This window comes from Alosa pseudoharengus, unplaced genomic scaffold, assembly GCF_046254945.1.
Source record: "Alosa pseudoharengus isolate Yale_2024_CS ecotype anadromous, Long Island Sound unplaced genomic scaffold, YU_APseudo_1.1 YU_APseudo_1.1_scf_1, whole genome shotgun sequence".
NCBI classification, from domain to species: domain Eukaryota; kingdom Metazoa; phylum Chordata; class Actinopteri; order Clupeiformes; family Clupeidae; genus Alosa; species Alosa pseudoharengus.
Window position 1 is genome coordinate 1,902,314 of NW_027468564.1, and position 68,023 is coordinate 1,970,336.

At 40.7% G+C, this 68,023-nt stretch overlaps 1 protein-coding gene and 1 long non-coding RNA gene across 4 annotated transcripts; both read right to left on the reverse strand.

Moving 5' to 3' along the window:
- Positions 1–4,164: 4,164 nt before the first annotated feature.
- LOC143120178 (uncharacterized) lies at positions 4,165–6,715 on the reverse strand. The gene is made up of 4 exons (XR_012986334.1): positions 6,355–6,715; positions 5,647–5,714; positions 5,294–5,404; positions 4,165–5,163 (listed from the first exon to the last, which is right to left on the reverse strand). It is a non-coding gene; the product is annotated as an uncharacterized LOC143120178 (long non-coding RNA).
- A 4,399-nt stretch (positions 6,716–11,114) lies between these two features.
- On the reverse strand, positions 11,115–57,664 carry LOC143119851 (NACHT, LRR and PYD domains-containing protein 3-like). Of its 3 annotated transcripts, none has more exons than XM_076281335.1 (14): positions 57,510–57,664; positions 50,998–51,137; positions 49,515–49,628; positions 44,978–45,091; positions 43,810–43,893; positions 41,291–43,291; positions 31,029–31,199; positions 27,209–27,376; positions 25,703–25,873; positions 21,968–22,138; positions 16,568–16,738; positions 15,528–15,701; positions 14,618–14,664; positions 11,115–12,598 (listed from the first exon to the last, which is right to left on the reverse strand). In XM_076281335.1, exons 2-14 carry the CDS (start codon positions 51,111–51,113, stop codon positions 12,060–12,062), a joined length of 4,041 nt encoding a protein of 1,346 aa, XP_076137450.1. In that variant the 5' UTR covers positions 51,114–51,137; positions 57,510–57,664; the 3' UTR covers positions 11,115–12,059. The 3 variants fall into 3 exon arrangements, with proteins under 3 accessions (XP_076137450.1, XP_076137451.1, XP_076137452.1); XM_076281336.1 differs by lacking the exon at positions 57,510–57,664 and adding an exon at positions 54,517–54,577; XM_076281337.1 differs by lacking the exons at positions 50,998–51,137; positions 57,510–57,664 and adding an exon at positions 50,821–50,832.
- Positions 57,665–68,023: the final 10,359 nt, after the last annotated feature.

Genomic DNA, 68,023 nt, shown 5'->3' on the forward strand with positions numbered 1-68,023 from the left:
GCCATAGATAGAAGTTCGCTTTCTGTAGATGTCGATAACTAGCTAACGCTTGTGCTAACTGTTAGCGCTAGCTCTAGATGTGCACATAGCATGTCTATCAACCCTCAGACACAGCAAACAGACCCATCAAATGACAGAACGCTTTCACGCCTGATATCTTCCCAAAAGTATGAATTTAGAATGAAATCCTTGTTGTATGTTTCGTGAGTTATGATACAAGTCTGAGCTATGTCCTTAGTCCAGTGTGGTTCACAGGTAGCAAGCCAGTACAGTCTGACTCAGAGCTGAATAGACCTCTCCAGAATAAGTCCCGCCTCCGTAACTTCCGTTTCCATCCAACTTCCGGGCGTGGATTGTCTATAGAGCTGGTAAGTCCCGCCCATCCGCTAAACCCCCAGTGGACCTCTAGATTGAAAAATCGTCAATGCAAGTGAATGTGAGAAAATAATTATTTTCTGGTTCCGTTTGAATTGTGCCATGAGAACATATGTTGTCTGTGAATTTTTAATATAATTTTTCATGTTACGAGTTTGACAGTATATTATAGGATTCTTCGGCTATCAGTTGTGGAAAAGACATAACGAGAAAGACTACATGTCGCCTGTGACGTGAGCTAGCTCTAATCGCTAACATTAACTGAGATGCTAGTTTTTGTAACGGCAGGAATAAACACACATGGTAACACAAATATTCGAAACATGTCTAGCTTCACTCAAAACATTAACACTATGATACAGTGTGATTGTAAAGTTGTATGGTTCACTGTGTTCAAAATTCAAACGGGACCAGAAAATAATTATTTTCTCACATTCACTTGCATTAACGATTTTTCAATCTAGAGGTCCAGCGGGGATAGCGGAAAGGGCGGGACTTACCAGCTCTATGGGGAATAACATGGCGTTTCGAAATATCATACCGGTAAAACATCTGTAGCAAAGATTGTTAAGGCGGAGCAAGATACTTCGTCGTAGTTCATGTCTATGGGCGCGAAATGGGGATCGAATCCTGTCTGCATAAAGAGGCGTGTCGATGACGTATTGATGAGCATACGTTGCAACCCGCCAACAGCAGCGGCATAAATAACCGGCGCACACCTGATATAAAGTCGATTTTCTCCAGACTGGAATGCTCAAAAATGCTAAAAATGTACCTGAAATGTTCACAAGGGTTTGAGGATCATGAAAACGTGCTCGAAATTCACATTCCTAACTCTATAGAACTAAGACCTTAGCATATGTGGTAAAATTCTGAGCTATGTCCATAGACTTCAATGGAGCAGTCGCTGCCTCTGCTCTGCATAAAGGGGGATTTTGACCCCCTCTCGTGCGATCCGGGTTCCCGGAAGTGGCTCCTGATGAAGTATCTTGCTCCGCCTTAACAATCTTTGTCTGTAGGTAGCGAAGTTGAAAAAGCCGGTGGGCAGATTGGCCTACACACTTCTGCCATATAGTTTCCACTGGATTTTTTGATTGTCGGTGCCGTTTAAGTAGTATACTATAGACTATACTACTCAAACGGCACCGAAAATCAAAAAATCCAGTGGAAACTAGATGGCAGAAGTGTGTAGGCCAATCTGCCCAGCAGCTTTTTCTACTTTGTCACCTACAGAGTTTGACAGGTACGATCTTTCAAAACGCCATGTTATTTCCCATAGACAATCCACGCCCGGAAGTTGGATGGATACGGAAGTTAGGAGGCGGGATATATTCTGGAGAGGTCTATCACTTTGTGTTATTTCAGGCAGCAATCATTGGTTAGGTCCCGCCTTGATGGGTGACTGACATATTTAATTATTTCATGGCAAATTGCATGACCGTGATATGGAATGTAAATGTCAATATATATATGTTTTTTACATTTAATCTTTTATTTATTTATTTATTTATTTCACATTTTATTTATTTGTTTATTTAACTTTTTATTTATTTATTTAATATTTTATTTATTTATTTCAACTTTTAATTATTTATTTCATATTTCATTTATTGATTTCATATTTCATTTATTTATTTAATTTTGTCACAAAAAACATTCCATACTACTAATGGCACTTATGCTGCCTGTAAAAAGATGTGAACCGAGCGAGACATGACACTGTACAGAAAACTGACAAGAAATGTCCAAATAATCCCATTTTTAGTCCTTTGAAACAGAAAGCCACCCGCGGTGGAACAGAGAATTACAGTGAATCAGAGTGCTTCACCAACTTTTCATTTTGCTTCACTACCATGGATTTCTGCTTCACCAACTTTTCGTTTTGTTTCCCTACCATATATATCTTTTCCCACTGACTTCAATGTAAATTGAGTGAAACTCCTCGCGACATGTGGATTTTTTTCGTTTCAATTGATCCTTATGCCAGATGAGTTCTACCCATTAAGCAGTGACCGATTGGCCAGAATTTCACACTTCCTGCAGTTGAATATGATTGACGCAGCACTCTGGCCAATCCCTGTCTCTCCATTAGTGATCTTGCAATCATTTTTCAGTTGCCTTCAGTGACCTAACAAGAGCTTCATAATAAACTGTGTAACCCATTCACATAATTTGTTTTACATTCATTTTGTAAAATACATCAGTTTGTTTCTCTGTAGGGGAGAATGTTTTGTTTAGGATTATCTGTGTTTTCTAACATCAGCTAGGGGGGATAGCTTGCTAGCTGTCTCTTCACCAGTCAGCAACTTGCTATCATGGTGACTCCCTGAGACCTCTCCAGAATAAGTCCCGCCTCCGTAACTTCCGTATCCATCCAACTTCCGGGTGTGGATTGTCTATGGGAAATAACATGGCGTTTCGAAATATCATACCGGTAAAACATCTGTAGGTAGCGAGGTTGAAAAAGCTGGTGGGCAGATTGGCCTACACACTTCTGCCATATAGTTTCCACTGGATTTTTTGATTGTCGGTGCCGTTTAAGTAGTATACTATAGACTATACTACTCAAACGGCACCGAAAATAAAAAAATCCAGTGGAAACTAGATGGCAGAAGTGTGTAGGCCAATCTGCCCAGCAGCTTTTTCTACTTTGTCACCTACAGAGTTTGACAGGTACGATCTTTCAAAACGCCATGTTATTTCCCATAGACAATCCACGCCCGGAAGTTGGATGGATACGGAAGTTAGGAGGCGGGATATATTCTGGAGAGGTCTATTAGCTCCTAAGCAATACGGATTCAACCAAAGTTTCAGGCGATGGTAGGATGAACATCGGTGACCATGTCTTACAGGATCAGTCTTTTTGAAATGAGGAGAAATTATTATTGAATGCAGAGGGGGGACCAAGACAGTTTGTGGGTGCTACGGTAAGGAGGAACTTTGTGCCATGAATGCCACAAGAGCTTCTCAAAGTAACCTGCAAGTTCACTGATGTGTTGGCCTATAACAGCGGTTCCCAAACTTTTTCCCCCGCGGACCACCTTCTACATCCTGACTCGACTCGCGTACCCCCACCATCCAACACATAAAAAAGTAACTCATTCTATTGACGCATTCCAGGCATCGTTGTTTAATTAGCCGTCCTACATGATAACATAATCAAAATGTGCAACTGGTCTATGAGCTCTCCATAGACATATACACTAGATGTCGCCTTGACTACTGCTGTTCATTGGAACGAATGCGTCAATCGAGACGCCATCTTGCTTCAGTGATCCACTCCTCTATAATGCATTAGCGTCAATCTGGGCAAAGATCTAGCGAAAATAAAATCACCATAAATCGTCAAAATCTCAAGCAATTATCTAGTTTTTTGGGTTGTTCCAACTGACAGGCATGTATTTATGGTTGAGTCTAGAGAAAACTAAGCTTAAGACGATCATAAAGATACATTTTACCCGTCTAGCCCCATAGACTCCCATTCATTCTGCACTAGCTAGCGGCGGCCCCAAAAGGAACAATGAGTAAACTGCAACCAGGTTCGATACAACACTCTAAGAAATGGAAGTACCAGTGTGTACCTAAGTCGGTACAAATGCTTGTCGCTGGGGCAGTACCCTTTTGAAGTACAATACTGTACCTATGAATGCAGGTACATTTGTGTACCCTAGCCATCTGTACCCATCAAGGTACACTTGTGTACCTGCAATGACTAAAATGTACCTGTATATATCATTATCACATAGTACCCTTAAAAGGTACTATTCTGTACCTCAAGGGTACAACCCCAGTGAAAATTTAAGGTGGTATAACTAAAATATATGCACAACCAATAAGTACATTTAAATGTTTATTCTGGGGGGATATTACACACAATACTTCACATGAATACAGGAACAATAAATGTTAACATGTTCATATTAAAAACACATTCATATCAAAACATCAAAATATCTTATATCCATATCAATATACATATTCACGTAAAACATGTTATGACTCTTAATGTAAGTGTAAATAATAAAACACTTTGGTTTACAATATTTTGCCTGAATAGCCACATTGTGTTTATACGCAGAAGGAAAAAAATATATTAATTTGCACGATAGCACTAATAACACCTTTATATGATCTATAAAATACCAATATTTGAGCTAGTAATTACTCCAACAAACCTTGTATGCTTTCAAGTTCATGTTAATACTCGTGTATGTGACAGTGATGAAAATACAGTATCTGCTTGCCATAACCATTACACGTTGCAAAATTAACAAAGTCCTTGCAGTAACTTAGTAGCTATGATCTTAGATCTCATTCACAGTGCATACACCATAGAATTGAGTGAACGATATGTGTGATGTAATGAGTCATATAGCGACATTTTAGAGTAGTATCTCAGAAAACAATGTGCAAGCCTTTGGGAAATATTAGCAAGCCTGTAAAAATGTACAATATATTGTTACAATGTTCATTACCTCACCAATAAATCAATCAATCAGAAAACACACTCCAATCCTTCCAATCATGAGGCGAGCCACTAAAAAGGCAAGAGTCTCAAAAGGCACCAAAGTTCAATTTCAAAAACTAGCAGAAATCCAACATATTCTTCAGGAGAGTGTGCTAAGTAAAGGTCAACAGCAGTAGAGGCTGCTGTTTTCCCCCTCTTCAACTTCTGTTCCTCTGCATATATCCACTTTGACTTAGACTGGAACCTTACTTGATCTACAGGACGTTCACATATTTTCAATAGCAGTGGTAGCCTCACCAATGACAGCAGGGGTTTTACATCTGTTGGAAGCAAAATGCAAACACAAACCTCAGAATAAGATTTTTTTCAACCACACAAATAAATAGCCTCAGACAGATTGTGTAAAATACCTTGTCTAATACATGTATGTAACTATATGAATCTGCTCACCTGGCATAGATCAGCGTTGATTCATTACAAGTTCCATGGACCGGCTGACTCTCCCAAACTTCTCCTTACTCCTTTTCACCGTATCTTCATGAACAAAAGCTGCCTGCTCCACTATGTGTTTGAGAGACAAATGCCATGCAATAGAATAATATAATTAAACAAAATGACACAACAATGAAATAGCACAAAGATAATCTTAACCAATATATAAATTGCTATTGGACAAAAAAAAATCAAAAAGTTGTCTGTATTATTATAATTTGCATAATTTATTATGCAATACTTTTCTATATGTATTTAACATCAATAAGAAAAATACCATTACAAAAAAAACACCAAGTTGGGTAACTTACGTAGCCATTAGATCCTTTAGGAAAGGTAAGCTTACTTCCAAGTGGCCATGTTCTGCCTTGGTGGGTATCTGTGAGAAGGATTAACGTTAGATTTACTTTAGACCATTATCAAGCTCTGAGTAACTTTATAACATTATAGAATGGTTCTGAGTTGCTCCCTCTAGCTTCTAACTAGATAAGCAATGACAACCAGGATGTTCTGGTGAACATAGGCAACTCAACTAATTAATTTTCACCTAAACAAAATGACAGTGTTGAGAGTGATCATGCTTACTGCATGTATGCACTTACCAGGCTTCTTTCACCTGCACTACCGTTGATATTAAACCAGCCTTTCAGGGAAGTTAGCAAGTATGTATGGCTAACAGTGCTAGGATATGCTCATATATCTATGGGCTAAGCTAGTTAGGATAATGATTGCTAGTGAAAGTTGGCTTTAATGGCTTCCACAAAAACTTAACATTGACATGGGAAATAGTAGATAAAACACACACACAAATCATTTCCTTACCATTTATCACGATAGTCATGCATTATTGAAGGAGTTTGAACTCCATTTAAAAATATCTGAATTCATAGCTAACCTAGGCTAAGTTGCTAGCGAATGCTAATGTTAGCCTTTAAGCCAACAATCTGACTCCATTACTGTAACAGTAGGCTATTTACAATGTACAAACCAAATTTCGATAAATTGCAACTACACCTTACCTCTGAATAGCTTTGCCTCCTCTTCCACAAAGATTATTCCATCCTGCACATGTGTTTTCTCACACCAAGCTCCTCACTGAAAGTTGCTCCATTTCTTGGTGAGTGAGATGAACAAAGTTGAGGGGGAAAATAACGGTTGCTCCCGTCCCGAATCTCCTCCCCCAACAACTTTTGAGTGACAGGCCATGTACTTTTTGTACCCTTAGGTACAAATATGGTCCCTTTGCGAAAAGGTACATTAATGATCCAGGAACGGTACATATTAGTACTTTAGGGGCTCAATTTTGTTCCCTTTAAGGTACAGGGTCAAAAGTTGTACCTAAAAGAACAAAAATGTACCCCAACCGTACCCCTATTTTTGAGAGTGAATGAAAGTAAACAGGCTCTTCTAGACAGGCTCTGGTTGAGGCCACATACCCCTGGGGATTGCCAAACGTCGCTAAATAGGTAACGCTGACAATACAGGAGAACTAGTTTAGCGCTTCAGATCCCTGTACAAAGATGGCGGCGGTGTTGACGCATGCTGAGAAGCAGAAGGCGACATCTAGTGTATATATCTATTTGAGCTCTCACGTTACAAAAAACAGTGGAGAACCACATTAGAATGGTTAGGTAGCATCTCACTGCAGACGACGCACTGTGGCTTTGGGCAGTCTGTCTCCCAATCCATCATACTTTCGCTTTCTTCGCGCAGTCTTTTCTGTCTCGTTCTTTCTTTTATCCCCCTGCGTTCCATCTCCACCTTCATTAGTCTGCCCCCCATCCCATTCCATCGTTACCTGTGTCCTGCTCTGTTTCTCTCGCTTCTCCTCTTCGATCGCTTTAATTAGGCCTTTTGGACATTGTCCCTGTTTTTAGCCAGTTTTCCATGTTTACGCAGCCTTCTACCTAGATACTTCAACGAAACTAACGCGCCAGATATTCTGGCTGCCCGCAGGAAATCACGTGTAGCCTATTGTGTGTAGCTTATTTTTTAATGAAAACATACCCTATTATAGAGTTTACAAATGATTTCCTTTAATTTCACGTTTCCATATCATTATAACCCGATTCGAAATTATGTATTATTTATGAATTTATTAGAGTATTAATTAATTAATCACTTTCAACTCCTTTCCGCCATTGCCCTTTTCATCTCGCATACCCCCTAGTGGCAGCTCGTGTACCACCGGGGGTACACGTACCACAGTTTGGGAATCCCTGGCCTATAACATTACCCTATGTTATGGATGTGTTATAACGTGTTGGCTTCCCATATTAAATCCTCAACTTTTTTCCAGGAATGTCAAAGGCGATTGATTCAGAAACATTTTCTAGGATTCTTCAATGTATCAGGAGGCAAATGCCAAGTGGAATCTTAGTTTTGTAGAGAAGGAAATTGCAGTGACAGAAACAAACTGGTTGGTCAAAGATATGCCACAACAGCAGTCATGGTATAATTTCTTAATGTGAATTTCTTCAGTGAACACTGCATATGAGTTGTTTGTTGTTATGCACAACGGTTCAATCTAATGTCTAGGAGCAGGTATTCCAGAGGCAAGAATGTGTCTCATATTAGGCTACTGAATTTGGCATTGAGCCTGCAGTATGTAGCCTATGTAGCATAAAAACTGCTAATCAATCTAACCAAGTGTTGTTAATCTTATATCAAGATCAGAAACTTGGTATTGTTTTCAGTATAAAGAGTTTCAGTATAACACTAAAAGCAATACCAAATAGACCAAAAATAGTTTTGATCTTTAACTCTATTTGTAGCAGTGTATGTAAACTGGCTGGATAATGCCATTCAGAGTCTGCCTTCAGGGGGCGTAAGTGGTAGCTGTGTGGTAGTAGGCTCTTGTGTAGGTTCCACTGAGATTAATGTCATCATCTTGAATTTCCCCTTGGGGATCAATAAAGTATCTATCTATCTATCTATCTATCTATCTATTCAACACTGTAAACCCGAATAATAGTAAAATTGAGGCAATCGATTGGCAATAGTTGATTAACTTAAAAGTCAAAATTTTCCAGAACTTAAAAGGTTGGATGACTTGCTATTTGTACCTTTTGATAACAGTTAAATTAAAGTGCTCATTTAGCTCAACTCATATTTTCAGCTATTATGACTTAATGTTTCGAGTATTCAAACCACTGGAATAAGTTCACAGTTGGAAACTTTTCATGGGAATAAACAGGAATATATGGAAAATAATATAACAATTGTGACAACACATCTCTTTTTTAAAAGTTCAAAAGCAAAAAAAAGCACAAAACATTGTATCAAACAAAATATCAGTCATCCACGCAAAGTGCGCCTCTGTCTGTCAGGCCACGTGTGTCCTATTTTTTTATTTTTTATTTTTTTATTTAAAAAAAAAAAGCTTTTTCTGAAAAATAAAATCCCTTTCACGAGGCAGTTGGCCAGTTGGCTCTGTGACTTCTGGCTTTTGTCCAGGGGCGGAGCTACGTGGTGGCCAGGGGGGGCCACGGCCACCACTGGTCAAAGCTTGGCCACCCTGCTGGCCCCCCCAGCTCCGTGAACCCGTGATTGCATAGATATCAGATGAAAGAGGGGGCACAGGGCTATCCATTGGTACCAAGTATATCAATCCTTCTGGGCTATAAAAACAGACAACGTGACTGCAAAATAACATCATGTACAAAAAACAACGCTGCACAGCCATTACTCTCGTTTGAATTAGGCCCTACTCACGAACCCGTGATTGGATAGATATGCCACACATGTCAGATGAAAGAGGAGACACAGAGCTATCATTTTATACCAAGTACATCCTTCTGGGTTATAAAACAGACGAAGTGACATCAAAATAATAACTTCATATAGCTCGACTTACTTACCCCACGTTTTTGTGTGTTGTTCATAATCCAACGCTATAATGTGTTTCTCTATTGCATAGCATGTTCATAATCCGGTTTTGAGATCCTAGCAAATTCCTACATGGCATCCAATTCAAGACTCACATTGCATCCCAATTTATTCGACAAAGAAACACCTTTTTCCCTTCACTTTGTTCATGGCTCATTGTTCTTGTTTGTGTATGGCACTTACAATGACCAGGATAAATGCTTCTAACTAAAGGTAGTGAAAAAGCCCTTAAAACAGTCTAGGGTTCTAAGGGTTAATGTCTTAATTCAGAGCCATGTTACTTACAGCCAAGTACTTGGAGTGGATAACAGAAAGAAATATAGTTTTGCCATCAGTATAAGATTAAATATCTGCATACCATATTTGTAGTATTTATTATTGTTCTTTGAGTTAACATAATTTGAATATGACTGATTAAGTAAGGTGCATTATCATAATGTACTCTTTATAGCATTGGCCTATTTATGGAAAATGTGTTGGAGTGGACAACAAACTGTTCAGGTTGTCTGTGAATGGACCTGTGTATCAGTGTTGGCTTTACACAATTTATTGCCATTATTAAAACAGGGTATCCTAATCTTCAAAACTTTTTGAGTAGTTTTCATATTGTAGTTTTGATTCCCAAGTGCCACCCCAATAAAAAGTCTGGACCCAGCTGGCCCCCCCTATAAAATAATCCTGGCTACGCCCCTGCTTGTGTTGTAAAGTTGCAACGATTGATATCAGTTTCTTGGAACGCTGCAACATAAACGACACACAATTAAAAAACAGACCATGAAATACGAAAATCAAATCACAAAGAAACCATTTCAGATAGGCGAGACAGGGAGGCCAGCTTGTATTCATAACATCTGGGCCACCGTACTGGAGAGAAGCCTGATAAATGTGTCCAGTGTGGAAAAGCTTTTTCACTAAACTTGATCTTTAACTCTATTTGTATTTATGAGCTTTTTTTTTTATTTACTATGCAGAGCTAAATAACTTAATTACTACTCACTGTGCATGTGCAGAGTAAGCTACCCTAACACCAAGGTAATGTGTGGTATACCCCCCATGATTTATCCTTTTTTGGCGGTTCAAACATTTTGTAGATTTTTTTTCACATAATTACTAGGTTGTTACCTTTACTATCCAGTAGGTGGCAGTCCAGGATAAGAAAACTAGACAAAAAAAGCAGCATAGCCTACAAGTGCAAATCGAAATGCAATGTGTGAAGTTATTGGAATGGAAATAAATGTAACCACCTTCATACTTCATGCATAATTTTGAAGACATTTTGTTTAAAGTGTGCAACAAATGTAGTCAATTTAGTAAGGTAGTAGTAGTTTGTCGGTTAGTTAGTTAGTCGGTAGGGTAGGCTAAGCAAACAATAGGCTAGGTTAGCAGTAACTGACATGGCTGGCGGCTAGCATTATCATCATCAAGAGGTGTGCTAACTCGTACCTCCAGATTGATACCAGCTGAGCCCGGCTACCTATTAAACATTCTCTGGTGATACTTCAGACTTGACGAACTCCCATGGTAGGCAACGGGAATTCCTTACTGCAGAAATAGTAGATTGATGCTCCTGTCAACAGGATTAGTCTGGACGTTCTTTTTAAAACGTAGGCTAAACGTTTCATTCAAGCAACGCTTTCTCGAAATGTGATTAATCAGCGTTGTATATATTTTTTAATGCCTTAATATTTCTGTAATGTACTAATCTGGTACAGACTATTGCACTGAATAGAGATGACCTTGGTGGTCAATGCATGCCATGTCCAACTACAGAAAAAGGAAGTTTGAAGAAAGGGTAAAAAAAATCACAAAATAAAAATCACATAGGCTATTCTGTTTTGTTATGGCATAGAAAACAATGAAACAAAATAAATGACAACGGGTTCATCACATCTCCTTTCAGAATCTTTATTTAGACATTTAAGCTTAAAAGTCAGGAACACATTTTATTTACATATTTTAAGTCAGAAAAACAAGCATGTTCTTTTTATTTATGTAAACACATATAGAAACACTGACACCTCAGATCAGCAATTCATTTTCAAAGAAATTCAGCAAATAACTAAATTTTAGGGAGAACAGAATACATCATATTATTGTTGCTGAAACATCCTCATAATCCACACATTCATTTTAGGAGAAGAGCATAATATAAAGAAAGCAATATCAGCATTTGTTTAGTTTCAGCAAAACAGTAATTATATAATCGAATACACACATACATACATTACACATGTGTATGAACAGGAGTGTGTGACTGGTGTTCCTGCAGTTTTTTTCTACAGTCTATGGCCTGGAACTATTGCCATAGTAACAAGCCCTGCTCAACTACCAGGGCCACAGATCAAGCACCACAATGGATGTTGCTACGGTTACATGGTTACTGCGGAATGTTGCAATGTCTTGATTTGATGAATTTAAGTCTGAACTTTAGCAGTTGGTTAAATAGACAGCAGTGTTAAACAAACCCCACACACACACTGTGGTGTAGAGAGAAGGGAGGGGGAGTAGAGACTGACGGTAGAGAGAGAAAGACAGAGAGAGAGGAAGAGAAGAAGAGAAGGGAGGGGGAGTAGAGAATGAGGATAGAGAGAAAGGGTGACAGGGAAAGGGAGGACAGAGAGTGAATGAAAGAGGAGTGGAAGAGGGGAAAAGAGAACAGAGACAGAGGGAAAGGGAGAGGAGGAGAGGGGGAGGAAAAGAGGGAGAGAGAGGACAGAGAGAGGTAGAGAGGTAGAGAGGAAGGGAGGGGAATGAGAGACAGACAGAGAGAGTAGAAGAGAAGAGAGGGGGAGTAGAGAGAAAGGGTGACATGTGGACGTACTGTTGGAGGACGAGCTCATGTGATCTTGCGCAGGGACACTGAGGAGTAATTCCAAACCCTAAACCCTGGATAGAGGGGCTCAGTGAATGTGGAGTGGAACGTGTGCAGGTGGATGAGTGTGTTAGTGGAGACGCTGTAGAAGGACAGAGTGCCGGCCGGCCAGTCCAGGTAAACTCCTACTGTTCTGGACCGGGAGGAGGGGGCAGGTATGGCAGTGCGTTTATTATTGTGCCGGACAGAGCAACTGAGAGGAGAGCAGCGCAGACTCCAGGACTTGGCATTGTATCCCATTATGACGTCAGTACTGTCCCCTTTCCTCTTGATGCTCTTATAGGCCACAGATATAACAGCTCCATCACCTCCTCTACACTCAGCCTCCCAGTAGCAGCGTCCAGTCAGACCCTCTCTACACAACACCTGATACCTGGAGTCAAATCTCTCTGGGTGTTCAGGATACGGCTGCTGCTCTCTCACACGTGTCACCTTTCTGTTCCCCTCAGAGAGAGAGAGAAATCTGTCTGCTGTGTTTGGGTCCAGTGTGAGATCACAGGCATCTGCAGACAAGAGGAGAGAACATGAGAACACACACACACACACACACACACATCAACACAAACACAGGCATCTGCAAATGAGAGGAGAGAACATGAGAACACACACACACACCAAATCAACACAAACACACACAGGCCTCTGCAGACAAGAGGAGAGAACATGAAAACGCACACACACACACTCACACACACCAAATCAACACACACACATCAAATCAACACAAATACACACACACACCAAATCAACACACACACACACAGGCATATGCAGGCAAGATGAGAGGAGAGAGCATGAGAACACACACATACATAAATACACACACACACACACAGGCATCTGCAGACAAGAGGAGAGGACAAAACACGAGAACACACACACACACACACACATCAAATCAACACAAATACACACACACACACCAAATCAACACACACACACACACACACACACAGGCATATGCAGGCAAGAGGAGAGGAGATAGCATGATAACACACACACATACATACACACATCAACACACACACACACACTCCTACACACACATACCAAATCAACACACACACACAGGCATCTGCAAATGAGAGGAAAGAACATGAGAACACACACACACAGGCATTTGCAGACAAGACAGGAGAGAACATGACACACACACAAACACACCAAATCAACACACACACACACACACACACACACAGGCATCTGCAGACAAGAGGAGAGGACAAAACATGAGAACACACACACACACACACACACACAAATCAAATCAACACAAATACACACACACACACCAAATCAACACAAACACACACACACAGGCATATGCAGGCAAGAGGAGAGGAGATAGCATGATAACACACACACATACATACACACATCAACACACACACACACACTCCTACACACACACACACCAAATCAACACACACACACACAGGCATCTGCAAATGAGAGGAGAGAACATGAGAACACACACACACAGGCATTTGCAGACAAGACAGGAGAGAACATGACACACACACACACCAAATCAACACAAACACACACAGGCATCTGCAGACGAGAGGAGAGAACATAACATAACACACAAGAGAGCAAGACACAGACAGACAAATGCACAGGCACACACACCACAAACACATCAAATCAACACAAACACACACCACACACACATCAAATCAACACAAGCACACACCAAATCAACACAAGCACACACATACACGGCAGAGAAAGAGAGTGAGACAAACAGACAAACGCACAGGCACAAAAAAATCAATACACACACACCACAAACACCAAATCAACAAACACACACAGGCATCTGCAGACAAGAGGAGAGAACATGAGAATACACACACACACACACACACACACACACACACACACACGCATGCACATACACCATGTCAACACAAACACACACAGGCATCTGCAGACAAGAGGAGAGGAGAGAACATGAGAATACACACACACACACACAGCAGAGAGAGAGAGAGACAGACACACAAATGCACAGCACACACACACACATGCACACACACCACGTCAACACAAACACAAACACACACACAGGCATCTGTAGACAAGAGGAGAGAACATGAGAACATCCTGATCAGAATATGGGGAGTGACAAACACACACTCACACACACACAAACACACACACACTCACACACACACACACACACACACAGGGCAGAAAAAGAGAGACAGACAAACGCACAGGCACACACACACAGAACCACCACAACACAAACACACACACACAGAACCACCACAACACAAACACACACACAGAGAACCACCACAACACAAACACACACACACAGAACCACCACACCACAAACACACACACACAGAACCACCACACCACAACACAAACACACACGCAGACACACACACAGAACCACACACAACAATACAAAATACACCCGCAAACACACACACACACAGCTATTAGACACCCATACAAACATGTGAGTGTGAATGATCACAGATACTGAATAAACAATAAAAACTTACATCTCAGCAAACGTGGTCGTGCTTTGCTTACAGAAGCATGGTCGGTACTGTAAGAAAAACAAAATGTCACACACACATGTACCATTTGACAGATGTCAACACTGCTGTTTTTCTGATTGTGCTACCTGTGAAATGCAATGTCATTTATTATCCCACAGAAAATAGTCTGCTGCCGTATACATTTCCCTTGATATACAGTTATGAAGTAACTCTCTTTCCAGCTGTCTATCGCATACAAAGGCATCCACTTGTCCCAAGGTGACGCCAAGGCCCCTCTAGTTCTCAGAAGGAGACAATCATGAAGTAAAAAGCCCCAACACTGTCTATCCTGTACTTAGATTAGAGTCAGTGAGCAACCTGACTACCTCTGAATAACAAATGCACTTTCTAACAGTGAAACTCCATTATTTAATGATCAGGGGCCACCAGCAACCCCTTCACAGCCCACCTGTGGACCATAGACCACTTGTTGTGAACCCTGAACTAATGATTGTTTGTTGTACTACTTTCTTTGGTCACTGACAGTGATAATAGACCTAATGGATATTTAACTATTTAAAATTTGATCTACTTCATAAGTTTTCCCGATATACAGAATTAATAGTCCCCCTGTCAGACAACCAGAAAATAGTATTTCTTGTCTCCCAGGGATGAACAGCTCCCTGTCCTTCTGCTCACCTCCCTGTCTTTCTGTTAATCTCCCGCCTGGAATCTGAACACTTACAAACAAACAGACAACATTCGACTATGTTTGTGAATATGAACGTGTCTCTAAATATTTGCATTATTGCATGCTGCAAAGAGACACAGCTATTACAACGCACATTTGAAAATAGTCCACTACAGCTATGGTATCCACAATGGAGACAACGTCTAAATGTGCAACACTGGGGTTTCTTTCCGAACATACCTAAGTATCGCCAGTTTACAGACAGGATCCTCCAGTCTAGCAGATAACAGCTTCAGTCCTGATTCTCCAGGATGATTGTAACTTAGATCCAGCTGTCTTATATAGCAGGGGGTTGAGGTCAGAGCTGCAGCCAGAAAACCACAACCCTTCTCTGAGATGAGACAATCAGAGAGCCTGAGAGAGAGAGAGAGAGAGAGAGAGAGAGAGAGAGAGAGAGAGAGAGAGAGAGAGAGAGATTGTCCTTTTCATTGCTCTTTCCTGCATACAACTGGTGATATTGTTTGAATCTGAAGTAATTTGTTTATTTTACAACAGATAGGTCTGGTAAAACTTTTTATTAATTTCTGATTGGACAAGACACATTCCTTGAGTGGCGATATCTCAGGACATCCCCACTCGAACACTCTGCTTTTTGCTCTGAATTGTCCAATGTGAACATTCCATTCATTCACAGCTAGAGAGCAGCGCTTTCATAACATCACATTTGACAGCTATTGAGTGAGAAAATGGAGTAAATAGAGTAGGGTGAATGTTCAATTCAGCATATGACATATGGACAAGCGAGTAGGCTCTGGAAATGATTGTGCACATATAGCCTTCTCCACCTGAACTTGGCTCTCCAGTGAAGTGTTGTGTTTTAACTATTGGAAGATTGGAAATATTGGAGAATTGGAAATATTTTTCAGGCAAAGGATAAATGGGGAAAAAATGTAAATAAATGATATTAGAAGCAATTTGGCGTCTTTCAAATCGACTACTTGGTAGTAGAACTGTTGTATGAAAGCAATATGGCATGAGTTAGAGTGGAGTTGGTAGCAGATATCGCCATGGCTGTGAGCACCTGCAGCACGAGGCCAAATAAAAGCCATGGCTATATGTGCTACCAACGCCACTCTCACTTGTGCCATATTGCTTCATTATAAACTTATGACAGAGATTGAATCAGTTCACACATTTTAAAACTCACAAGTAAGTTCAAAAGTAGAATGGCACCTGCACAATGATAAAATGAATTGAAAGAAGTGAATGTCTGCACCCACCTTAATGTGTGCATTTTGCAGTTGGAACTGGACAGTCCCTTAGAGAGAAGCTGGACTCCAGAATCCCCCAGGTCATTGTCATTCAAGTCCAGCTGTTGCAGGGAGTTTGGTGACAGTAGAACTGAAGCCACAACCTCACAAGATGTATCTGTGAGTTTACAACCAGCAAGCCTGCATAAGAACACAACATCAGATCAGATCAGATCGCTACTGTCTCCATACTCGGGTCGCAGCTCAAAGAATTGACTTGACTGATTTTGCATAGATTCTTCCTACATATTATTGCAGCAGCTATCTATTTTGTTTCATATAATTTCTTTATTTATTGTAATTGCCAAATGTATTCTTATTCATCTATTTTCTTTATCTAACTCAACAAGGTTAGTTGCTCAGGTGCTATGATATGAGCTCATGAATAGGCCTACATATACATTTTAGAATTACCCTATACACATTCTTTTTTTACCTCATTCATTCTTTTCTCAATACATTTTATATTTTCGTACACATTGAAACAGAATATATAATCCATTGTATTTGGTTATGATTAATTAAATTGGATTATATTATATTAAAGGGAAACTTGGCAGGATTTCCCCCTCTGCTGGAGAAATTGTGCATTATTTCAAACTGGGAAAAAATTGTTTCTCACTTCTCTTTCCGTGACAGTAGTCTCAATGTTGCAAGGTTGGTTTTTCGCCTGGGGATGCTAGATGCAGCGGTGAAAGTCAGCATTTTCACCGGAACAGGTCATTTAACCATCCAAATGATTTCTAAACGGGTTTATTACGTTGAAATAGTTGCCAAGTTCCCCTTTAACTTGTATAGGCTGCCTCTCGACATGTTACAGAGAAAATCATAGGTAATGCACTCCACCGCCATGGCCTCTATGCACGCTCATCCCGCATGACTATTGCTGAAGAAAAACATGTCAAAGCTTGTTGAAAGTTTACTACACAACATTTGGACAATCCTATGAAATACTGAAAGAATGTATTCTGGTCAGGCAAGAGCAAAATTGAACTTTTCGGATGTCATACTACCAGTACACAACATATTTGGAGGAGAAATGGCACTGTGCATCACCCTAAAAATACCCTACCAACAGTGAGGTTTGGAGGTGGTGGCATCATGGTGTGGGCTGTTTTTCATCTCATGGCACTAGCAGACTTCATACAGTTGAAGGAATGATGAATGGAGTCATTTTGTTCTGGGAGAATCTTTACATCCACCAGGATGATGAGGATGAGACATGGCTAGACCTTCCAGCAGGACAATGATCCAAACCATTCAGCAAAGGGAACTCTCAATTGGTGTCAGAGAAAGGAAATCAAGGCCCTGACTTCAATCCAATTGAACAGTTTTGGAAGTTAACTAAAGATCAGGGGCCGTATTCACAAAGCCTTTTATCTTACCACTAGGAGTACTCCTAAATCGCACTAAAAGATTTTAGCTAGGAGTTTTCTCTTAAAAGTTATTCACAAAGCCTTTCAGACCTACTTTTAGTAAGGAAAAATGACAACTCCTAAACTAAGAGTGAGCCTTCGTTGCTATGGATGACGTCATTACTCATGCACGAGCTTGACTGAAGTGACCACCTTGATTGGCTGATGATTGTAACGTGGGAATGATTCCAAACACCTCCCTTACGATGATGAGTGACAGGTGACAGGTTTGAGAATGTGTGCGCTACACAAGTAGTGCGAAGGACGGAAGATGATGAATAAACTGAACTGAATAAAGAGGCCTAGCCTAAATGAATAAAGAGTAAGGCAAAACAAATAGCCTAGTAGCCTAATGAAACATGCGGATTGATGCAGTATCTTTGCAACATTATTAAATGAACCCGTCACCATAGCCTATGCCCACGTTTGCAAAGAGGAGAACATTTTAATTTGATTCACAATGAAACGTTACATTTAATTTACATGTTGACAATGAGTGGTTTTGGTTGTTGTTGGTGGCGTTATTGCATCCCTTTTTTGCCTACAATGTAAAATTGTTCCCTCGCGATTGGAAGCTCCTGTAGCCGCATACGCAGTTGAAAACATCGCGACATGAAATGCCACAAAAAGGGTTTGTGTAGGCCTGTCACGATAACAAATTTTACTGGACGATAAATTGTCTCAGAAATTATTGCGATAAGCGATAATATTGTCGTTCTGAGAATTTTCCTCGGGAAGAGGAAGACGGCCCACTTGTTGTGTTTTTTTTTTCCCCAACTGGGAAAACTGCAGCGGAAGATTGTGTTTTAGATGCATATGCATGTTTGTTGTGTTGCCGCTTTTAATTGCGACTGTTTTCCAACAAATGCGACACACCGACTCGCACACGTTCACCACGGGCATTCGGTTTAAATCCGAAATGCTCCCACACTGCAGCTGTCGCGTTAGGCTTAGAAACTTGACTTCTTTTAAGCTGTCCCAGACTTAGGTGCTACTTTTAGGTCTAAAATGCTTTGTGAATTAATTTTAGGGGAAAAAATTAGGAGTCCTAAAGTTAGGAGTGACACGCCCATTATTTTTAGGAGTTGCTCCTAAATTCGCCACTTAGGAGCTACTTTTAGCCTTAAAATTCTTTGTGAATACGGCCCCAGGATTCACAAAGGGACCCTGGAATCTTCAATATTAAAGGACTATCTGTTTAAAAGAATGGGCCAAAGCACACCAGAATACTGTGACTGATTAGTTTGGTCACACAGGAAATGCCTTTAAGCCATCATTACGAATAAAGGCTTTTTCACAAAGTATTTAAGAAATTTCAGCAGGCATGTTCAATACTTTGTTCCTGTGTCATTCCACTTTATTACACATAACTCTACCTATGGACTTTAATGTTTGGATATTTTTATATGGACATTTTTATATGGGTGGATTATCTGAGTTAATACTACTTTTTGCAGCTTCACCATGACACTCTCTTGAGCACCTTACCATGCACACAGAACTATAGGACTACTGTTGGACTACTTTTTGCACCTTCACCATGACACTCACTCTCTTGAGCACCTTACCATGCACACAGAACTACAGGCCAGTCCCGGCCCTGTCACTGCAAGTGTCTCATGCTTGATCACCCTCAAGCACACTGTGGATTTTTTTTATTTAATTTATATAGTATATTTAATGTTTAGTTTTGTTCGTTTTTCTTATCTTCTACTGTCTCTATTGTACAGTAGAGTTTTGTTATATGTTTATACTTATATTTACCATTTCTGCTGTAAGTGCATGTTGTGTGTGATGTCTGTATGCTACTGAGACCTTGAATTTCCCCTTGGGGATCAATAAAGTATCTATCCATCTATCTATCTCTATTTACTAATGTCTGGTGAAAATTTCATGCAAATAGCCTCATTGGAAGTATACTTACTAAAAAAAATGTTGACGTGTTCACTTATTACTTATTTTTTCCCCGCTGTATGTCTCTATGGAAATGGTCGGATAATGGACCCATGAACTTTCTGCCAATTCCGGTGAGTTGGCTGATTAGATTAGATTGGGGACAGGTGCCGTTTATGCTATTCTGCTGGGGGACGGTACTTCTGCTTGCTTGCCTGCCTTGCATACTACGAACAAAGATTGTTCCGCCTTAACAATCTTTTGCTACGGCTGCTACTGCCATGCTACGCTTGTTGCTGGTGGGTGCCTGGCTTCGGCCGCTAGCTTGTAGCTGCCTGGCTGCTAACCGCGGCTAACTGGCTGGAAGTGGGTTCGTCGCCCCGCGGCTTCGCTGTTTCTCTGTGCTGGGTGCGGTGGCTGATAGGAGCGCAGCGCTCCTAGTAGCAGGTGGCGGTATTGACTGCTTTGGACTTCTTTTACTGGACAAAATTGTTTAAGGGTTATTCTGTGACTGCAACGGAGATGAATTATGAAATGCTTACGGATATGACATTATTTTAATATTATTGCTGGCTATTATAACTTATTTAATAAAACTGAAGTTAGATTATAATCCCTTGTTGCGAGGGTCAACTGGGTAAAGTTCTACATGTATGGTCTAGCCAAGAGAATCACACTTAGTAGTGAGCTCTGAGACTAATGTTACCTCTCCAAGCAATCTGAGTCTTTCAGTGACAATACTTTTAGTGAAAAAAGGTATGGTTGGTGTTGATTTAAGATTATGTGGAAGTTATGTATAATAAAACTTAACAACCTATTCATGATCAGGCTTGTGTTTTTTGCTCTCATTTTTTAGATGGAGGGAGAGCAGTACGCACAACTGGGGTGGAAGCAGCCGACTGAGCGCATGCACATTTGTGGTTGTGACAAGAGTGTTGCTTATAACAATAATGATGGGGATTATGGTGATACTAGTTTATTTACATTTAATTAAATTTCTACTTTTGTTATCTGTCAATTTCATTATTTTGAGTTTGGTTTACTATTCCCGGTCAGGTTCCATGTCAGGTAGAAAGCATCAACGTGTCTGTAGACTCTTTGCCTATCCCTCTAACACGGACATAGACAGAGACACCAATTCCAATAGCATTTACACCACATTGTCTGCTAGGCTGAGTGGACACGCGCACACACACACACACACACACAACCATGCCACAGCTGTGACAGAACGTGCACACCACGGATCTGGTGTCAATGTGACATTAATCCGAATGATAATTTCCGTCTCCATTTTATGTTGCGGCCTCTGAGCCGGCCTTAATAATAATCAACATAATTAGGAGACATTATTCTCCTGTAATGACATAGATCACACACACACACACGCACACACGCACACACACAAATCTGAAAGGTTTTTAATAAGATGTAGTGCAATGTGTACTGTGGCTAACTTGTAGGGATGTAATGAATGACATATTGGCCTAACATTGGTATCAGACAATATTTGCTTAATTAATAAATGCATGCAAAGCCTTATTCCAACCTTAATATCTGCAGTATGCTGTTGGAACTGGACAGTCCCTTAGAGAGGAGCTGAACTCCAGAATCCCCCAGGTCACTGTCACTCACGTCCAGCTGTAGCAGGGAGTTTGGTGACTGTAGAACTGAAGCTACAATCTCACACACGTTTTCTGTGAGCTTACAGTCAACAAGCCTGCATAAGAACACAACAAAAGAGAACATGAATAAATGGAAGATATACTGTTACATATATTGTTGGAAGATATATTGTTACACATTTGTTGACCGGTATCAGCTTATTTGTAAATACTATGACAATACGATGGCATTGGCTAGGTTTATCTGTAATGTCATATTAATTCTGCATTAGCTAAATGTATTGAAAAAAGACTGGCACATTCAGAGTTAATGCTATGAAGGGCTGAACGACTTGCATATATTATTGTTTCCCTGTCACTATTACTAACAACAACAACAATTAAAGAAAACAAACCAATACAAAAGAATATCGGGAAATGCATGGCCTTACACCAACCTTAATGTCTGCAGTTTACAGTGGGGACTAGACACTCCCTTAGAGAGAAACTGAACTCCAGAATCTCCCAGGTCATTGTGACTTAGGTCCAGCTCTATCAGGAAGTTTGGTGACTGTAGAACAGTAGCTACAATTCTACAGGACTTCTCTGAGAGTTTGCATTCAGCAAGTCTACATAACAACATGAGAAAAGATCAAATATTACAGAGATGAATAAATGAAAGGGATAATGTTTAGTGTACCATTAAATCAACATAATCAAGAGACATTATTCCCCTGTAATGACAGTACAACAATCGGTTACACTTTACTTCAGCGTCGACATAAAAGTGACATGACACTGTCATGAACGTGTCATAAACAAGTCATAAACGTTTACGATATTACGCTTCCGTTATTAGCAACATTCGTTTAGGATTAGGGTTAGGTTTTAGCCTGGATTTCCCCATGCTGCCTTGCACGCAATTTTATTCGTGCTGCTAGGCAGCCTGGATTCCATGGACATGATTTTCACCTCAACGAAGGAACCAATCACAGAATGGAGGGAGGAAAGCAAGATGATGACGTCTATGCGACACACCTATGCGGCTATGCGGCCATGAGCTACATACAGACGCATTTGAGACATTCGTAGCGCCCAATAAACGGCTCTGGGCAAGTAAAGTGTTAGCCAGACATGGAGGACTCGAGTCACATGACTTGCCTCGAGTCACTTTTTTTAGGACTTGAGACTTGCTTGATCAACATGTATAAAAGACTTGACTTGACTTTGACTTGCTATTCATGACTTGAGACTTGACTTAGACTTGAGACAAATGACTTGAAATGACTTGACTTTTTATTTTTTCATAGATATTAACTTTACGAAAATCTGCTTAGGTGCTGTAGCATGCATTACGCGAGCGAACCGGTCATTGTTACCAAGTGACGCGACAGACCAACACCATATGCCAGATCAAATGAGACACTCTGAGGTAGGCTAACTTGCAAATATGGAAGGCTCTACGTTTATACCAAAACATAATAATGTTTGGCTACACAGATGATGTATCTTAGCCTAGAAATCTAGACACACCCTAGCGGCGGCAAATTAATTTGCTCAGCCTGTACGTCTATTATCAAACCATAGGGATTTCTATTGGCTGTCGCCGTGGACCTCATCCAATCACAGCGCTCTATTTTGTTAGAGAGTCTTAAGGCGGGCTTAACAGGATAACGACAGTCCTGCGACGGTCAACAACAAGGAAGGTGGCTATGGCGAACGAAGAGCGGTTGTTTAAATTGGCGTTGGCGTCAACTTTGGAGAAGTTGGACTTGTGCTTGTCTTTGAAAGTTGAGCAACACAATGCACTTAAATCATTCCTTTCGAAGAAGGATGTATTTGCCGTTTTGCCGACTGGATACGGATATGGTCGTAGCGCTGGCCTATTGCATGCCTAGGCAGTTTGAAAGACAATTCTCTGCCCGCCCCTTGGATTAAGCGAGGTGAATGGTTCGATGCCAGACTATACATTTCAATGATATAGGATGGCCCGCCAGGCTAGATGTATCTGACAACTCAAAGTAGAAATGAACAGCAGTCTGCAAGTGCGCAAATTAGCGACATAACCACCACCACGTTGATTTTCATCCGTCAGAAGTTAGTCATGTTAGAAACCTAATGTCAAATTTGAGGCATGTTAAGAGTTGGCTTTAAATCTATTATGCTTTATAGTTAACGCGATATTAAGTTTAATACTGATATGCTAGCGAAAATTTTGCCAATCTAACCTAAAGTAAGCGCCTCTCTTTCTCCCTCCCTCTTAAACACGTCCCTGTTCCATATGTTACAGCCTAGTAGTAACAACAGTCAGTAGGCCTTTCTAACTGCCAGCAATCAGCATAGAAAAGTAGCTTCCTTCACATGTTAGACTTATGTATAATGTGATATAGCATTGACGGTCCTAAACCTTCCTAAAACCTATGCGCAGGGCCGCATTTGTGCATTGGGCAAAGGGGCTGCTGCCCCGGGCCCCGGCCACTAGGGGGCCCCGGCGCGGGACATTTAAAAAAGAAAACAAATGTCTTATCGTCACCTGTCTTTCCCCTTATCAATGCATGATATCACAGACAACAATGGCTTCGCATGAGACAGTTAGGAAATATGAAAGCGGAGCTCGAAAAAATAGAGAGCGGCAGCCAGACGTTCTCAGTAAGGCGCGCCAAAACCACGGCCGTACCCAAGTACGCAACAACGAAAACAGAAAGGATGGAGACAGCAAAGCGAGAGGAGTTATTTCAAATGGGCAAGCCGCAAGCACAAGGTAGGCAAGATTATTGTGCTTGTCAAAATGGCCAGCATTACCGCTGTTTAAAGCCATACGTGAACGTGGCCTTCGCTAGAACAAAACTAAAGGTAACTTTAACCTTTATAGGGCTATACAAAGTTGTCCAAATAGATAGGTCGTTGTTAGGCGTTGTTGTTGTAAAGATATTGCATGTGGATGTCATTAGCCTACTATGTAGACTACTTTTTAACTGACCAATGCAGGAACCTAACCGGGACAAATATTATCAAAGCGTTGAAAGTTAGGTGGGTGTGTGTGTACCATCGCATTCATTCCTGCAGGCGCCTTGTCCACTTTTTTCAAAACGAGGATCAAAATAGTGAAGTCCACATCCACCCCTGTCCCTGACAACGTTACTGTTATCGGCTCCAACACCCCCCTTGTTTGTATTTGATGTGGTTGGGCTGTGTGTGTGCGCTAGACTGCGTGTTTCAATGTATTTGACGTCGTGGTTGGCTAGGGCTGTGTGTTAACAATGTATCATGATGTGGCTGTGTGCGTGCGCGCCAAACTATGCTACAATGTTTCATGAGTTCGGGAGTTGCACATTTTAGGCTGACCTGGGTACCACTGACAGTTTTTTTCAAGCCTTAGTTTAAGTAATTAATTGATGGTAATAATATAATATTTCATGGTTGATTTTTTTGTGTGCATTGCCCCATGTTTGTAGGTTAGGCCTACTTGTTTTTTGTATGTTGGTACAATTGTATGTTGGTTAACAGTTCCACAATATAAATGCAAATTTCATTTTTACATTATCTGTCATAATTTAATTGCCTCTCTCTCTCTCTCTCTCTGTCTTATGTATATTGATAATAATAATAATAGTAATATATATTGAAAAAAAAATGTGTGTGGGGGGGGTCGCGCTTGTCAAAGTTTGGCAGTGACGTCGGCGGCAGCGTTTGATTGATTGATTAGTTCACTTTTTCAACATTATTGGGTCCCTGGAGATGCGACAGGTCAGGACAGGTGTAACTTGAACTGTTTGAATGTCTATTTGTTTGTTACAAATAAAACTCCAGCAGTTCATAACTAGCCTATTGTAGCTTATTTTAAAATGAAAACGTGGGTACATCATCATGAATTTGTATGATTTGGCTATGACTTGACTTGACTTGCTTGAACCAAGCTATAACTTGACTTGACTTGCTTGACCCAAGCTATAACTTGACTTGACTTGTTTGACCCAAGCTATGACTTGACTTGACTTGCTTGATTGTCACAAAAAATGACTTGGACTTGCTTGTGACTTGAAGGTTAAGACTTGAGACTTGCTTGTGACTTGCACATGTGTGACTTACTCCCTCCTCTGGTATTACCCAACAATCATTCACATGTACATTACGTACACACAAATTAAACAAACAAGTAACAATTATCAGGAATTGCATGGCCTTGCACCAACCTTAATATGTGCAGTTTGCAGTGGGGACTAGACAGTCCCTTAGAGAGAAGCTGAACTCCAGAATCTCCCAGGTCATTGTGACTCAGGTCCAGGTCTATCAGGGAGTTTGGTGACTGTAGAACAGCAGCCACAATTCCACAGGACTTCTCTGGGAGTTTACAGTCAGCAAATCTGCAACAAAGTTGACATAATTATGACAGAACTCACCGTATCACACAATTTTTCCTGAAATTAATTTGACTCATTTGTATGTTTCCTCTTTAATTTACACAAAATAGGAAAAAATCAGAGCTTCACAGGCCACTGTGGCCTTGGTGCCCCCTTCTTTCAATATTCTGCTTTGCGTCTGACTTTATTTAGCCTATGGCCTGGCAAATTAAGCTTAGTATTCACATCGCAAATTCATGTAGTCTTTTACGCGGTGGAGAAAGTGACAGCACACAGCAATTTAATCATATTACATTCTGCGCCCATCTCCCTACCCATTCATTTCTGTGGAATACTTCACAAACTTTTCCCTCAACTCATGACACATGAACCGTATATCAGAATAAACAGCAGACCTTACCGAACACAAAGGTGTAAAGCATTCCCCTGTACAGATAGCCATTCCAGAGTAATCCGGGTAATCCGGGTTTTAAATTTGCAGCAATGTCTACATGCATGTCTCCAACTTTGGGCTTTAGGTTTCACAATGTGTTTAAATTGTTCAATACATTATTTCATAATAGGCCAAATACAAAATAAATGTTACAAATATTGCCTAGATATCTGTAATTAAAATCAGAGGATATACAGCTAACTAAGAGTTTGTCAAAGTAGCCTTTATGATCACAAAATGCTAAGCATGCATGTAGGCTTTTTGAGTTTCTTAAAGCTAAACTGTGCTTAAATTGTTCAAAACATGATAACAGGGCAAATAGAAAATAAATGTTAAATATATCTTAGATATCTGTAAATATTGAAATCAGTTCTATGATTTACAGTTCTATATAATATGTCATGTTTGATGTTTTTGTACTGTTTTATTCTGTGATGCAGGTCTGCTGTTGTGAATAGGCTAAATATAACTTTGATAATTTTTACGTAGCCTACTGTATAGTTAACTTTGGCCTTGGTGCCCTGACGTGTGGCCTTTGTGCCCCCCACCAAATATGCCCAACTGAAGGACAAGTGGCCTTGCCCCTAAAATTATGAAATTCCAAGCCTGGGAGTAAATGTGGGGGACAAATTTGGGTGAACCAGATAGCAAGTCCAATATGTTTAGGGAAAAATATTTTTATCACTAAGATTAATGAATAATCATGATAAATAATTGATCTGAATATTGATCAAACAATCGTGATTATCATTTTGGCCATAATCGTGCAGCCCTATATCCTCACATACAAGAATGCAACTGCACAAATAAATAAATAAATAAATAAAAAAAACAAACAAGTAGGTTAATATCTAAACACAAATACAGACTGAAACTTGAGATTTATGTTTCATTAGAGTACATACCGAAGTGCTTCAACTTTATGATGAGGATTCTCAAGTATAGCAGAGAACAGCTTCTGTGCTGATTTTCCAGGATGATTGTAGCCCACATCTAGCTCTTTCACACAGGACAGGTTTAGACTGAGAGCCAGACAAACATAACCTTCATCTGCGATACCACAATTACTGAGCCTGAAAGAGACAGACATACACACACAAAATGGGGGTTGTATGGAGGAAGTCTAAAGAATGTCCAATATATGTTTTCTTAATTCCAAAATGAAGAAACCATGAGTTGACTTAAAATCCCATGTTAATCCAATTGAGCTAGCTATAGAGCAGGTAAAATCTTGAAGCTGGCTGGAGAAATAACGGTTCTTTATTCTGGATGTTACAGCCAAGTATCCACGCACAGCATTCAGCAGAACATGTTACAAGAGGCGAAGGCAAAAAGAAGCGCGAGTGGAATTATTATCATAATGGAATTAGAATACATTAAAACTAATGGTTCTCCACAGGTCTGTCTGGAGTCAGATGGAGGAGAGCAATCGGTGACCGGAAAGACCAAATAACTATTGCAGCTTCTAGCTCAGGGCAGGGTCTTTTGCCTGTGGCATAAGAACCATGACATATTTGGTCAAGCACAAAAGACAACTTACCAAGGCAGTAGAAGCACTATTTTTACAAAATATCTATAAAATAGGTCACCTTTTGTTTAAATTTACTTATCATAAAAACTTCACGAGAAGGCTGCCTACTGTCACACAACAAATGCAAAGAAAGATTGGAGTGTAAACCACTGTTATTCCCATACTTGGGAGGTGATGAATTTTACTTGATGCTGCATTTAGATATGTAGACACATTATTAATTAGGGATCGACCGATATGGATTTTTTAGTGCCGATACAGATACCGATTTTTTTTGAGAGAAAGTGGAATAGAACATTATGTCCAATATTCCAATATGTGGTTTAATGTTCTGCATTATGTCCAATATTCCAATATGTGGTTTAATGTTCTGCATTTCTCATTAGTAGGTCACTTTGATACTAAAAGTATGATTCTATGTAATGACTGTATGATATCTGTACTGTCCCTGTGTATATCTGTGTGTGACTGTGTTTAGAGATAAGCATGAATATTATGACTTTGCAATGTTTCACTGTTCTGCATGGCTGCGTCAGTAGCTATCTGCTCCGGATTGCCAGGCTGCCACTAATCAGGGTCTGATTCAGTGTAGTCCACGTGAGATGGGATGACCAACGCCATCTCCCGTCAGCCTGGAAGGATACTTAAACTCTAACTATTTCCTTGTCTAGTTAGAGCAGCTGATGGATCTTTAGGTGAAGTCATGCTGTCTCTCCCTTGATGCGCATCATTGTAAATAAACTCTGTTCCTGATTTTTCATACTATTGGTCTGACTGGGTCTCTATTAAATCTATGGTATCAAAATTACCATCATTTTCCATCAGCCTTAGCCGATGACCGATACAGGCTGGCGATTTTCTTGAGCCGATATTTGGAGCCGATACTGCTTTTATTTTGCTCCCTCAATTTACATCATACAAATGACACATAATTACACAAATGAAGATAACAAATGTTATAAGTCTCAATTTAAAAAAGGAAAATGTATTGAACTTATGGATGGGTGCACTGGATATGATTAACTGTGCAAAATGCTTTAATCAACATCTTACAACACAGCCTTGATGATGCATTGCTTGCTGACTATAAGACATAATTCAGGTCATCACAAAATGTCCTTTGTCAACACTTTTAAATAATTTAAGAAAACAATAAGCCTGAAAAGTAGCTATTGAATTAAAGTGCTTGATTTGTAATTTAAGACTGCATGGTTTCAATTTTTCTAAGTCTATATTTTTCTAAAAAAAGTTGCCAGATTTGTCAACCACAGAACATAAATCAGTAGAAGAAAATAACGTGGTGTCAGATGTTTCTGTTCTAAACGGCATCAACGTCAAAAGGTATAAAACATATCTCTCAAAGTAGCGCAACACTCTCATATCACTGCGATGGCAACTCCGCCCAGCTCAAAGGGAGAGGGGGAGGGAGACGCACACACCACACGCTTCCAAAACTCAGCCAGGAGGTCGCTGAATAAAACTCCCACAAATATCACGGAACAACGTCGGCATTACTTAATCAAGGATACAAGGATACAGTACAAGGATACAAGGAAGTTTATTGTCACATGCATATAGTTACTGGAAGTAAGAAATGCAGTGAAATTATGTCTGGTGTCAGCCTATTTGTGCATTAATGGGGGGGGGGGGGGGGTAAAAAGTGCAGTAGAAGAGGGGTTTAGTAGATTAAGTGGCAAGGGCTGCGTAAAAAAAGGTGGGGGAGGATTGGGATTGGGTGGGGGGCACCAACAAGGAGCACCCAAGAGCAACAGGGGCAAGGAAAAACTCCCTTACCAAGGAAGAAACCTTGGGCAGATCCACGGCTCAAGGGGCTAACCCAACTGCCAGGGGTCTTGGTGTGTGTGTTGGGGGGATGACAGGGGAGATGGGATAGTGTGCTGTGTATGTGGGGAGAGGGCAGTGTGCAATATGTGTGTTGGAGAAGCTGAATCAGCAGAAAGGCTAGGCAATCAAGGACATGGGTAGATGGAGGAGAAATCAAAAATAATAAATAAAAAGTTCTATGGAGATGTGCAAAAGTTGGAGAAAGTCAGATATGTATATGTGTGTGTGTGTGTGTGTGTGTGTGTGTGTGTGTGACCAGTGTTCGTAACAGCTACCGCTACCGCATGCATACAGATAGCCTACAACTTAGCTATTTGCAGCTCCCTAAATACAATGGCAAGCAGTTTTATAGAAGAGGCATTCAGGGAGGGAGACACACACACACACACACACACACACACACACACACGCGTCCAACACTCAGCCACGTGGTTGCTGAATAAAACTCCCACAAATACCACGGAACAATGTTGGCATTACTTAATTATATGACCAGTGTTTGTAACAGCTACCGCTACCGCATGCATATGGATAGCCTACAACTTAGCAATTTGCAGCTCCCTAAATACAATGAAATGGCAAGTAGTTTTATAAATGAGGCATTAAGCATTAAATAAAGTACCGATCTATCTATCATTCGCGTTTTCCATTTGGACCCACAAACTTGCTTCCACCTTCAAAGTGTATGGCAATGTTTCAGCTAAGTCAAACAGTTAAAAGATGCTTTGAAAGTTTAAAGTTTACTGTTGTCTTGAAGAGCAGGCTTTCAGCACTCTGCTTGTGGAGGAGGGGGAGTCTGCACATGAATTGCAGCGTCTCCAGCAACACAGAGCTGCCTGTGGACGCCTGTATGTAAATAATGCGGGGGAAAAAACTATCGGTGAACGCAGCCGCTTATCGGCCGTTGCCGATACACGTAAAAAACGCAAATATCGGCCCGATATATCGGTCGATCCCTATTATTAATTCATGTTACCTGTGGGCAAGTAGTACTATTCTTTAATGTATACACAGAAGTTAAATTTCAGGTAATAGAATGCATGACAAATATTGACCTGTCTAATGTTAGGGCAAATTTAAAATTCCATTCAATGCAAGTCACCAACCTGCTCATCGGGAGCACTTTGGGGTTCAGTGTCTTGCTCAAGGACACTTCAACAGGGTCAGAAGGGTTGGACACGAACCAGAAACCCTCTGATTACTAGACAACTTCTTCACCTCCTGAGCCACTGCTGCCCAATTCATTATAAATAATGAACATTTTTGTTTCCCTGCCCGAAAGTGTGTATAACTAACCACAAAATCAAGTAAACAAACACATGTCAGTAAATGCATGGCCTTACACCAACCTTAATGTCTGCAGTTTGCAGTGGGGACTAGACAGTCCCTTAGAGAGAAGCTGAACTCCAGAATCTTTTAGGTTAATTTGACTCAGGTCCAGCTCTATCAGGGAGTTTGGTGACTGTAGAACAGTAGCCACACTTTCAAAGGACTTCTCTGTAAGGGTGCATTCAGCAAGCCTGTAAAACAACATGACAAAAGATCAAATATTAGAGATGAAGAAATGGAAGGGACACTACTTACAAGATGCTCCAAGATATAACCTCGCTTTGGTAGGCCTATACTTATCTTTTTGAATGGCTGCTTTAGAGTACGTTGTTAAAGGAACACGCCACCCAATGTCAGTAGTAATATATGTTCTTACCTTAACTTTCACTAGTTGAGTCATACCTCTCCCGTGTCGGTACGTGCACTCAAACGCTCTGGTGCGCGGCTGGACTGTGTTAGCATGTTGCTATGCTAGCGGGCTTTGCCGTAACTAAGCGTAGAAGTAATCAAAAACATCCACGTTTTCCCGACTTAAATACAGTTGCACGAGTAGTTGATAGAAATGCTACGGCCACGCAACATGAAACGTGGCGATTTTCCAAGCGAATAAACAGGAGAACTACAATGTGTGGCGCAATAGCACTTGGGAGTACTTCGACCTAGCGTAGTAGTATTGTTAACACCTAATTGTAGATCCTATCCACCACAGAGTTTAGAATCCATGCTGGATTGACCCTCAGCCTCTCCCTCCCCTCTGAGCGAGAGAGAGGCACACACACTAGAGATGCGCTGATGGGCTATTATTTAAACCATAACTGCATAGCAAAACTTATCATCCATCAGCACCAAAGTTTTTTGACCAATTTTCAAAACCGCACCCGCCCACCATCCGCTGGTTGTTTTAATGTAGGCTATATGGGTGATGCAGCGCTGCTGACGTGAGGCTAGAAAGCCCTTACCTGTTCTAGAAAGATCCAATGCAGCAAATGTATTCAAAGGCTAAAGTCGTACATTGGCTATGTTGTAGCCTATCCCCAGAATATCAGCAGCAAACTCAGTCTCTGTCTCGCAAAACAGTCTCCAAATAAAATGCACATCGGCCTGTTGCCTATTCTGCCAGCTTGTGACAATATATCGTCCAAAATGCTTGATTGCATTGCATTCTCCACATTTTTAGCTACATTTTCATGTACCACATCAGCATTTTTGTTCAGTGAATCTTTTGTAAATTGCTTTACAATTACCGTCGGGCCTATAGGCCTATTGCCTGGCTTGCCGATCAGCTTCGGTCACGTCCTTTTACAATTTTATCATTGTAAGAAAAAACGCAATTTGCCACATAATTTCAACATGCTCCTGGCCTACTAATTAATGCCTATTGTACTTTATTTTTTGCAAAAAGAAAGAAATCCTTGATAAAATAACAAGTCATTCACATTATAGGCTACTTTACACACTGTTATGTCAGGGTGACTGACGAGCCTGTTCTGAAGACTCCCATTAATTTTGACTGCACGAGTGCGTCTTTTTCAGACAGACAGCGCAATTAATTTTAAAGCAATTTACAAGCAACATGCTAACACAGTCCAGCCGCGCACCAGAGCGTTTGAGTGCACGTACCGACACGGGAGAGGTATGACTCAACTCGTGAAAGTTAAGGTAAGAACATATATTACTACTGACATTAGGTGGCGTGTTCCTTTAAGGAAGAGTTTAAATTACAATAAACAGGTGTACTGAAAAAACATGAACAATGTCAGCTGGGTTTGAACCCATGCCACACAACATACATGTTCGACAGACGCGCTACCAGGAGCGCCATTTCAGACTTAGACCAATCCGGAGTTCAAATGTAAAATTCCAATGAGTAATTTTTAGGGCTGTCAATCGATTAAAAAAATTAATCTAATTAATTACATACTCTGTGATTAATTAATCTAAATTAATCGCATATATAATTTTTGCTGTGAAAGTATTTTAAATATTTAAATTCAAATGAATCATTAAATAATCAGCATTAGTGACATTAAATTTCAAAAATACTTTTATTATTACTTTCTAGGGCTGGGCGATATGGACCAAAACTGATATCCCGATATTTTGGGGCTGATTGGCGATATACGATATCGATACGATATTGATATTTCAAACAGAAAGAGCGAAGTGCTTCATATATTCACTCAACACAACAATTATGACAACACAGCCAGTTTTAATTATATTCATTTCAGACTGCTCTAACAGAGCTGTGCAAAAAAGTGTAAACAATAACATAGGCCTACAATAGGCATAGGCTACAGTTGCTCTGATAAAGCTGTGCAAATAACAAAAGACCAAAAGTTGACCCTGACTGACAACGCAGGCCTACATTGTACTGCACAATGCAATAGGCTATTTTGGGCACACAATGCAGTTTTTTTTACCTGTAAGGGTTTGATAGGGCCTAGATGACAAGCAAATGTAGACTATATGATGGCCAGACATGTTGCTATCAACAACAAAAATAGTTTTAAACAATTAGGCTACTTAAACAACGCAACTGAGTCACTCATCAAGAGTGTGATAGACGCTACCGTCGTTTTGTATGTGTTCATTTTTGCATGTTCCGGTTCGTAAGAAAAATCCCTATGCACGATTGAATGGGGTTTCAGGAATCATAAAAAATGATGCCCTAACTGCTCGCGAGTCGTGTGCATATCCTCTTAATAAAATCAGCGTGTAGGTTGTCTCCCTGAGGACTTTAGATCTGCTACTGTATATCGCTAAACGCAAGCATTCATCAGTGTATTTAAATTAGCTAGGCTATGTACCAAAAAGGACATTTTACCGTGAGTCGAAGAGCTGTAAACAGTGTTGTAACTTAAATCTGCGTGTACAAAACCGCTTGGAGCTCCAGTGGAATTTTGATTTCACAACGAGAATTCTCGGTCTAGCCATTGATGTGCCGACGGAATAGGCATCAGCACCAACCTCTGATCAAGGTAAACAAAATCTGACTCCGTGTCCGTCATGTTTGAAAGTTTGTAGTGCTGCGAGGGAGAACGTGCACACGCAAGGGGCGCAGTTGAGCAGAGCTGCGGCTATCTGAATGGTCTGAACACAGAAGAGCAAGTGGCTTTGATAAAATGGCCCATTATTTGACATAATACCGGTATTACGATATTGTCTCAACTACATATCGTTTTCAAAAATATATCGGTCGTAGTCGTAATACCGATATATCGCCCAGCCCTATTACTTTCACTGTTCAAATAATGGCCATAATAATCTATGATATGACCTAATATGCTGAGGAAATAAATTCAAAAGTGCTTCGGGAAGAAGTTTTTTTTTAACATACAAGGCATTTCAGGCCACAGATATAACCTAGGGGACACAATGCAAATAAATGAACACTCCCCTCAATGTCAACACTATTTCTTTGCATTGATGTGCAACTTTCGAGTTGACGAACACCGGTGATATGCAAATTCCTTGCTGCAGACATTGTAGAGGACTTTATTTTAATCAACACTTTATTTTTTATCAACACCATCAGACGTTTTTTAAAAGTAAATGTTCCAATCAATGATCTAGGCAGCACATTTTCATCTCTCTCCTTCATTTTACAGTCTAATTGTTACTGACTAACGGCTCGGGGTCAAAGGTCATAGGGAATCGATTAATCTGCGTTATTTTTTTTAATCAGTTATTTTTTCTCAAATTAATGAATCGAAATTAATCAGTTATTTTGACAGCCCTAGTAATTTTATGATGATATTTATGATATGATATAGTATGAAGGGAACCTTTACATCTCCAGTTTGCATGACCTTACACCAACCTCAATATCTGCAGATTGCAGAGAGAATTACAGTCCTTCTGCTGTAACAGGTAACAAAAGATAATTTTGGACAGAGTGGTAGTTCGATACATCCTCTTATCCTGACGCATGTAAAGGTTTGCTTTTTCATTCCATTCAAGTTTGGTTAGGTCTCTTTCTTACCTACAACGGCACTCAGACAGGCCTTCTGTTACGAACGAACCGGCCAGAAGGGTTGCACAGCAGAGACGAGGTTAGGTGACATGAAGGTGAGCTGTCATGCTAAAATTGGCTAAACTTCTTGCTAAACGGCACAATATATTACACATACACAAGCTGTTTTATTGCTCTTTCCAGTTGTATAATTAAATGTCTATATTAAACCACATGATATAAATTACACATACACAAGCTGTTTTATTCCTCTTTCCATACCAAAGCTTATCTCCTGACCCTACTTGTATGCTACTGCACCTGAGACGATTTCTGTTCAGCAAGCTAGAATTCTGATGGGTATTGATCCAATCTGTGTCTCTCTCTAAGGCTTATCTTATGTTATAAAGGCTTATATTATCAAGGCTTATCTAATCTCAAGCACACCGTCAGCAACACAGACACACAAACCCTCACACACATAAACACACACTTCCTCACAAACAGTCCGGCACACACACACACACACACACACACACACACACACACACACCCTCAGGCATAAAAAAAAAAGGTTTGGTTCCTGTTGGTTGTCAGTTGAGGCCATGGGTAGGTAGGGAATTTTTTTTTTTTTTTTTTTTCCCAGTGGCAGTAAGGGATAGGTAGAAAATCAGTCCCTCCAGGATTTCACGAGGTTTGAGACTGTTTCGACCTAAAATGCCTGGATGGAAGTTGCGGTGTTTTTAGCTGTTTCTTGTGGAGAAATTCTGGGAGGAAGTGAAAATTGCAAAAATAGTTGTGATTTTTTTTTTTTTCAATTTAGGGCAATTAAGGTTAGTAAGACCAAAATCACACTGATAATCTTGATGCTTATTAAAAAAGGATAATCAAAGGTAAACAGTAAGGATTACAGAAAATCAAAGTAGGCCTACTTTATTTGTGAAAATGCTTTGACTGAGGTAATTCACAAAGCAGTATAACCTTTCGTAGAACTGTCCAAAAAAGAGTCACCTAAAGAGATGGCATCATGTCATATGTTTCAATACATTCATATATTTTGTAATTCTTATTAAGTTCATATCTTTTTAATAATTCATAGTCTGTGGCCTGCATAATTACTAATAGCCAAGTAAGTATCTAGTAATTTCATATTGATGTAAACTATTTGACTACACTTCTGTTTAATGTCATTACATTGGTGGTGTACGTCTAATTGACTGCCTGCCCCTTTAAGAACGTGAGAGTAACCTAATTACATTTCTGAGTGGATTGGAAGGCTTGCATCTCACTGTGTTCGGCTACGAGTGTAAATCACTTTTTGCATAGTGCATTACGATATGTGGATGCAATTGGGAATGTCTTCTATGTCATTAGTCAAAATAAATGTTAAAAAAACAACTCGAATGAAATCATTCTTGGATCATAGAAGTAGTGCTGCCGCGATTAGTCGACCTAATCGACCATGAAAATTAGTCTACGCCAATTTTTTTAGTCGAAAAGTAATTTTACTATTGACCGCCTATTTATTTTTGGTCTCAAACCAAAAACTCTTTATAACTCTATGTTATTAACTCTTGAAAAGTACAATGACTGTCTTTGGATGTTAAACAGGCTACTAAGACTTTGGCATGTTTTAAACCCCCGCTATGCACGCAAACTGTTAACGCCAGCAGCAAAGCTGCGTGCCTGCCTGCTTTCAGCGCAATTCATTATTAGGCAGAGCTAAGTGGGGGGAGCTAAGCTAGTAGGTTACGCTAGTCCAGACTCTGACTAATATAGTATTGTGGAAATTGAAATACATGAAGTCTCACGTTGACAACGTCATTACTGTAATTCATTCATACAAAAAAATGTTAAAACGAACATGCTGCCTCCCGTGATATCAATCAAGGTGCGCGTCATTTCCCATGGTCAATAAGTCACGACGCATATTTTTTTAGCGTTCAAGCCAACTGATAAAGTGAGGTAACCTATGTGGTAAGACGCGCAAAGTGCCTGTAGCCTACTTGTTTTGAACATGCTGATGTTAGGCTCATTTGGAAAGTCCTCAACTCCTGTCACCTTTCAAAGTCCAGCGTTTCTCAAACTATGGGCCGCGCAAACCAGCACCGGCTGTAACGTGGACACTGCTGGTCCGAAGCCGCAGAGAGAATTCCCGGGGCTTCATCTGATAATTTGTTGCGCAATTGATCAAGGAACCGCGGACCGACAGAAGAAGAAAACAAACGTTTCTGCAATCAGTATGAATTACTTGCTAATTTGGTGTCATCAAACATAGAGGCATACAATTAAATTGTGGCGTTCATTCAATGCGCGAGAGAAACTGAAACCACTTGATAACGTTGGCAGCAAAGCTCCAATTCAACCTATTGGAAGGCTATTTAATTATGAAACTACATTTAATAGAACAATGTGGATTTATTTATGCATGTGGATTTATGCAAACAGAGCACAGACTATAATACACTATCTAGAGTATTGTATAGTCAAATTTGAATAATGTGGCCAAAAGCTTGTGGCATAATTAAATATGTCAATATTCTTTCCATTTGCCTACCAGTGTATGATGCTTGCATGAGGGAAACATCCCAAAACGATTACACCAATATAATTGCTGTTGTTTTGTGAAGTATTTATCATGCAACCATGCAAAAGCAATGGAACTATTGTAATTATATTTTACATTAGTAAAGCAGTCCTCTGATGTGCATGTTTTCACAAACTTTTTGTGAACAATGTTAGCACTTTAAACACTGGCTGCTTTGAAGTGCATGTATAACAATATAGCATAACAATAATAATTGTGATGTGATATAATGATAATTTGATGGGAGGTGGGTTCATGTAGGTGGGCCCTATGACCCCAAAGTATGCCATGACCGGGCCTTAGGTCAAAGAAGTTGTCTATGTCCATGGCAACACTGGCATACAAATAAAGTCTATCAAAGGTCTGACATTAGATCTGAAGGTAGCATTTTAAATGGGGTGTTTTTTTTAATACATAATTTTAGTATTAAAGTAATACAGCTTCTAACAAAAGGGTGATATATATTTTACGTTTTCCCTTTAGTTGAGTTCAAAATAAAACGGACACAACAAAATAACAAACACTTGATTTTTAAAAAAATTAGTCGTTTAGATTAGTCGACTAATCGAAAAATTAGTCGAAAGATTAGTCGTTAGAAAATTAGTTGTTAGTGGCAGCACTACATAGAAGAGGTAAATGTCTTGCAATTTTATTAATTTCTATGATTTTGGTAGCACTACTCAAACTAAGCCCACAAGCTAGCAAACATGACATAAGCTAAAAGGACATATCCAGGTAAACGTTTGCCAATGGGTTGCATAGCCTACTCAAATGTCAGTAAACCAAGTAGGCCTTAATTAACTTACTTTCATAGCCTAGGTAGGTTAGCAACACCAGGTTGAGAGATGCAAGTAAGCAGATCATTAACGTTAGCCTTCTATTTATTGTCATCAAAACTGCAGATGAAACGAACACGTTAGGGCAGTCTTTGGCGTCATATGCAGAAGGTGCAGAAGTAAGTGTGCCATCTGGCTCAATATTCTGCGCGAGGGACTGTTGTGGTAGGTGAAATTTCACGGTGAAACTACGATGATTGGTCAAATTTGCGAAAGAGTTGCAGTGTTTGGACAAAATTGCGAGTGCCTTGGTAAGTGACGAAAACAATCGTCTTCATGAACAGCTGTGCATAGGCTACTTTGTAAAAGAGAGAATACGCTCATCCCTATACATAACGCAAGGGGTAATTAATGTAATTATAGTTCGCCTTTTATTTGTGGATTTATTTAATGTAGCCTAGACTATTTACTGTTATTTCGTCCCCAAGCTCATAAAATAAATTTGGGTCGCACATAAATTGACAGGGTCGGTCGGAAACCGGAACCCAAGAATTTTTTTTTTATGCCCCACAAACAGTCCGGCCCCCTCTCGCTCGCTCTCTCTCTCACACACACACACACACACGTGCCCCTCCACACTCTTTTCACACTCTCCCTTTCGCACACACACACACACTTCTTCACAAACACCTTAATTCGCCTTATTCACCTGACGGCCAGAACGAGGCTACAGGGTACACTTCATTACACCTCAGTCCAGCAGATGGTGTTGGTAATGCACTCCGTTTGCAAACTGCCAAAAAAAAGCTCACCGAAAAAGAAGGGTTCACTGGCCTGTTATATATCTTCTTCTTCAGTGACTTTTTTTTAGTGACAGAGTGAGGGGGAGAGAGTAATCTTTAGGCAACACAATGATTTTGATCTGACTTTCTTCAGTTTTATGCTGAAGCCTTACACATAGGCTACTAAATACACAGTGTCTACAAGATTTCATGAATGGGTCATTCCGTGTCAAATCAGATTGTTGACAGGTTGTTGCAGCATCGTCTCTGCATTTTGTTCAAATCTTGTCTATATCATCAATGGGTCTTAAAACCAAGGCCTGTGAAATATTTCTGTGCAAAACTTATGTTTTCATATCTTTTTCAGACATTGAAATTCTTTCATTTTTACAGCTTGAAAAACATGTGCCATGTTTGGGCATTAATATCTTGACAAATATTATCCCTAGCCTCCTCAAGGAGGGTGGAAGACCAACTCATAAAAAGAATGTGTAAACAATTACAAGTCTGTCCTAAATGTTTCCTGACTTTCGAAAGGACCCTAGATTTCAGAAAAATGTGCATTAAGTGTGATATTGAGGGTATTAAAAAAACAGTTTTGTTTTGTTTTTTATTTGGTATCAGTCACTATTTCCTCTTCACAGTTTATTAATGTTTTAATTTGACGTCTCCACATGAAATGACCATGACAATAATAAGGATAAAACAAGGCGTGTTTGTATTTGTGTCATTTTCAGGCAACTGAAATGTGTATGTGGGGTAGCTAGTAGGATCATAAAAATCTATGTGGAAATAGCTAAGTATGTGGACATTTAGTGTGTAAAGTACCAATACACAACATGGCATTTTACTCCTTCCATAATGTGTTGGAAAGAAGACTGTTTTCTGCAGCGGGAGAGTGGGCCGTTAGCTGCCGTAACCAGTGTGGGCATATTGCTGTTTGTTGACTGAGCCAACGCTGCTGCTGCTGTTGCAGGCCTCTGTGTTGGCTATTGACCTCCTCAAGTTAAGCACACACTCCTTAAATCTGAATTGGATCTGGGCTGCGGTATCGAGAGGGGACTGATAATTCACTGCTGGCTGGATTGGGGCTACTGCAAGATCACGTTAAGAGTTGGACATTTGAAAAGAATACTCCCAGTATTTTCCATGGACTCAATTTTTGTTGTTTTTCGGACACTGGTGTGAAGATTTGCTGTGCGTGTGCTGCGCTGTGCTCTCCTACTCTGACACTGAATTGCTTTTGGGAACATTGAATATTGGAGTCTTCCATGTAAGTGTCCTGCCTCTTATGTCCGACTCATATTAGTTTTCCCTCTCTCTCTCTTCCTCCGCCAGTGTGTCTGCTGACTGCCGGACCTTGGTACCCGACGTCAGTCACGGTGTGACCCCCCCACCACACACACACACACATTGGCCCGCGAGTTGCTGCTGCATCCTGGCTGGCTCCTTCTCCCTCTCCTGTGTGGACCTATAAACTGTTGTGTTTATTCTCAATGGACTGAGTCTTTTAATAAGGGAACCAAGTGACTGTATTTAAAATAAATCATACAGTTTTATATCGCAATTCCTCTGACTCTGGTGTGGTGTTGTTACGCCCCCCTGTGTCCCCATCAGGTTCTGTGTAGTCAGTGCACGGGCAGTGCAGACCTGGCGGTGTCAATTAGTTATTGTGCACACCTGTAGGAAGGTGTGGCTGGGTATTTAAGAGGTTCTATACACTCTCTGTTTGGGCACTATCTTTCATTTCGGGCACTGGGTGTCATTAGGCATATTCTCTCTCACATCAACTTTTAATGCTTTACATCTACCTCCCTCTTTATCTCTTATTACTGACACAGACATGCACACATAGCCTACATTTAGTTTATCTTCCTTCCCCTTAGACATTTGGTTACATATATTTGTTATCTTTGATTACTTTAAATAAAATGCCTTTCGGTTAACCTTAATTCTGTTGTCTGCCTCCATTTTATGTTATGGTTAAGAGCCAGCCATAACAGTGTGTGGTTACAGTAGCTACCTAGAGGAAAAGTTATTTACACACACACACACACACACACACACTCTGTGCATGTTAAATGCGCTATACAAATAAATCTGACTTGACTTGACTTCACTTGACACACACACACACACACACACAAACACACACACACACACAACAGATATTGTTACTTACAGAGCTGATGGGACTCCTGTCAGCACCTTCTGAAGAACTTCATCTGGACTGAGGAGTTCAGTCTGATCTTCCTCTGGTGTCTTTATGTACTTCTGCAGGTCAAACTCAGCCAGCTGCTCTTCTGACATCTTAAACGTCTTCCATACCTTAGTCCCCCACTCTCCTGGTAAGAGTGTCTCTACATGCAGATCTTCTGAGCTCATTTTGTGTTCCACTACTGCATGGTGATTCAGCTCATTCAGACAGTAGAACAGGTTGATCCTTCTGTCCGAGCTACTCTGATCTCTGATCTTCTGTTTGACATACTGGAATGTTTGCTCTGAGCTATCTGATTTGCTACTGCTCTGTGGCAGTAGGTGCTTTAAGAGATTCTGATTGGACTCCAGTGAGAGGCCCAGAAGGAAGCGGAGGAAAAGGTCCAGGTGTCCATTCTTACTCTGTAAGGCCAGGTCCACTGCAGTCTTGTGTAGGTCATGAAGAGTTGCAGTTCTAAACAGAGCAGAGAGCTGAGAGGTTTGCTGTTGGTCAGGCATGTTTCTCTCTCTGTTGCTGAAGCAGAGGAACACATACAGAGCTGCAAGAAACTCCTGGATGCTAAGATGCACAAAGCTGAACACCTTCCCCTGGTGCAGCTCAGACTCCTCTCTGAAGATCTGAGTACACACTCCTGAGTACACTGATGCTTCTGTGACGTCAATGCCACACTCTCTCAGGTCTTCCTCATAGAAGATCAGATTGCCCCTCTCCAGTTGTTGGAAAGCCAGTTTCCCCAGTTTGAAAATCACCTCTTCATCCGTCTCTTTTCTCTCTGTGTACTTGACATTTTTTATGCCTGTCTGCATCATCAGGAAGTGTGTGTACATTTGAGTCAGAGTCCTTGGCATTTTAACTTTGTCTGAATCTTTTGATGTTTTCTCTACAACAGTGGCTGAAATCCAGCAGAAGACTGGAATGTGGCACATGATGTAGAGGCTCCTGGATGACTTCAGGTGTGTGATGGCTTTGCTAGCCAGGTTCTCATCACCGATTCTCTTCCTGAAGTACTCCTCTTTTTGTGGGTCATTAAATCCCCTTATTTCTGTCACCTGGTGCACACTCTCAGAATGGATCTGATTGGCTGCTGCTGGTCGGGTGGTGATCCAGAGGAGAGCAGAAGGAAGCAGATTACCCTTGATGAGGTTTGTCAGCAGCACATCCACTGAGGCTGGCTTTGTCACATTACAACACTTCGGGTTGGAGCGGAAAGCTAGAGGAAGTCGACACTCATCCAAACCATCAAATATTAACATGACTCTGTCCTCTGAACTGGTGAAGACTCTGGAATCTTTGATTTCAGGGAAAAAGTGCTGAATAAGATCCACCAGACTGAGTTTCTTCTCCTTCATCAGGTTCAGCTCCCGGAAAGGAAGAGGAAATATGAAGTGGACATCCTGAATGGCTTTTCCTTCAGACCAATCCAGAATGAACTTCTGCACTGAGACTGTTTTTCCAATGCCAGCCACTCCCTTTGTCAGCACTGTTGTTCTGAGGGGTTCGTATTGTCTGGGTTTGTATTGTCTGGGCTTAAAGATAGTGCCCTTCTTTTCCCCCTCATCTTTCAGTGGCGATCTAAACATGTTTGCAATCTTTTTTATCCCGTTAGGGTCATCTTTCCCCTCATCTTCCAGGAAGTGTTCTTTTCTTTGTCTTTCCTCTTCAGAGAAGCGTTTTTTTCTGCGTCTTTCCTTTTCCAGGAAGTGTTCTTTTCTGCGTCTTTCCTCTTCCAGGAAGCCTTTAAAGATATCACTGCATTTGATTGGTCTGCCTTGTGCTGCTTCTCTCCTGGATGCCCTCTCTATCTGTCTGACCTCATGTTCATCATTGACCTCTCCTCCTCCCCCCTCTGTGATGTAGAGGTCTGTGTAGATCTCATGGAGGAGTCTGGTGTCTCCCTGCTGTGGGATTCCCTCAATCAGACACTGAAACTTCTTCTGCAAGTGGGATTTGTGGTTCTGCTGAAATCTGTGTGTGAAAGCCAAAACACATGATTTAAAGGGAAATTTGGCAGGATAAGCTATATTTCCCACCTCTGCTGGAGGAGTTGTGAATTATGCTATTGCAAACAATGGAAAAAGGTAACTATAAAGCATTTTGTTTACAAGCTAGCGAAAGTTTGGCAGAACAATATGGATGTTACAAGGTAAGAAATTTAAAACGAGTTGCGAGAATACGAGAATAAATTTAAGACGATTTAAAACGTGTTTCTTGTTTTCTCACTTCTCTTACCGGGACGGTAGTCCCAATGTTGCAAGGTTGTTTTTTTTGCCTGGGGATGCTAGGGGGAGCGGGGAAAGTCACCATTTTCACCGGAACAGGTCATTTAACCATCCAAATGATTTCTAAACGGGTTTAGACAAACTTATGTACTACGGTTCTGTGCACAAACCCACACACACACACACACCCACACACTCTCCAAGCAGGGAACAACCTCCATCACCACATTAACTCATCACATTAATCACACACACACTCCTCACCTCCATGCTTCATGGCTGGTGTGTTGTTCCTCAGATTGGCTGGTGTTAGAGGCTGCACCACCCTCCTCAGGAGCAGGTCTTACTCTAGAGAACAAGCAGAGAACAACCGCCATCACCCTTATTAACTTAATCACACACACACACACAGTGTGGGTATAGGCTAGCACATCCAGTCCAAATGTGCAGGTTAACATGCAGCACCACAGTGACGCATGGTGACGGGTGTAGACTTTGATAGCATTGGTCCATCCTAACCAATCACATTGATCAGGGATTCCTGATGTTACTTCCTACTTCGCTTAAACTTTGCAAACAGACAATAAACAGCATCAGCAGTCAGGAAACAATGTAAGTAGCCTACATTTGCTGTAAACAAATGGACACATTCTTCCGACTGCATTGTAGGCGTTCCTACTACCGTTTACCATAGCCACTTTTGAATTGCGAAACTATAGCATCGTTCCTTCTCTTCAAACACTATTTTCCCTGAATACACACGCACAGACACTGCATTACTCAGCTACTCAGGAAATCATTTAAACAAACTTCTTCCCAAACAAACAGGAGTTTTATATAAAATACAAAAACTATTTCCCCTGAATGTTCTTCCCTCATGTGATTACTGCTGAAATTACTTGCTTCATGTCTCCTCTTCAGTCTCTCTCTCTCTCACTCACTCACACAGTGTGTTCTTATCAGACAAATACACACACACACACAACCTCCATCGCCACATTAACTCAATACATTAATCATCAGACGCGCGCACACACACACACACACACACAGACACACAAACCTCCATCGCCACATTAACTCAATACATTAATCATCACAAACACACACACATGCACACACACAGATCAGCAATCATCTCACTGTCCAACACACTCCTCCATCTGGTTTTAATCAGACTATTTGTGGTATGCTAGCTCTATTTATTTACCCACCAAAGTAGCTGGTAAGTTGACCATATTCACCCGCCAGTACACAAATTCACCCACATGGCGAGTGTGTGTGTGGTTGTGTGTGTGTGTGTGTGTGTGTGTGTGTGTGTGTGTGTGTGTGTGTGTGTGCGCGTGTGTGTGTGTGTGTTTTCCTTTGCTCCTTCACATCACTCGTCATGTTGAATTGTGACTGACATGTCTACAGACTGATGACTACTCACATTTGAGCTGATGGAACTGGTTCACTGCTGAATTTGAGCGGCTCAGCCTTGGACCAGTCACTCTTCATGGACACACAGCTGGGCACTGGAGATGGGGGTCTGTGTGTCTGTGGGCTGGTTACAAAAGGAGACACAAGAAACTGAATAACAACTCATTCCTCTGTGGATGATTGCATTTGTTCACACTTACAGTAATACTGTAACAATACATGCTCCATTTTAGAATTAATCTATCTCTCTCTCTATCACACACACACACACACTATACAGTGTATTCCTAATATCATACAGTATCCCATAGTTTTCTATAACACATACTAGGGGTGTAACGGTTCATGTATTCGTATTAAACCGAAACGGTACGGGTGTCACGGTTCGGTGCATGAATTTACACGGAGAATACACGGTATAAAAATACATAAAACTTGTGTGCGGATTAATTAATGTAATGCGCAATTACTGTTAAGTACGAGAGTTACGAGAGTTCTTTAGCGACACCTAACGCTAATCTGTAGCCTCGCCTTAGCTCTGAAGCTCTGATTGGCGCCTATGTTATTTTTTTGTCAGGTTGTCGGTCGAGTCAGTCAGTCAAAGATAGCAGCACTAAGCGAGTGGTGGCGACCCACAAGAGTTAGAGGATCCGCTGGTCTTAAGATCGCAAGTTTGAGAACTTCAGTTACAGTAGTACAGGCGAGAGAGTGGTGGATAAGACTAAACTGTGTGTCGGCGTTGTTCAGCAGTCGTTGGGTATGTGAATGGAAATATATCGAACATGCTACACATATTCTAAGCCATCACCCAGATGGGCTACCAATCACTGAAACGAGAAAAAAAAAAACTTCCCCTGCGCTTCACCAGCCTTTGGATACCCATACAAATAGGGCCAAAACCTGTGGCTTAAATTAAATGATTTCGTAATGACAGAAAGCTATGTAAATCGCGTGGTAATTACCTTTATGTTAGGGTAACTTGTAACTTCTCACATGAGGAGCTGGTAGTGTTAAGTGCATAGACAGTAAAAGAAAGTGACAACGCTAACCAGGCTAATAAACAAACCATGCTACCGTGAGTTAACGTTGAAGGGCAAAGTCACGTGACTTCTAGTTGTAGTCTGTTTATGAAATGAAAGGAGCAATTCCGTTTTTTTTAAAAGAAGGCAAAATAGTGTGATATTTTCACAGTTAGTAGATTATTACTGTACACACACTGAAAAATATTGAGGCAAATTGTAGACCCTTCCATATACAACTAAACACGGATGTTAAAGGTCTTGCTTAAGAGGATTTTTAAAAATCATTATTCTATGTAATTTGCACTTTCAGAAATAAGAGATGCTGTAGGCCTATTTTCAGTTTTATAGCTGATTGTCTTATTTTGTTTACAAGTTACAGATGGAGTCTGGGTACTTATTGTACTCTTTAGCCTACATCTTACACACTTCAGGCTGTTGCAGATAGCTCAGGGAAGAGACTGTATGACACTAGGTGGTACAGCCTGAGACATGCACAATAAAAAAAAATTTGCTTTCTGCATTTTTGTTTTGCTTTTCCCTCCATTGTACCAATCTCGTACCGAACCGTGATGTCCGAACCGAGGTATGAACCGAACCGTGACTTCTGTGTACCGTTACACCCCTAACACATACATCTTTGCATGGTGTCCAACATTTAGAATAGGTTAGACCTTTACATCTCATCCATCCCATTTCCTGTGTGAATGTGAATGTGTGTGTGTGTGTGTGTGTGTGTGTGTGTATGAGTCTATGAGTAGGTGTTAGGTGTGTGAGTGTGTATGTGAGTGTGTATGTGTTTGTAGGTGGTAGGTGTGTGTATGTGTCTGTGTGTTGGTGTAGGTCTGTATTTGTGTTTGTGTGTGTGTGTGTGTGTGTGTGTGTGTGTGTGTGTGTGTGTGTATGTGTATGTCTGTATGTGTGCGTTTGTACAAGTCTGTGAGTGTGTGTGTGTGTGTGTGTAAGTGTGTGTGTGTGTGAGTGTGTAAGTGTGTGTGTGAAGGTGTATGTCTGTATGTGTGCGTTTGTACAAGTCTGTGAGTAGGTGTGTGTGCGTGTGTGTATGTGTGTGTGTGTAAGTGTGTGTGTGTGTGTAGGTGTATGTCTGTATGTGTGCGTTTGTACAAGTCTGTGAGTTTTTGTGGGGTGTTGGAGTATTGTGTGTAGATTGAAGAGAAAAAAAATAAATAATTGAATCAATTTTAAGATGAGTCTGAAACATAACAAAATGTGGAAAAAGCGCTGTGAATACTTTCCACATGCACTGTATGTGTGTGTGTGTGCGTGTGTGTGTGTGTGTGTGCATGTGTGTGTATGTGTATGTGTGTGTATGTGTTTGTGTGTGTGTGTTTTCCTTTGCTCCTTCATATCACTTGTCATGTTGAATTGTGACTGACATGTCTACAGGCTGATGACTACTCACATTTAGTGTTGTCACGATACCAAAATTATGACTTCGATACGATACCTGCCATAAATATCTCGATGCTCGATACTGAAGCGATACCACGGCGAAATCCTAAAATATCCGGAAAAGAAAGGACGCAAACCTCCTCCAAGTGTATTGAGTCATTTGTGTTGAATTTAGTGCACTTTTGTAGTGTGCAGGTCAATTCTGGGTTCTAAACTTCTAAACTTCCTACATAATTATTAGTTTTTATAGTCAGTAAAATAGGAATTTGTGTCTGATTAAGTCCATTATTGTTTGTTATAGTTAATTTACATTGTGTTGTGTTTTGGCAATAAAGTACCTTTAAATAGCCAAAGTAGGCTAGATCAAGGTCAGTGTTGAAATTACTGCATGCAAATCACTGAATGCTATGCAGAGGGGCCTAATCTTTAGGCCATTTGATGTAGGCTGCCCTAGGCCTTCCCGTGTTTAAGGGATTTCTTTGACAGTTGCAAAGGGTACCAGTGTACAAGTACAACGTTCCAACCAGGTCTTCGTCAGATAGGCCTACACCATTAGGCTACCTGTTGCAATATATCTGTGTACATTACGTACTAGGGCTGTCAAAATAACTGATTAATTTCGATTAATTAATTTGAGAAAAAATAACTGATTAAAAAAAAATAACGCAGATTAATCGATTCCGTATGACCTTTGACCCCGAGTCTTGTAGTCAGTAACCATGAGACTGTAAAAAGAAGGAGAGAGAAGAAAATGTGCTGTCTAGATCATTGATTGGAACATTTACTTTTAAAAAACGGCCTGATGGTGTTGATTAAAATAAAGTCCTCTGCAATGTCTGCAGCAAGGCATTTGCATATCACCGGAGTTCATCAACTCTAAAGTTGCACATCAATGCAAATAGACATTGAGGGGAGTGTTCATTTATTTTCATTGTGTCCCCTAGGTAATATCTGTGGCCTGAAATACCTTGTATATGAAAAAAAACTTCTTCCCGAAGCACTTTTGAATTTATTTCCTCAGCATATTAGGTCATATCATAGATTATTATGGCCATTATTAAAATAATAATAAAAGAGTTTTTGAACTTTAATGTCACTAATGCTGATTATTCAATGATTCATTTGAATTTAAATATTTAAAATACTTTCACAGCAAATATTATATATGCGATTAATTTAGATTAATTAATCACAGAGTATGTAATCAATTAGATTAATTTTTTTAATCGATTGACAGCCCTATTACATTTCTTTGATAACATTATTTGCTACCATGTAACAACAAGCCGCTATTATTATTAGGACTCAACACGCTTCAGTGTTAGGCTATTATATGCTGTGGGCTTTAATTAGCGGATTTCGGGTAGCCTATCCTACATCTGGGCAATAATTATTGAACAAATTGCAGTCTGCATGCCATATGACAAACATTACCAGTAGTACTGACCGAATATTAAATAGATCGTTTGCAAGTTATGGTAATGTTATACTAGCGTGAACATTGCGTTTTCATCATGTTATATGATCAGTTGTTATGTCTCGTCAAAATTCACTGATGAAGGAAGGTTCGCTTTATCCAAGAAAACCATACTCGTTTCAGTTAGGCTAGACTGAAGAGATGAACTTGGCACTAATCATGTAGTGGTGTTTTCTATAGCCTATTCGTTAACCTGTCGTTCTTTGAACTCTTTAAAAATGTTGGGATATGTCTGTGAGGTGCTTAGCCAAGTTCTATGCGTAGCCTACTGCTTTTGAATGACTTTGAAACATATTTTACAAACGGGCCTCTGTGTACCTGATGGCTTGCCTTCACTATTCCCGATGTATCCAAAATAGTTTCAGATTTCACCTTTTGTTTTATCCGCAAGGCCGAGGACTGTCGGCAAAGAACTATGTTGACGTTGGCTGCGCACTCACTCACTCAGAGCTGCCTGCATGACACGCCCACTTGCTTAGATGCGTGCAAGGAGCATGGAGAGCAGCAGTTCACAAAGACGCAGAGCGTTATTATTTTAATAAAGTATCGATTCTAAAAATGTCGGAATTCGTATCGTTTTTTGCGTGAAGGCATCGTGATACCATTCTAGTATCGATAAACCGTGCAACACTACTCACATTTGAGCTGATGGAACTGGTTCACTGCTGAATTTGAGCGGCTCAGCCATGGACCAATCACTCTTCATGGACACACAGCTGGGCACTGGAGATGGAGGTCTGTCTGTCTGTGGGCTGGTTACATAAGGAGACACAAGAAACTGAATAACAACTCATTCCTCGGTGGATGATTGAATTTGTTCACACTTACAGTAATACTATAACAATACATGCTCCATTTTAGAATTAATCTATCTCTCTCTCTATCACACACACACACACACACAATACAGTGTATTCCTAATGTGTTTGTGTGTGTGAGTGTGTACACCCTGGCTTGTCTTAGATACAGGCAAGGGGGCCTTGAAGGAAAAAAGGTTGCGAAACACTGGTCTAACACTCTCATACCCAGGCTAGTTCCCTATAGATGATATTATCAGTCTAATACTCTCATGCCCAGGCTAGTTCCCTAGAGATGGTATGACATTATCAGTCTAATACTCTCATGCCCAGGCTAGTTCCCTAGAGATGGTATGACATTATCAGTGTAATACTCTTATGCCCAGGCTAGTTCCCTATAGATGGTATGACATTATCAGTCTAATACTCTCATGCCTAGGCTAGTTTCCTAGAGATGGTATTACATTATCAGTCTAATACTCCCATGCCCAGGCTAGTTCCCTAGAGATGGTATTAGCAGTCTAATGTCCTATTTACTGCTGCTGTCACGGTTGCAAGGGGAGAGCTTAACCCAAACACAGGGCAAAGTATGGCAAGGCAAGGTAATCTTAGAATTGCTACAATCTTTAATCCAAACTGAACAAACCGTGTGTAACACAACACACATTGACTAATAACCGACGAAGACTGAGGGGAGACAGAGGGTTTAAATACACAGGGGTATCAGGGCACAGGTGGACAATGAACAAGGTAAATCAAGAGACAGGTGGAAACCATAATTAAACTAACAGACAAACGAGGATCAGGTGAGGTGCGGAGACACAGGCACAGTGAACAGAAACACATGGCAAAACAAACAAAGGAGCACATGGCACAAGACACAGGAAGTAAACAAAGCAAACCGGAAGACACAAGAGGAGCAGACTTGAAGGAAAACACTAAACAGGGAAAATAAAACACAACAGGACCCTTACAGCTGCTCCCATGAATATTTGGATTAATTTGAAACATTTTTGAAGTTTACTGACAACCCTGACAAGGAACCAAACAATTCAAAATACAGACAATGAGGCACCAATGCACCAGAGAAGAACAGAGAGTGTGTTGGGACAGGTATGATGTGTACTGTATCTGTGGATTAATTTACCCTCCATCAGAGTGTGTTGGGACAGGTATGATGCGTACTGTATCTGTGGATTAACTTACCCTCCATCAGAGTGTGTGGGGACAGGTATGATGCGTACTGTATCTGTGGATTCACTTACCCTCCATCAGAGTGTGTTGGGACAGGTATGATGCGTACTGTATCTGTGGATTAACTTACCCTCCATCAGAGTTTGTTGGTTTGCTGCTTTGTTGCACACAGCTGTGTGCTGCAGACTCTGGTCTGAGTGTCTCACTGTGACCTGCAGCCTCCTCTCTCTCCTGAGAGACACTCATCCTAGCAGCAGTGGGAGAGTCTCTCTGGGAATGTACATGAGACATATGCAGCTTTACCTCTTGTTTCATGTGTCACCGCATACTATAGATCAGACATGTCAAAGTCAAGGCCCGCGGGCCGGATCCGGCCCGCGAATGAATTATCTACGGCCCCCGGGATGATATTTGATTAGTATTAGAACCGGCCCGCAGGCCACAGCCGCCGGCTGCTGTTTTGCACGCACCAATACTCCATTCCCCACAATGCAACGGTAGCCCGCACAAACTCACTGCGGCGCCGCAAGTGGGCCTCGGCTTCATTATTCATCAGTATTCAGTCAGGGCAGATGTCAACTTTCAGCTACCCCCCTCCCCAGTGTTGTGCCTGAACGCGTTCATTGAACGAAAGTTCATGAACTCGTTCATATTTTGAGCGAACGTGAACTGAACGTAGGCTACTGTATTGCTTGATGAACGTTACTGTGAACTCGTTCATTCTGGTGTCTGTGAACGGCACGCTCTTTCAGTTTAACTTCGTTGAATAGGGTGCCAGATTTCTACAGAGCCTTCCACGCGAAAACCCGGCTAAAATACACCATAAAAAGGCCTTAATATGGCAGCATGCAGGTCACCATTTGTCAAACTATGGGCCGCGGTCCGCAATGTGGACAATAGTCTGCAGAGTGAAATTATTCCCGGGCCATCGTCTGATAATTTGCTGCGCAATTGATCAAGGAGCCGCGCGCGGACAGAAAAAGAAAACAAACATTTCTGCAATTAGGAAATACTTGTTTGGTGTCATCAAACATAGAGGCATAGAATTAAGTCGTGGTATGAGCGTTTATTCAATGCATGCGTGTGCACGTTGGTAGCAAAGCTAAGCTTCAACCTATTGGAAGGCTATTTAATTATGAAACGACATTTAATAGAACGACGTGGATTTATGCAACACTGTTTGGCATTAAGTATTAAAGTCAGCCAAAAGCTATTAATTAGTCTTAGTTAAAGATAGTTAAAGATCTCCAGATCAGTGATTTACGCATGATCTGATCCGCCATTTACCATTCACAAAAGCTGGTATTGTGTTTCCTGAATCCTTACATTCAGGCATTCAAATTAAATGTAATTAAATAGCATGTATATATATTCTATCAGTGTATGATGCTTGCATGAGGGAAACATCCCAAAACAACGGCACCCATATAATTGCTGTTGTTTTGAAAAGTATTTCTCATGCAAACATCATGCAACAATGCAAAAACAATGAAACTATTGTAGGCCTAATTATATTTTACATTAGTAAAGCAGTACTCTGATGTGCATGTTTTCACAAACTTTTGTGAACAATCTTGCTTGCCTTGACTGGGCCTCAGGTCAAAGAAGTTTGAAAAAGGCTGATGTAGACGACAAAGCAGCAAGGAGGCATTGTATGATCATTTAAACAAGTTTTATGACAAGGTCAGTGAGGATGGGAAATATCGTACATTTCTGTGCAAACTTTGCCCGCACTTCAGTCACAGTCATTATTCATTTAATCATTAAATAAAATACAGTACACGTCTTGGTTCAATAGGTTATGTGCAGTCATTTTAATGTTTTAATAAACATTGAACCAGTCCGGCCCTCGGCTTGTAGCAAATTTGTTTTTTTGGCCCTCTATTGTATTTGACTTTGACATCCCTGCTATAGATTATAGCTGTAGCTAAACATGAACCGCCATCTTTGTTTTCAGTATTCTGACAAGAAGAAGAAACAGAACAAACAGAAGATGATGAAAGAAGCTCAACAAACATGCAGCTGTAAATAAGATGCATACAACAAATAATGCATGCAAGATACATTATTTCAGTATTTCTACAACAAGAAGAGAGAACAAATGTCTTGAATAGAAATGTTAGGGTGTAGGCCTAGGCTAAGGTAAATTCCTCAGTACAGGTTGAGGTCTTTGGTCACTGTAGTCTAGTTTGCTTTATGACAGCTGGGTCTGGATTAGGCACAGTCATCCCAGGCCAGACCCAGGGGGTCAGAGGTCAAGGGTAGGGACCCTAAAACCATGTAAGCCCCATTGACTGTTTCAGGGTTGACCCTTGACAGACACTAAAGGTCCCTAACATACACAACACAATACACATACTTGATTTGATACAGATACAGATTTGTAATACAACCATCTTTTATCTGTTGGTGGCATAAGCTTAGCTGATCCACTAGAAAGGAGAAAAATGTGCATGCTAAAGGGCAAAGGGAATACTGATCTGAATTGTTACCCTTTCTTGAGGTATCCTACTGGCAGACAGATCATTGTCAACACACCTGCTTGCCTCCTATGTGTCTGACACTAACGCGACAAGAGGCCTAGCCTATGCTTTGAACTTTCAGGTTTCAGCCAATCAAATGACAGCATATCTAAACTTGTTGGAGAATGGAGATGTAAGCTACACTTTATGAGGATGCATCGGAAGGAACGACTTCACAATAAAACAAATAATACGAATGACTTCGCTAAAGTATTGGTATGGACAATTTCGTCACCCAAAAGTATTGGTATGGACAATTCCTTATGCAAACATATGCCCTTGTTGGTCAAAGGCTAACGCCTGTAGTAGTAGGCCTAGTAGTAGTAGGCTAGGCTAGCCTAGTTACGCATGACGATGTTGTTGATTCCATAATATTCGACATATTATGCTAGCCTACTATGGACTTAAATTAAGAAATATGATCTATTCAGTAGCCTAGCTTATATTTAATGTTAGCAAGCCCGCATTTACTAGTGGTTTGTTTGTTTGTTAGGTAGGCCATGGCCAAGGCGGAAATCTCCGGCGAGAACGACAAAGTTCATGCAACGAAATTCTTTTTTGTTTATTCCAGATATTCCACATACCGAAAAAATAAAGTGAATGACAATATGGACACATTAACAGTGTTAGGAAGAATACTTTTAAAATGTAATCAGTTACAGAATACAGAATACATCCCCTAAAATGTAATTTGTAACGTATTCCGTTACATTACTCCATCTAAGTACCGTATTCTAAATACTTGGATAACAAAAGCGCTGTTTTACATTTTATCAAGTGGGAAATCAAGCTGCTATTTCAGTTTGTAAGACCCACAGGCGATGTCAGCAAAAAACCCACAACTTAACTTTATAGGATAAACTGAAACATTATACATTTTGTTAATGCACAAGATCATCTCACAGAAATATTAGAATTTCAGTTCAAAAAGCCCAGAAATTCATATGAGAAGGATTCTAAAAGAAACCCCTTATAATGGCCAAAGTAACTGTATTCTGAATACCACTCATTGAAAATGTAACTGTAACTAAATACAGTTACTCATACTTTGTATTCTGAATACGTAATCCCGAATACATGTATTCAGTTACTCTCCAACACTGCACATTAAATAGTAGGTTTCTTACCTTAGGCTACATGCTGTGTGTTCTCAATACAAGACAAACTTACTGTCGCGGAGTCGGACTACAGTATTTACTTTCGCTTTTAGGCTAAGACCGCCGTAACGCCAGTCCCGCCCCTTGGGTGTCTGTCTCTGTCTCTGTGTGTGGAAATGTTGTCTTTCTGCACCTGCTATTCCCACACAAAGTTACAAAATTGTTACATTTCAACCACTTTTACCTGTTCTGATGACGTTCTAAGAAATAAGCACAAATAATGATCAAAAATCTTGTTTCTAATTTTTTTAAACTTGTTTATAATTTAATTTCCTAATTTTCTCACAAAAAATGAAAATGATCATATGATCATAAATGTGATCTCACAGGGGTAAATGGCAAATATAAAAATATGTCTACATTATTGGGAATTGAGCTAAAGTAAACATCTGTTAAGTATTTTTAAAGAAATTGTTATGGGCCATAACTTATGGCTGTATTGATTTAAAAGCCTAATAATGTGGTGGGTCCACCAGACCTGGGAACATTGGCTGTGTAACAAAAATATGAACACCTTACAAGGGTTAATGAAAGTTAAATTGATTCCAGTAAAATTATTGAATTGCAGACAAACTCTCAGGGACAATCTTACAGTTTATGCTGTGCCAATATAATAACTGATTTTTTTAGGCTATTGTGTGTTTAGTAGCCGATAATCGCCTATAAATATAATATTTTCACAAAGATAAAATGCAACTTAAGACAGGGCGTTCTCTCATATGAAAATAGATTAGAAACCTGTGGATGGGAAGATTACCTATAATTACAAAATAACTGGAGCTGAAAATAATGAAATGCTGTTTTAGAATTATTGAACTAGTTGCTTATGTTTGAACTTGAAGACTTCCTAACATGCCTGAGCTTAACACCAGAGCTCAAGTTTAAAATGCTACCCATTTCAAGTAAATGCATGATTATGCACATAATGTAGTGCTCTACACATATCAACTCATGAAGAACCGTCACCATGAGAACAACATGTGTTTTAAATTCATCAGAATGTAGAATGCTACATGTACAACTGATTTATAAAGTCTATGTGAATGACCAGCAGCAGGAGAGCTGGTCTCTTCCGCGGACTCTGGTGCTTGTGCAGCGTGTGATCACTAAGTGATCTTGCACAGGGACACAGAGTCTGAGTAGCCAAGCTCACACCCTACATAGAGGGGCTCAATGAATGTGGAGTGGAACGTGTGCACGTGGGTGAGTGGAGCTGAGGAGACGCTGCAGGACAGAGTGGTGGCTGGCCAGTCCAGAAACTCTCCTGTTCTCCCTCTCAATGTTCTCAAACACCAGAAACTCTCCTGTTCTCCTCTCAATGTTCTCATACACCAGAAACTCTCCTGTTCTCCTCTCAGTGTTCTCATACACCAGAAACACTGCTGTTCTCCCTTTCCTCTCAGTGTTCTCATACACCACAGCTAAATGAGCCTTATCCTCACTTATAGTGGAGAGTTACAATATACATGTCACATATTGATGGGGCGCTAAATTACAAAATGGGTGTCTTGGCCATTTTACATAGTTGCAGTCTCACAGTTTGCCACTAGGTGACATCCTGCCCATTCTCTTCACAAACTTCCCTTTGCAGTTTCCCTGTTTGCCACTAGGGGCACTCTTCAGCACTCTCTACCACAGCCGTATATGCTGCATCTCATAAATCTACCTTGACAGTCTTGTGAATGGCATTTATTTATATGGCTGACAGTATTAATAATCTGATTATATTTCTTCATTTTCATATTGGTACACATTTTTCATTAAATGAGATGATATTGATGTTGCACAGATAGCTCTTCTGTCTAATCCTGTTCAATCCCGAAACCACATTACTCTGTTTTGACACTAATGATTTTCATTCACCATTTAGGAGAATGTTGGGGTCAGAGACGATACTGTTGGCCAGCCTTACAGTCATATCTTACTCTATTTTATTTGTGGTGCCATGCCCATCTGTGCCAGTGTCTGTTTATGTGCATGTGGGTATTTGTGGTGCGGTGTTCATCTGTGCCAGTGTCTGTGTCAGAAGCGCTGTTTGGGGGGTTCTAAGGGCCCAACACTAACAGGGGCCCCCAGACTGTTTATAGTCCTAGGGGCCAAATTTGTTTTAGTTTATTTCATAGGGCTCAACATTTCTGGTGGTGCCCCGATCTTAAAGGTTTAGTGTTTGCTTGAACTACTCTCTAGGGGTGAACCCCCCTCTAGGTGGCATAGTCACCCTGAAATATACTCAGTTGTCCTGCTACATTTAGGCTGGACCAAATGGTCAGATCAGTCCATGTAAAAGAGATGCTTCTGCCTGATCTTCCACAACAAGTCACCATGTGAATGGTTTAATCATAAGGGTCACTATAAATCCTGAATAAACCTTTACTCTTCTGTCTATTTCTTTAATTTCTAACCAACCAACTTGAGCCATGTTAACTCCCCCAGACACACAGTGCTGGCCTCATAAATCTACCTTGTTCACTCACCCAGACACACAGTGCTGCGCCTTATAAATCTACCTTGACAGTCTCACATTTTGTGAATAGCATTTCTTTATATGGCTGACAGTATTATTAATCTGGCTATATTTCTTCATTCTCATATTGGCACATATTTTCCATTAAATATGATAATATGAATGTTGCACAGATAGTTCTTCAGTTTAATCCTGTTCAATCCCGGAACCACTTTACTCTGTTTTGACACTAACGATTTTCATTCACTATTTAGGAGAATGTTGGGGACAGAGACGATACTGTTGGCCAGCCTTACAGTAATATCTTACTCTTATATGCTAATACTGAGAGCTTCTTCCTGGTTAGCCTACGATCTTTGAGAATACCTTTCTTTGGTGTTATAGACTCTTGTACATACAGTGTATTTATGATATCACAAAACCACAGAACAAAAGAATGTATTTACACACTCCAAAAAATATAAATGCCCATACAAAGTAAACAAGTATACACACTTACCTAATGTGATCACTTGAACCTCCTTGGATATTTTTCACCTGTACTGTTTCAGGGTGAACGTTGTGTTCCTGTAACAAGTCGTTGTAAAAGGTTTTACAGCTTAGATAACTAGAGAGCTAAAGTCCATCCGTCAGCCTTGAGATCGTTTGCTTAAAGACACAGTAACATAGTGTAGGTGCTGTTGGTGTTTGGGACTGAACCTTTGGGTATACAGATCATATTCACTCTCACAGTAACATGGTGCAGGTGCTGTTGGTGTTTGGGACTGAACCTTTGGGTATACAGATCATATTCCCTCTCACAAAAACACCAAACCCAGCAATCCACACAGGCACAACAGATCACTGTACTAAAGGGTATTAGAGGGGGAATATCACCCCAGGCTGGTCTGGAGTCAGTCTCTCACCTCCTGTCAGATCAGATTAACTCCTACAGGCACACACTGCTACTGATCTCAGATCTGATCAGCTGAATAGAGGGGTGGTGTATGGCCACTGCTGATACTGAGGGTAATGGAGAGTTGAGAGATGGGGGTCCACTCGGACTCTCTTAGAGCACTAACGGATGTCCTAAGACCAGTAGTTTATGTGTTAATGTGTGTGTGTGTGTGTATGGGTGTCTAATAGCAGTGTGTGTGTGTGTGTGTGTGTGTGTGTTTGTTTTTATTAATGTGGCGTGTGTGTGTTTGTGTGTGTGTATATATGTGTGTGTGTGTGTATGTGTGTGTGTGCATGTGTGGAGAAGAGTATCATGAACAGAGGGGTGGTGGATAGCCACAGTGTTAGCATCAGAATGCAGAATGCAGGGCTGCCAACTCTCACACACTGACCGTGAGACTCACTCATTGGAGGCGTGAGATTGTGTGAAGCCAATCAAAGGAGTCTCACGGACACACACACACAAACACACACCACACACATTTACCCCCCCCCCCACACACACACACACACACACACACATTCACACACACACACACCAGGTCAGCTATGTGAGAACAGCAGCCAGGGAGCCCACACACAGGAGGAGAGAGGGAGGTGTGGTACCACAACACTCTGAGAACACACAGGAGGAGAGAGGGAGGTGTGGTAAGCCCCTACACTCTGAGAACACACACAGGAGGAGTGAGGAAGGTGTGGTACCACAACACTCTGAGAACACACAGGAGGAGTGAGGAAGGTGTGGTACCACAACACTCTGAGAACACACACAGGAGGGAGGTGTGGTACCACAACACTCTGAGAACACACAGAAGGGAGGTGTGGTAAGCCCCTACACTCTGAGAACACACAGGAGGAAAGAGGGAGGTGTGGTAAGCCCCTACACTCTGAGAACACACATTGCATGTGTTAAAAAGGAAGTGCAATAATTGTCACAGCAAAGGACATTGGGAACGTAAATGTCATTCTAAAGCAGTGAGAGAAGTCACAAGCGATCAGCCTGAACATACACACTGTACTCCCTGGGAGCAGTTAACAGCCTAACAATACACACTGTAGGCTACTCCCTGGGAGCAGTTAACAGGGAGGATAATGAGGATACATGGACTGTAGGCTGACCTATACACAATGTGGTAGTGACCTTTAAAATGGACACAGGAGCCCACACTACCATTATTGATCAGAGGACATTCAAAAAGATGAGTCCTAAAATACAGCTAGGGCCTCCAGACACGCGTTTTGTAAACCCAGGGGGGCGATCTCCATTGCACAGGCATGTTCCAGGGCACCAGCAGCTATAAGTGGAAAAGAACTCAATTGCACAGGCATGTTCCAGGGCACCAGCAGCTATAAGTGATAGATAGAACAAGCTGCTCACTAGGCCACGAGGAAGCAGTGAACATGGGTTTAGTGAAGAGGATGGATGAGGTCAAGCTGCTCACTAGGCCACGAGGAAGCAGTGAACATGGGTTTAGTGAAGAGGATAGATGAGTTCAGTGGTGTGTTTGGATGGAGCGGCTATTGAAAACTGAGCCAGTCAAAACAGCCGTATGTGATGATGTCCAGCCATATGCCCACAATCAGGTGGATAAACTATAAGGGGAAAATTACTACTATTACTATTACAGGAAGAGGGAACTTTCCACAGCCACAAAATGTGACAGAACTCAAAAGATTCTTAGGGATGGTTAATTATTTAGCCAAGTTTGTTGCAGACGACGGCAACAAGCCCACCACAGTGTCAGCAGACGACTGCACTAGCCACATGATTTACAGTGCGCAGAGGTGAAAATTCAACATGGTGCAAGAGCGGCAAAGTGCCACTTTGTTCTGCACGTGCAGCGGCAGAGCAGGGCTTTGAAAACAATGGGTTTCATAGTGCAGCGCTGCCGTAATGTGAGCCCCCCCTTAAGAGGTGGGATAGGACTGCATGCGGTTGTGAGATAACACTGTTAATTAACACCAAGATGCCCCAGTGGGCATTTGATGTCCCATTTTATGATTGCATGTTGTTAGTCCTTACTGAAATGTTCAGTATCTAATTAAACAATGTTAAAGTCTATACATACTATAGCTGTCATGATATTGTGTAATTTACATTGATGCCACACACCATCAAGCAGATGACTATCCACAATCAGGGGTGTTGTAGTGGTAAAGTAAGAGGTGGGTAAACTATGAACTCTGTGATCATGGTGAGATGGACTGCACCCAGGGGTGGAGTGGTAAAGTAGGAGGTGGGTAAACTATGAACTCTGTGATCACGGTGAGGTGGACTGCCATGCGGTATCAGGTTTTTAAAAAGACATTCAGAACATCTTTGATGATGGTGGAGGTTATTGTCCCTTATCACCCGGAGAGAAGAAATACTCTTTTCTGATTGGCTGGTGGGGTGGCTATTAATTCTGAATAACAGGACACCGTTCCATATCAATGCTTATGAATGGTAACTATAACAACCATAGTAGGACGACGGTTGCAGCGCTCTAGAATCTTTGGTTGCAGGCTTCGCAACAATGGAATCAACTGAGGTGGTTAAACTGCGTTTACTTGCATTTAGCCTCATTTGCATTTAGCCTCCTCTACGTTCACAACACACTAGTGTCATGATTAGGGATTACAGGCAGGAACTGCTTGGTAGCCTAGAAATCTAGACGCACCCTAGTGGCAGCAAATGTAACTTGCAGCCAGGGTAGTCTAGCAATTCTCCGTTGGCTTGCAAGCTGGAAAAATTAAACTTCGATCAGGCCAATCACGTGTATAGAGTCGGTGGGCGGGCTTAACACAATCATGTCAGAGTTGCGACAGTTTCGCGTGAATTCCCTGCTACTTGAAAACAAAGAAGATGGATGCTGCTGCTGGCGAACAGGGCAACACGAGTTATCCCGCCACTCGGATTGAGCACTGCGAATGGTTCCCAGACACTACATCAAGTTCAAGTTCAAGTTCAAGTTTATTATAGCCATTTCAACAATATAGTAATACAGTTAATAGGAATGTGCTTTGGTTCACATGTTTCACACAACAATGCCAACACAACATAACAAGACAAAAGACACAAAGGCACATACAGCGGGGAAAATAAGTATTGAACGCGTCAATATTTTTTTCAGTAAGTATACTTCCAGTGAGGCTATTCGCATGAAATTTTCACCGGACATTAGTATTAATTTAGGTAATCCACACATATATAAAAATCCAAACATTAATGTCTAAAAGTAGAGTTATGAGTAAAAAAGTGGAATGGCACAGGGAAAAAGTATTGAACACGCTAAGAAAAAGCAGTACTCAAAGGCAAGAAATGGCAAGGAACAAACTGGAATCTATAAGTAGTTAGAGAAATTATCCCTCCTATCTGTGCAAATTGATATAAGCTGGGTTAGTACATACTGGTGGGCTATAAAAAGGTTTTTTGTTACCAAGGTGTCAAACAAGAAACATTTCATAATGGGTAAAAGCAAAGAGCTCTCCCAAGACCTTTGCAACCTTATTGTTGCAAAACATATCAATGGAACTGGTTACAGATGCACATCAAAACTTCCGAAGCATCCAACAAGCAGTATTGGAGCCATTATCTGCAAGTGGAAGGAACATCACTGCATCATCACTGGCCATGCACAGGATTTCCTTGCAAGATTTCTGACCAGGAAGTCAGAAGGATAGTCAAAAGAGTAGCCCAAGAGCCAAGGACCACTCGGAGAAAGCTCCAGAAAGACTTGATACAGTTGTTACAGAGAAAATCATAGGTAATGCACTCCACCGCCATGGCCTCTATGCACGCTCATCCCGCATGACTCTATTGCTGAAGAAAAACATGTGAAAGCTCGTTGAAAGTTTGCTACACAACATTTGGACAATCCTATGAAATACTGAGAGAATGTATTCTGGTCAGGCGAGAGCAAAATTGAACTTTTTGGATGTCATACTACACACCATATTTGGAGGAGAAATGGCACTGTGCATCACCCTAAAAATACCCTACCAACAGTGAGGTTTGGAGGTGGTGGCATCATGGTATGGGCTGTTTTTCATCTCATGGTACTAGCAGACTTCATACAGTTGAAGGAATGATGAATTGAGTCATTTTGGTCTGGGAGAATCTTGACCATCCACCAGGATGATGAGGATGAGACATGGCTAGACCTTCCAGCAGGACAATGATCCAAACCATTCAGCAAAGGAAACTCTCAATTGGTTTCAGAGAAAGGAAATCAAGGCCCTGACTTCAATCCAATTGAACAGTTTTGGAAGTAAACTAAAGATCAGGATTCACAAGAGGGACCCCTGGAATCTTCAATATTAAAGGACTATCTGTTGAAAAGAATGGGCCAAAATCACACCAGAATACTGTAACTGGTTAGTTTCGTCATACAGGAAATGCCTTGAAGCTGTCATTACGAATAAAGGCTTTTCCATTAAGTATTTAAGACATTTCAGCAGGCGTGTTCAATACTTTTTTCCTGTGTCATTCCACTTTATTACACATAACTCTACCTATGGACTTTAATGTTTGGATTTTTTTATATGGGTGGATTATATGAGTTAATACTAATGTCTGGTGAAAATTTCATGCATGTAGCCTCATTGGAAGTATACTTACTGAAAAAAATGTTGACGTGTTCAATACTTATTTTCCCCGCTGTAAATAACAGGGAGTAACAACACTTGACACACACAGGCACACGAGACAAAAACTCAAGACAAACAGAAACTTGTAAGTAGACTACGAGACACAGGATAATGGCGGCTACAGAGAGGGAGGGGTTTAGGTCTTGCAACACGATATTGCACTAATTCAATCTAATTAATCATCAATCAATAATTAATCATTAGCCAAATAAAATGGACGATATATTCAATTTTAATGTGTAAGAAACTATAAGAAAAAAGAGAGAGACAGAGATAAAAAGAGAGTATGTGTATAGGGTATAATATTAAAATACCATTTCATTTAACAAGTCTTCCCTGAATTCTAAAATGCATAAATATGTAGGCCTTCATGAGCTCATAATCATAGCACCTGAGCAACTAACCTCTTTAAGGTATAAAGAAAATAGATTAAGCTTAATAAGAGTAAATAAAACAGTAAATAAATATGGGCATTGCACATGTTGCATTACAATAAATAAAGAAATGATATGAAACAAAATAGATAACATGGAGAATCTATACTAAATCAGTGTAAGTTAATTATTTGACCAGCTGAACAGCCGCCGACCCAAGTATGGCGACAGTAGCGATCTGGTCTGATGTTGTGGTCTTGATTTTTATTTATTTATCAGGGCACTTGTTCCTTCAACTCAACTCAACTAGTAACATCACAAAAGAAAAAGCTAGAAACATCATATGGCAGCCGTGGCCCACTGGTTAGCACTCCGGACTTGTAACCGGAGGGTTGCCGGTTCGAGCCCCGACCAGTGGGCTGCGGCTGAAGTGCCCTTGAGCAAGTCACCTAACCCCTCACTGCTCCCTGAGCACCGCCGTTGTAGCAGGCAGCTCACTGCGCCGAGATTTGTGTGTGCTTCACCTCACTGTGTGCTGTTTGTGTTTCACTAATTCACCGATTGGGTTAAATGCAAATTTCCCTCACGGGATCAAAAAAGTATATATACTTAAGGCCCATTCACACCAAGAACGATAACTATAACGATAAAAGCATTCACACTGAACAATGATAAATAAAGTCTCTCCTTGTGTTAATAAATGTGACGGGTAAAATTCGATGGGTTCTGATTGGCTATTAGCATTTTATCGTTGTGAAAATCGCTCTGAAAGTGATCCCCAACGATATCGTTCTTCATGTTGTTATCGTTATAGTTTATGTGTGAACGTCGTCATTCATATTAACGAGAACGATATTTATTTATAGTTATCGTTATCGTTCTTGGTGTGAATGGGCCTTTATACATACTTACTTATATTTAATGGATAGATATGACAGGGTTTGAGTTAATTTTTGTATTGCTGGCTAATATTTCTCTGCCATTCTAAGTCTCTATGGTAACTCTTCCAGGTGCATCAGAATACCCACACGAAACACAACAGAAGATCCATGGACAGAATGATGAACTCAACCTGCAACTCAAAGGAAGGCTGCACCACTGCACAGTCTGCAGGAAGAGTTTCACGGCCCTATTGCAACTAAAGAAACACCAACAAAAACACCCTCTGAGTCTTGAGTAAAGGCAGAAAACTGATAAAAAGACTCATATATGTGTCCAATGTGGACAAGCTTTTTCACAAAGTTCTTAAGAACCATATTGTAATACACACCGGAGAGAAGCCTCATGTATGTGACCATTGTGGAAAAGCATTTTCACGAAGCCCACATCTTAAGACCCATATGCTAATACACACTGGTGAGAAGCCTCATCAATGTGTCCAGTGTGGAAAAGCCTTTAAGGGCTGTATTTTGGGCCACCAGCGCATGGCGTAATACTCGTTATTCACCCGCGGAAAGTTGAATTCGGTATTTTGCACGTTTATTTTTTAAGCATTGCGCCCAGGGGTGTGGCAATTAACAACCTAGGGAGGGACCTAGCGCATTGTCTAAAAATCGCTATCATACACCACCTAAACCTGGTCAGAAGTCAATGGCGAGTTGTTCATATGCTATTTTAAGAGCGCATGTCAACAGTCATATTGGCAGGTGCACGCACCATCCTTCTATCATTCATGAACGCACACCAGCGCACGTCCATGCAAAGCATTACAAATTGCACGATTACAATGGGAAACATAATTAGAATAAAGATATTCCGAAATACTGTACATCTCATAATACTCATAATGAGTAGTTATTCACCATCATTTGCAAATTGGTAATGACGGTTAAAAGTGATTAGGGGAGAGGCGAGAGACATGTATGGAGCACAGCTGAAGATGCACTGTCACGAGATATAAGCAACTCCTCTGCAGGATAAATGTTGTTTTATTCAGTCATTTGAGCAACATTAGGGTAAGTGTTGCTTTTTCCAGCCTATGTTTTCGATGGTAACCCAGTCTCAGTCAAACGTAAATAGTGACTCCTTGGTGAAGTTAGTTTCACTTTGCCAATGAGTTCAAATAATAGACGAGTGCAAATGCGTGAAGGCTATGCTAGGTTTTAGTAAAGCATGGTTTAAGAATGACTATTCCATACGGTCTCGCAAGCAGCCTCCTTCAAATGCACCGTTGAATGCCAAAATACCGATGCATTTATTTGACATATTGCGCGTTGCACCGTTAAAGGGAATGACAGATGTCATTCTCATTGGTTTAAAATGATGTTACGCCCCAAACACACCCATATGACTGATTAAAAGACCTAGGAACACCTTGTTACGCATTCGCTCCACTTTTGAGAACGAAACCCCTCCCAATGTGAACTGGACATCCTACTAAATTTGAATAGACTTTTGACGAGTGACGATGCACTTTAGAATGTCATGATAGGGCCCCAAATTGTCCTCCGATCTTAAACGGCACATACTCATACACTCTGGAAAGAAGCCTCATAAATGTACCCAGTGTGGAAAGGCTTGTAGAACGACCTTAGATCTTACACGCCACATGTTTATACACACTAGAGAAAAGCCTTATAAATGTTCCCATTGTGGAAAAGCATTTGCATGCAGTTCAAATCTTAAGAGCCATATGCGAATACACACTGGAGAGAAGCCTCACAAATGTGGCCATTGTGGAAAAGCATTTTCTGTAAGTTCGAATCTTAAGAGCCATATGCAATCACACACTAGTGAGAAGCCTCATATATGTAACCATTGTGAAGAAGCTTTTTTTCTCATTTCAGAACTTAAAACCCACATGCTAATACACACTGGGGGGAAGCCTCATCAATGTGCCCAGTGTGGAAAAGATTGTAGAACGCCCTCAGATCTTACACGCCACATGTTTACACACACTGGAGAGAAGCCTCATATATGTGCCCATTGTGGAAAAGGTTGTAGAACGCCCTCAGATCTTACACGCCACATGTTTACACACACTGGAGAGAAGCCTCATATGTGCCCATTGTGGAAAAGCATTTTCGCTAAGTTCGAATCTTAAGCGGCATATGCTAATACACACTGGAGAGAAGCCTCATCAATGTGACCATTGTGGAAAAGCTTTTGTGCTAAGTTCGGATCTTAAATGTCACATGCTAATACACACTGGAGAGAAGCCTAAGAAATGTGTCCAGTGTGGAAAAGCTTTTAGAATGGCCTCAGATCTTAAAGCGGCATGGCTTCATTCATTACCACACGTAACTATGGCAATAACAAGCACAGGCAGGATTCACACGCATTCAACACGCTGTGGGCAGTGTAGCTCAATTTGAGGGGGTGTCATATCAATGGCATTGCACCCCAGGGTCTTTCTCTGCTAGCCTGGGTTTTCCCATGCTGCCTTACGCGCGCGATTTTATTCACGCTGCTAGGCAGCCTGGATTCCATGGAGCAAATTTTCGCCTCAGTTAGGGGACCAATCACAGAGGGAGGGCAGCAAGACGATGATGACACACCGAAGCCGTTATGAGCTAGACGCATTTGATAGACATTCGTAGCGCCCAATAAACGGCTCTGGGCATTCGTAAACCACGTTTCAAATACGAGAAAATGAATGTCTAGTTCCCAGACCCCATCTCAATGAGATGAGGTCTGACGTTAGCCAGGCTATTTCTCTGCATGAAAACATATCAAATAAGCCATGGAGACTGTCACAAGGGAGCGCATTGAAGATTTGTTCCAGAAAAAAAAGGAGTATACTTTGTTGTTTATGGCAGTTTGGCAGTAAGTTAGTAAGACGGTAAAAACAAAGTGCAATTTTTTTCTGGAACAAATCTTCAGTGGGCTCCCTCATTTCATTTGATAATCGACTTATACAGACTTTTCTTCAAGATGAGCCGCCCGGTAGGGGGACAGTTGATAAATCTTCTTAACAGTCTTCTCTAATAAACTCTGGGTTCGCTAACTACGTTGTTGGTGCTTTGTTTTATGTGTAGGGACCCTGAGCAAGCTACTGACTGTGTTTGGTGCTTTTTTAAACAATATTACTGGTTAAAAAATGCTATCTGGGAAGCGTTTGGCTCACCGCCCTTAGCTGATCCACTGTTTGTGAATTGGGGCTATAGCATACTGGGCTCTGTAGTGATTGATCAACAAAAAATACTGTATCCACAGCTTATTAGTTGTGTTTTTATGCAGGAAAAGATCCTGGGATCAATTTCGCTGGTGTTACACAGTGTTAGGCAGTATTGTTTTTTGTATGAAGACACTTACCTAGCACTTTCTCGTAAAATCATTTGACTGAATTTAATCAGAGTTTGACTTATTTTAAAATGTCTTATGTGTGCAGCTTGTTTTAAAGTTACAGTGTTTGAATGCTTATGATTACAGACTATACAATGTTTGTTGATAAAATTATGCACATATTAAATATTCACAATTCACTAAAAACACAACATAAACTGTTCTCTGATTGGTCATTGGTGGGATAGAGCATAGTGGTTAAGGAGCTCTGTTGGCATGCTGTAGCCACAAAAGTTGTGGTTTCGATTCCCAGCTGTCAACGTTGTGCCCTTGATTGAGGCACCTACATTATAGGATTATAATTCAATAGATATATTACATTACATTTAGAAGACACTTCTTGACCAAAGTGACATACATATGTCAGCTATATTACAAGGGATCACATTGTCCCCGGAGCAACTTGGGGTTAAGTGCCTTGCTCAAGGGCACAACGGTGGAGGCCGGGAATTGAACCGACAACTTTTGACAAAACTCTTTGGTGTTGCTTTAATAGGATTATAATTCAATAGATACCATCATGAGCTGGGAGAACTCAAACAAATCTATTAGCAAATTTGCTCTTTAAGTCTGCCCTGAAAGGAGCCCATTGATGTCAGTTTCCAATCACAAAAAACCCAGGATCAGGTCTAATCAATGTATCATCAATATCTCGATATACAGTACAGGCCAAACGTTTGAACACACATGGTTGAACACACATTTGAATGCGTTTTCTTTATTTTCATGACCATTTACATTGTAGATTCTCACTGAAGGCATAAAAACTATGAATGAATGCAAAGTTATT

Excerpts from the sequence above, each read along its gene's own strand:
- LOC143119851 (XM_076281335.1), bottom strand. The coding sequence starts at position 51,113 with ATGAGTGTCTCTCAGGAGAGAGAGGAGGCTGCAGGTCACAGTGAGACA. Across the intron at positions 22,139-25,702 it reads TGCAAACTGCACATATTAAG|ACTTGCTGAATGCAAACTCT; the intron begins GTTGGTGCAAGG and ends GTTGTTATGTAG. Across the intron at positions 15,702-16,567 it reads TGCAAAATGCACACATTAAG|GCTCTCTGATTGTCTCATCT; the intron begins GTGGGTGCAGAC and ends TCTCTCTCTCAG.